Source organism: Quercus lobata, chromosome 9 (genome assembly GCF_001633185.2).
Source record: "Quercus lobata isolate SW786 chromosome 9, ValleyOak3.0 Primary Assembly, whole genome shotgun sequence".
NCBI classification, from domain to species: Eukaryota; Viridiplantae; Streptophyta; class Magnoliopsida; order Fagales; family Fagaceae; genus Quercus; species Quercus lobata.
In genome coordinates, this window is record NC_044912.1 from 13,277,393 (window position 1) to 13,349,017 (window position 71,625).

Below are 71,625 nucleotides of genomic sequence, written 5' to 3' on the forward strand. Positions count from 1 at the left end.
TTTGAATCTCCTCGGACTAGAAGATTTTTCAACGTAATGGTTTTTGTTCTTGCTCATGTGTACCTTTGTCCCATGAAAGTCTCTGTCTAACTTATCTAATCTTAGTTCTTAAACTCATACTCTACTAAATTCATTGTGTTGGGCTTTTTGGATCAAAACTTCACATGATTGGGGTTTGGGCTCCAAAAATTGTCCTCCCACACAAGCTTATAAGAAAAATCTTTTTTTTTTTTTTTTTGAGCAAAAGAAGAAAAAAAATTAACTATTGAAGTCCATGTTTCATCAAAAGATTACAATTTACATTATTAAGCTTAATTTTTCATTTTCATCTAAATTAACTCTCAAAAACCAAATTAAAGTTCAACTAAATTCCAAAATCTAAAATTGAAAATTTTGTTTAGACCCTTAATATGGCTTACTACCAATTTTAATTATTTATTCAATTATTAAGTCAAGATAATTAATTATTCAATTTTATACATAATGTGCATCACAGATAGTCAAGCACATAATAAACATCAAATGAACAACTCACACACACAAAGACAAGGATTTGTTCACGTAATGAAAAAACGCTTTTGAGTCAAAGCTCATCTAATCAAATCCACTATGAAAGTTGTTGCGATAGACCTCCCGTAAAAGTAAGATTGACATCATACCCAAGCTCCTTACTCTTATTAGCAACTACAAATTTATTCCATGTTCCTTCATATATTTGATGACATTCCTTTTAGACTTGAATGTCATCTTTGGATTCGATTTTTCTTCCCGTATTATATTTTTCCATGTCTCATATTTGTTTAGGTTTAGCCAACAATTAGAGAAAAGATATAAATTTCAAGAAATCTTTATTATCTAATTATTTGTTTTATATAAAACTAGTGTGTAACCTAATGCATATGTACAGGTACATTTAAAAATAATCACAATTACACACACACAAGATTTAGAATCTAATTGGATGACTCTTTGTTTTTTGCATCCAATAATTTATTTGCCATAAAAATTTTATAAAAAAAAAATTTAGATGAAACACATGGTGCAAAATTTAACTCCAATTAAAATTCAATTTAGAATCTAATTGAATATAAATTCTTTGATTTTTGCACCTAATAATACATTTGACACACAAATTTAAAAATTAGATAAAACATGTGATGCAAAATTAGACTCCAATTTAGAATTTAATTGGATTTTCTCTTAACTTTAGCTATATATATATAGATTTTAAAAATTTTGTAGGAAAAAAAAAGGCAAAGATATTATATTGCCCCTAAACTTTGATTGAAGTTTGTCTTTCATTCTTAAAACTTTTATAAAATAGAGAAATGCTGGTGACATACACTTTTGTACAACTTTGTGCCACAACTTGCCACATGGCGAGTTGTGGTTGGTTAGAGTGTGTCTCCACGTGACCCACTAACACACTCTAACCAACCACAATTCGTCATGTGAAGAGTTGTGGCACAAAATTGTGCAAAAATGTGTGTCACCAGCATTTCTCTATTTTATATTTTGGCATGGCTCAATGCACTAGATATATCAGTAGGATTGACAGTTGACCGGTGCTTGGATGCTCAACTAATGACTTTTAGCACAATAATTGGATATAAAAGAGGGTGGTGGCTATTTCTTCGTAAATTTTGCAAAAATTGTCATTGGATGGAAATTGGATTCGAGCATTATGAAGGTCATGCCTAACATTGAATTATTGGATAATTCAAGCCCAATCCAATTGAAGTTCAAGTTTTGTGGTTTACAAATTACAATACCAACATTATTGTTTTATATGTTGTCTTCCTGGTCAATGCTCTTACATTGAAATCTTATTATATGTCAAAGCTAGAAGCATGAATGATGAAACCCTTCAGCAAAAATACTTCCTTTTTTTTTAACCTAAATTGCTAATTGATTGTTGGGGCCATTTTTGTAATTCTTCCAGTATAGCATGCTGACGGTTTTTGAATGATTGTATTTGTATGTTAAGCTATTTTGTAGGATGATAAACAACTTCAGCAGCTTCACATTGCAATATACTCAAGATGTGATCCTTACTAGTAAAGATTTATAAAAACAAAAGATAAATAAATAAATAACTTCTAAAATGGTTTAAATTGTAAAAATGGAAAGAACACATCTTGATCCGAGTTGGCCCAACTGGTCTAACCTTAAGCTTAGAGCGGGGACTTTGTAAAGACTTCTGGCTAAGCTAGAAATGGGTTTATTTAGCTTTAGCGCCTCAACCAGGTTTATTTAAGCTTTTGCTTAGTTCTTTATTAGCATGAGATTGTGAACTTCGATCTTAACTTAGAAATTGAATATATAGAAATGACATTGGTTCCAATTCTTTTTGGCCCAAATTTGTGTTCAATCGAATTTAGTCAAATTTTATCAATTCAATATGTGCAAAGCAAATTTCTTTTAGCTTTCGGCTGCTAATTTAACTGAAAATAAGAACTATATTGCATTTAACAAAATTGTGCTCTCGAATAGTCTTCACATAACAAGGAACAGGCCAATGCCATAGTACACAAACAGGCACAATACAAACATACAATACAACATGATCAACAAAACTTAGATGGCCTACATACTGCTAAAATGCTGGTTTCGAACAACATAATTTAGATGGCCTAAATTCTTCTAGGATGCTGATTTTGATTTTTTGGCAACACGGTAGCCACCAACCACACAAGCATGATCACGCTCATAAGGTTCAAGGGTAACTTGTTCAGATGGCCTGAAATGATCCTGCTTTAGCTTATTCACTTCACTCTGAAATACGGCCTCAGCAGGCTGTGTGGAATCTATGCAGTTGGCCTGAAATATTAAGGTAGATATCATCATGTACAACACCAAAAACCAAATTTCTACTTGTTACATTTTAAAATTTGACATGGTCTTAAATTTGACAAAAAAAGACTATTAAAACACCTTCTGTCAGTCATGTAGAATGTAGATATAAGTCCAATTAGATCATCAACATAAGAAAAGGAACATATACAAACCTTGATTGAAATTACAAAATGACCTTCAGCTTTCAGAAAATATGATGCGTTCAAAGCTAGAATCCTTGCCTGCAAAGATAGTAAAAGGCAAAAACCAGATAAAGCATACTGAAGGATATATTGGCAATATCGGTCTTCCTTATCATCTTCATTAGAGTATTTTAACTTGAGCTTGCATCGTGTATAACATCATGAAGGGAAACCCAAGTAACTCTTTATATGCTCATGATGAAAACAAGATAAATAGATTGTAAAATTATATATTTGAGCATATATTATAACAATAAATAAGGAGATGACTTAATAACAGCATCTGAAACTCGGGCTTGCATCACCCATCATGTCTTGAAGGGGAATCCGAGTAACTCGTCATATGCATCATCATATAAAAAACAAGATACAAAAAGTGAAAGTAAAAGAATCTATGTACGAGTAAAAGAAAATGTAGCAATAAATGTTCATCTAAATGATATAGACAAGGCCCAAACCATGCCCCGTGTCTAAAGATCATCTTTGAGCAGAATATGGAAGACAAGTGAAATTCAATCAAAAATATTAAATGATTAAAAAAAAAAATTGAAACAGATTGTGTGTATAAAGTAGAGAGAGAGAGAGAGAGAGAGAGAGAGAGAGAGTTCTTTAAAAAAAAAAAACTTCTTTGGAGTATCTGAACTCGAGCTTCATCACATAAAATTATGGAGTGAAACCCAAGTAACTCTTCACAGCTCATGATGCAAACAAGATAAAAACACCAGAAATTTATATATTTGACAATTTATTATTACAATAAACAAGAATTGACTAATTAAAGCATCAGAAACTCGGTCTTTCATCTCCCATTATGTCTTGAAGGGGAATCCGAGTAACTCATCATATGCATTATGATACATGACAAAATACAAAATGAGATAATTCAAAAAAAAAAAATGTAACTAGGAGATAATACAAGTACAAGAAAATGTAGCAATAAATGTTCATCTAAATGATATAGACAAGGCCCAAACTATGCCCCAGGTCTAAAGATCATCTTTCAGCAGAATATGGAAGACAAGTGAAATTCAATCAAAAACATTAAATGATTAAAAAAATAAAAATTGAAACCGATTGTGTGTGTATAATAGAGAGAGAGAGAGAGAGTTCTTAAAAAAAATAAAAAAAAATTAAAAAAAAATAAAAAATAAAAAAAACTTCTTTAGAGTATCTGAACTCAAGCTTCATCACAAATCAAATTATGAAGTGAAACCCGAGTAACTCTTCATCAGCTCATGATGCAAACAAGATAAAAACACCAGAAATTTATATATTTGACAATTTATTATTACAATAAACAAGAATTGACTTAATTAAAGCATCAGAAACTTGGTCTTTCATCATCAATTATGTCTTGAAGGGGAATCCAAGTAACTCATCATATACATTATGATACAAGACATGACACAAAATGAGATAAATCAAAATAATATATGTAACTAGGAGAGAACAAAAGTATTATTCAGATACCAATCAAATAAAATATCTCAAAGTCCCATGAGAAATTAGTGTTATTGAAATTCCCATTAAAGAATGAAGACTATGAAAACAAACCTGATCCGGTTGAGCAACATCAGAAAATATCACATCCACCATGCCAACCAGCATTCGATACTTGGAAGGATGTCTAGCATCTTCAATGATTGGAATAACATTAGTACGCTTCTTTGCCATGTTAACCAAGTCTCTACCACTTCTATGAGAAAATTCCACTGCATAAACCACTCCAGTCTACAATCAAAATACAACAATTTTTAACTTTAAGCAACACTTTCCAGTAAACAAGCATGCAAAAAGACCACATTTTTCATAATAACTACTCACAGGACCAACAATGTCAGACACATGAGAGACTGTGGTTCCAGAAGCAGCCCCAAGGTAAAGCACCCGTGCACCAGGTTTCTTCATTAAGATATCAAAACACAAACAGAGGGAAAAGAGTTCAATTATTCATAGATTTAATGATCATAATGAAACAAAAACATATGAAGCACACAAATGAAATGAAATTGAGAAGTAAATCAAACACTCACAATCCATATTTCATCAACCCCACCAAGAATGGCAGCAGCCAACTTTGAACGAAACGGATTCCAAACCCTGTATTCAACTTTTGTTCCATCTTCATTCTGTAAAAGCAAAATGAGAATTCTTAAAGCCCAAACATAACTAATATATAACTACCACTATAAGCTCAAAAAGTCCAAAAAAATTCAACTTTTTTAGCTAAGCTCATTTTTTTTTCTAGACATGCCCACTTTCAACAAATCAGAAAATTGTTAATCCAAACACACTTTTAAATCATAAAGATGATATTTTTACCAAACAATGAACACCAAAATGAACGCCAAACACATTTAATTGATAGAGATCCTTTAGAACACAAATATATTTACCACTATGAACACAAAAATATTCGTCAAAATATGCTCAAAAAGTAAAACATTTTCAACTCAGCTCATCGTTTCTAGGTATACCCACCTCAACAAATCAACAAATATTAATCCAAACAAACTTTTAAACCATAAAGATAGTAAATTTACCCAACAATGAACACAGAAAATAAATATCAAGCACATAGAAATTGACCTGGATGGAGATCCTTTTCTCATTGTAGACAGCTTCACCAGGGACCAAATTCTTAGTAACAATAGCATCTTCTTTACCCTTAGCAATGAACACGCCTCCATGTCTATGAGGCTCAACCACCACCTTGTTTCCACCTTTCATTCCACCGCCTCTACCACCACCTCGGCCTCTTCCACCACCACCACCACCAAAACCTCGGCCACCACGTCCGCCACCGCGAACTTTCATGGCACTTCCTCTGTCACCGAATCTTCCACCTCCACCTCCTCTACCTCCTCTGCCTCCTCGACCTCCTCCATCACCTCTGCCACCCCTGAATCCACCGCTACGGCCACGAGGAAAACCCATTGCTGAGACGAGAGATGAGAGCTAAGCACTGGCTATTGTGCTCTTAAGTGCGAGAGAGTGGCGATGTTGAATGTGTGCGTTTTGGGCTATTTTATAGCGAAGACGGGGTTTAGGGTTCTTTTGTGTTAGGGTTTAGTTTTTTTTTTTTTTTTTTTTTTTTTTCCAGAAAGGGCAGCTCTTGTATAGTTACAAAAACACCCTTAGGCTTTTTTTCTTTTCTTTTTTTTTGAAAAGAATACCCTTAGGCTTTTTATTTTTATTTTTAAATAATTTTAATTCCCTAAGTTTACCAATCCAGTAAAATTAATCTCTATGTGTTACCACGTGAAAAAGATTTACCAATTGATTTGCACCACTGATCGCATGATGGTAGGCAACAAGTTAATAAAAGTTAGTAACATAACATTTTGACGGATGTGAAAATCTCGCAGAGGTGTTTTTGCGCGACTAATCACGTGATGGTCATGCAACAAGTTGATAGAAATTAGTCCCCAGCAACAATGCCAAAAGCTTATTGTGAAATTTTAAAGTACTCGCAACTGTATGAACCGTATCAAAATATAATTTGACACTTGTATCAACGTAGAAAAATTAATTAAATCTTAACCAAATTAATCATATTCTAGTTTAATAAAAATTGGTTGTTTTGAAATTAAATAAAGCTAAGCAAATAATTAAACTAAGCAAAGATGTGATATAAAAGTAGTATAAAAATGTAAACAATCGAGAGAAGGGAATTAAAGTTCTCGAATTTGCCTTATTAATCCATATCAACATATAATGATTATTAATTTTTCCCAACCTACTGCATAATAATTTAAAAATCAATCTTGTTATCATGGAAAATATTATCATTAAAACCTCTGTTTTAAAAATATAAAGCCATGCTCTTCTTCGTTTCCTAAGTATAAAGGTTTGTAAATATTCTTTTTCTCATGTTGATTATCTATTTGGACTCATAACTACATGATTGACAGAAGTGTTTGTCCTTTTTCTGACAATTTTAAAGTGTAATAATTAGAATTTCGTCTCTTGGTGTTGTACTTCTACATGTTGATGATATCTACGTTTTGGGGCGTAGCCAGAAACTATAATTTTGGAGGATTGAATTACATATTCATACATACATTTACATAGCTACATTTTTACCCCTAACATTAAATTATCCTCTATTTTTTTTAATTCAACATTTTTAGTCTAAATCAAGCATTGAAAAACAATTGGAAACTTAACAACAATAACAATAAAATACTTAGTCCCAAATTGAAAATTAAAAATTAAAATTATATATGTGTGTGTGTGTGTCCAAGAGAAAATTGTTTTTTAAGTATCCGTTTGGAACAGCTTATTTAGTTAAAACTCAAAAAAAAAAAAATTGAAATTTTTTTACTGAAAGCATAGAAAAAAGTAAAAAAATAAGTTGAATAGTACAGTGAGACCATGAATAGTATCAAAAAGTGCAGTGAAATCTATAAATAATAACAAAAATAAGCTGAAAATTGAGACAAGCTAAAAAATTTAGCTCATCCCAAACGCACGCTAAATATTGTCACTCCCTACTATTACATATTCACATTTCACGGTGTAATTTTTTTTCATTTAATGTTTTGTGACTAACTAATTAAGTACTGTCAAAAAATTTGAAACTTATCAAAAACAACAAAAAGACTTTTTTTTTAAGAAACAAACACACACAGATAAGGGAGAGGGAAAAGGATTCTAACACAAAGGCACACCATAACTCCACTCAATAGCCATGGTAACTCTACGAGAAAATAAGATAACTCTAAAAGAAAATTTATGTTATTAAAAACTTATTATTTGAACTCAACAATCAAAACTTACCAATTAAGAGAGGAAAAAACTCAAAATTTGAAATTAACAACTATTTTTATTACAAGGTGGATAGTTTGTTGTTCTTAACAACTATTTTTTGGAAGCCAACAATTAGTTTTCCAGCTCTTATTTTTTGGAGGGCAAAATATTAATTTTAAGGTCTAATATTTAATGAGCGTGATCATGCTTGTGTGGTTGGTGGCTACCGTGTCCCCAGAAAATCAAAACCTGCATCCTAGAATAATGTAGACCATCTAATGTTAATGCTTATTTTTTTTGCCTGTTTGTGCACTAATGGCTGTTAGTACTCGCTCTAAAAAGACCCTTAGGGAGAACAATATCTATCGATCTTATATTATATTCAGTTAAATTTCAAGTTTGGCCAATATGAAGACAGCCGAAAGGTTGAAGAAGTTTCCATTTAACATTTTGAATGGATAGAATTTGACTAAATTCTATTGAACACAAATTTGGGCCAAATAGATAGAACTTGTATACTTATATTAAAGAATTGATAACATCAAATTTTCTTAGGCTCTTACAACTAGATTTGAAGCTTAATAATTACAATGGATTGTGAAGGTCTTTTTAGATGCCTCCAAACAGCCATGCTTGGAGGACCTTGAAGTAGGTGCTCAAATTATTGACTCTAAACCAAAGGGAATTGAAACCTTCATAATTAGACTTCCTTCGCAATTAGAGCTGTAAATGAGTCAAGTTTTGTCGAGTAGTGCATGTTCAAGCTTAGTTCACCTGGAAAACTCAAAAGCTCAAGCTTGGCTTGAGCTCGTGACAAGCCTAAAATTAGTATTTAAGCTTGAATTCGTGGAAAAACCAAAAAGCTTGAGCTTGGCTTGATTAATTAGTCAATCCAAGCTCAAACTTAATATCAAGTTTAAACTTGAGCTCAGGTCAAGCTTTTGAGCTTGAGATCTAAAAAAATTACATTATCAAATGCTAAATCTCTAAAATTAAGAAAAAAAGAAAAGAAAATAGTATAGTTATTTTATCATGCATCTAGTATTACTTATGATTAGCCATTATTCAAATTAAAAACTTACATAATTAAATTCATTAATTTATCATTCCTTATCTACACCTTCAACAGTTTTTCAAAATATAATTTTTACATTTAAACGGTGAAGAACTAGGAAAATATTTTGCTTGTAACTATTATGAATAAGGAAATACTAACATGTTTCATAACTTTACTCTATATGATTGATAGAGAAGGATCATATGTGACCCACTTAATTAATTAATTAATTTTAAATGTAACTATAGTCTAAAGTGATTCTTGGTCAGTTTAGAGGGAATGAAAAAATTAAAGTAATGGGTAATGGTTTTATGTTGGCTATGTCATTATAAAATATATGTAATGAGTATATTTAGTTAACACATATGAATTTATAAATGAGTCTATGCTTGAAATGTTTTGTATCAAACCTAATAGCTCACGAGCCGTTCGTAAATAAATTTTTTTGCTTGGACTCGGTTTGTTTATTAAACAGGCCTATAATTAAGGCTCAAACTTGATTTATTTATATACAAACAAATATGAACGAGTTTTTTACCGAGTTTGAATTATGCATAATCGGATTTATTCATTTACGCATGTTGGATAAAGCTTCTTTACTACCCTTGGGCCTCAGGCCCTCAACCGCCACCGCCAAAAAGTGCACCAAAGGTTTAGTATCACTCAATTTTCCTTCACTCTCTCTGTTCAATAAAAGTAAGTTAACTTAAAGAAAGGAACTCCGTCCTATTTCATCACTGTCACAGTGTCAGAGGGAATTCAAAATACTCGCCAATGCTAAGGCTCCCATTTTTCTCCCCCCATGGCCCATGGAACCAGGTGATCATCATATATTTTCCAGTTGTTTATGATTTTAAAGGTTTTTTCTTGACTTGTGTGTGCATTCGGATCAGTTTTAACTCTTTCAAGAATTTGAGCGAGGAGGAAACGATTTGACTGGAGATACTTTTTCATGTCCCTTTATTTTGCTTGATTTCTAATGCATAACTGGTGAGTCGGCTGAAGTTAGATATGGACAAACAATGTTAAAAGTAAATGGTTTAATTCATCCAGCAAAAAAAGAAAAATGAAAAAGCAAATGGTTTGATTTGGCAATGGGCTGTATTTTATTATACTTGTTAACAAGCAAAGATCAGTAAACAAATTGAAATTCTTCCTTTGTAGAAAATGTTGTTGGATGTATACAATAGCCTTGTCTCAATTTACTAGAACTTGCACCCAGGAAATTAGAATTCTTCAAAATTATTACTCTTGGAAATCAACTTCCCAGCAAACAGACAGACCTTTAAAAGTTGATACATTCCTCTGGTTGGAGGGAGAACAGAACAGTAAGAGTTGGGGGAATGGCAAAAGGTTCTGGGATGATCCACCCAAATATTGATTTTAATAATTGTGTTATTGCATTTTAAAACACAAATTTGAGCAGTGAACAAATCTCAGCAATATAGGTAACTTACAAATAAATAAATAAATAAATTTGTGGTGTAATTTTGATTTCAAACTCAGCAATATGCTATGATTTTAGAGAAGTGACCAGCCTATACATTCTACCTTGGATATGTAGGTGCCTGTGACAGGTGCAGGCAGTGAGGCTGAAGCAGCAAAGATTGCGCGCTCGGTGGCATCTTCTTCACCTGGTAAGGCATGATTTGGAATCCTATGATCTGCTTTGGCTCTTTTTCAGCGTATTCACATTTGGAATCCTATGATCTGCTTTCGAAAGTAAAAGTTGCTTTTAAATTTCCTCATTAGATCTGTAAAAGTACTTTCCAATGTTGCCAATGATCTCTAGCTCGACTGGCACCTCCTCCCCTTGCAAGTGCTAGGTGGACTAGTGAGGTCGTGGGTTTAAGACCCACCAGGTGCATGTGTATCTTACCAATCCAAAATAAAAAAAAGTACTTCCCTGTGTTGGGCATTCGTAGATTGGTTAACTTTATAGTTCAAATAGTCTAACTGTTTGTTTCACTAGGCAGATGATGGAATTTTTTTAATGTTCAATTTATGAAATATAAAGCATTGGTTTACTTGATTTTCCCTTATTTACTGACACAAACAGGATTATTGGCTGGCAAGGCTAACCGAGTGCTACAAGCTTATTGCTGTTAGTGGTAGCCATGGTGATCATATTATAGGCTGCAGTTCAGTAGTTCATGCAGATTGTAATTTATACAGACTTCTCTAAACTCTAGAATTGATGTTGTAAGTTGTAGCTCAGTTTGTACATTTAATATAGGACTTTTGAGTAGTTTTTCTCTGTTCTATTACACCATAATATATGATGTACTGCTGCTTGGTTAATTATTTGTGGATCTAGAGCCATAGATTTTCTTTTGTACTGAATCGACCAAGTTATGAAGATTAGCTTAAATATTGCTTTTGTTTCCATTTTAATCAAAGACCAAGATTGCACTTACGAAAAGTGTAAACATTGGAACTATCATTATTGTTTTAGATTTTTTTTTAATTGGTTAGTTTACACACACACCCAATGGGTTTGTGAATGTAAGTTTAATCAATCACTTTTATTATATATTTATATTGAATCTTCCTGTCTCAATTAAGTGTTACTACTAGCTTGCTTAAATTTCCAACAACAAACTTTCAATACTGCAAATAAGTTGAATTGAGCAACTAGCATGTTTTATTTTGCTTGAGAATGCTTCTGATAGTGAGATGTTATTAACAAGAAAACAAGATAGCATGTTTTTTCTATCCTATTTAGTAAGTTACCACACTTGTTAATCTTTGTTTTCCTTGAAAGGAGTATGCACATTATTGTTTTTGCAGGCAAGAGTACAACAGCAAGTATGCTGGCTTATGTTTTGAAAGCAATGGGCAATGATCTTACAGCCGTAATTGGAGCATGTGTGCCACAGGTATCCACTTCACTTTGAGCTCTGCAGTAGAGCTGAATTTTACACATATAGGTATCTTTTATTGTTTGGCCATATGCTCTGATGAGTTCTCTTAATGCTTTCTCCTTTTCTTTGAACATTTGCATTTGGTTCCATTAGTCGATTGGCTTGTTTTCTGTAGTTAAACACTTTTCATGATATCGCTAGATGCTGGAAATAATCAAAGCTATCCTTTTGTAGTTTCTAGAAGGAAATATTATTTTAGGTGGTGGTCAAAATTTTGTACTACCCTATCCACTTTATTTTCATGATGTTTATGAAATTGTTTGCTTATTGTATGAACATTAACATTGCATATAAGAATGCTAACTCTAATAAAGTTATTGTAAGAATGATTTTTTTTTTCTTCTATGAATTGATGAAGAATTTTGTTTCACGGTTTCTGCCTGAAAATAGCAAAATTCAAATTTCTCATTTGTCAAATAACGGAATCTCTCTGTGTAAAGATGAAGCAATTTATTAATGAAAAAGGATTGGTGTTTCATCATCATTACTGGATCCCACTCCACATTTCTGTACGGACAGTACAGATATGATCAGTGCAACTTTTTCTGTCTGTTTCTAGACTATTGCAACTTTATGCTCATGCACTTTATCTTCAGGGTAGGCTGATGAATATGATGGTTGTTTCTTGGGATTATCACCCAACATAGCTGTAGTAATCGATCTGGACTGGGAGCATGTTGACATCTTTCAAGATAAGGCATGTTGATTGATAAGCTTTTTATGCATGGAAACTAATATTACAAGACTGTATTTTTGTAGGCACAGTTTAGACTGATTAAATATATGCTCTCAACATTAGGAAGCCATTAAATCTACTTTCAGGAGGTTCGTCAATCTAATCAAGGTGGGTGGACATCTCATAATATATAGGGACAGGTATCCATTGCCCACTTGTCCTATTAAGGATATAATCTATGGCACTATGTTAGAACTTCTGGGGCATTGATAGTTTTATTTCTAATTTCTCCATGCAAGTACATAATTCTTGTTTGTATGTGATAAGGCTTGTATAGGGGTGTTTGGAAAACCAAGGCTTTGGTCCAGTTAACTCTAACTTTCAGTGCAAAAAGCCAAAAACCTCAAATCAAGATTTCTTACCAAATATATAAATAAAACTAGTTACACAATTCATGGCTAACCCAAATTTGTGCTATGGTCTTATATATATATATATATATGCAATAACTATTCAAATTCCTCTCAAATCTAATTACCCAATCATAGAGGTTTAAGCTTACAGAATTTGTGGGTTGATAGTGTTCATCTGTTCAGTCTATATGACAAGAGGGTGAATGGTTTGCAGTATCTATTCAAAGTCAGCAATTTACTAAGTCAAACAAAGAAATTTTTTTGACAAATACTAATAATTTTATTTACAAAGGTCCAATTCATTTAAAGATCATTTTCATTTATCAACATGAGCATCTAGTTAGAATTTTTAAATTCCATGAGTAATTAAGCATAAGAAACAAGAATGTATGAATGATAAATAACGAAACTTACACGTTGTTGCTTCACATAGATGGTATGAGTCTCAGATTGTGATATGACCTTTTTCAAAGATTAAGGCCTGGCATCTCACCACAATATGGTGAGTCCCATAATCCCATTACCATTAACCTACTATAAACTCAGGCTTTCCTCCCCAAAATGCTTCCTCATATCTTTATGCTGCAACACCAATGCTGTATAAGAAGTTCATGAATGCTGCTTATTGATTTTATCTCTTCTAGATTCTAATTCTGGAATTTCCTTGAAAGGGACACAACAGTCCAGATACACGTTCTTTGCTAAATCACAGGAGACAAGCCACTGGGTCAGAGTATTCCAGTAGTGTGATGTTGGCTCCAAACTTGGAGCTATTTGATGAGCATTACTGAATAACTACTTATGGAATCTCAAGTCTTAATGATTGGCATGCATCCTTAATTCGTCCCAACTATCATGGTGATTACACATTGTTAGGTTATAATTTTATTTCTACATCTCTGGTTGCCCCTAATGTAGACCCAACCTATAGAAAGCTAAAGCACATACATATTGAAGCTTCTTTGGCCTTTGGAACAGGATTTTCCAAAGTTGTGATACAAATTTTGGCAGGTAATTTACATTCTTTGATATTGACATGTATCATCGCAATTAATAATTTCTAGATTTGCCTCACTTTTCTTTGAGAGCATTGAATGGTGCCCAGCAAATATAAACTTTTGCAAAAAGAAAGAAAGATATGTATGATCTAAAACATCTACTTCCACTCTTTCTATGGATATGAAGCACCAAATTATTAAAGTAATTCCACCCCCACCCCTCCTGCCTTTTTCTTTTTCTTTTTTATATGGGCCTTGAGAGATCAGGTACAATGCAAGCAGAGCAATATAACAAAACCAAAACAGCTAAAAGAACAGGAGAAAATAATAACTCAAATAGAAAGGACTACAGAACTAATGTGGAGAGGTGGGGGTCTATTCCTTATTATTAAGTACTTGTTCTTAATACCGAATATTACTGAGTGATTTAAACCAAAAAGGGTCGTTATCCAGTGTCAGTCCTGCCTAAGTGAGTTCCTGGAAGGGTTTCTTGGATTCAGTTCTAACTTTTTACTCGTTTTTTGCATGAATTGGTCACTCTAAATTATAATTTTATCTAGAATTATAAATATTTCTTAATTTTAAGATGGTTCTCATGAAAATATTGGTGTTTCAACTTGCATGTTTAGGCTATATCTCTTGCATGCTCTTGTGATTTATTCCCTCTGCCAAAAAAATTTTTATCAGTAAAATAGGAAATTTTATTGCATCGAAAAACAGATTAGCAAAACAGACTTCCCTGTACACAGGTAGTGAACCAAAGAATTTATAGAGCTAACAAAAATTACATAAATCCAGAAATTCCTCCAAGGAGTAGGCAGCCATCCAATCATACAAAAGTTTCGAGAAAAACGGCTTCAGCTCTAGCAATGAGTGTTCAATCCCTCTGCCAGAATGCCATCCAAATTCAGAAATTCATGCCTTTTAACTGTTTACATGGGTTTTCTAAAAGTGAAATTTCTAAGACATAATACATTCATCAAATCTAATTTAGTACTTGATTATCTGCAGTTCCATCGGGAGTTCCCAGAGGCAGATATTAGTCTACAGATTCCAGGTTTCAGAATGTCCTCAATTCATTAGCAGTGAGTGAAAATGTTTACTTAGTTTTACAAAAAATTTCTTAATGTTCAAAAGCTCCAGTTTTGTTTTGTATTTCATTTAGAGTTATAAAATTTTACATCACATATATATTTTTTCTGATGTTAGTTGGTATCATAAGTTAATCAGATGGAGTTTTACGTATGGATTGACAGTTAATTTTTTCTTTAATAGTTTGATTATTAGGATTGGAAATATTAGAGGTTGATGCATGTTTACTATGCTTCTAGTTTCTTGGATTATTGGTCTCATGAGTTTCTCAAATATTCTCTTAATTTTTCTCTCTTTCTTGGGTTAAGCTATCTTGTTCTATGTTATTGTCTGGTTATTGCCACAATGATGGCACTTTTAGTTACAGAATGCAATTTTATGAGCAAATCAGTCATGTAAGTCCACACCTGAAAAGTTTCAATGGTGTTTTCAGACGTTTTGAGATGATTGGTACAATTTGTGGATGCCATATATATGATGATTATGCACACCATACAACAGAACTCTGTGCAGTTCTTCAGGCAGCATGACAAAGGTTCCCATTCAAGGCTATATGGGTGGTATTCCAACCTCATTTTTACAGGTATTCTCACATAGAATGGGAACAAAAACGTTTTTCTTTTTTCTTTCTCCAAATGGTTAAATTACTTGAGCACTAGGTTGTTCTTGAACCCATGACCCCCCACTACACCTTGCTTTTCACAAGGAGGGAAGGCCCTTTGAGCTACTGCTAGAGGTCCATCTGTCAACGAAGATATTATATTATATGACTCATTTTACTTTCTGCTTTTGGTAGCTTTTTTCTTTTGCAGACGTCTAGCAGCATTGAAAGATGAATTTGCCACTGCACTCAGTGGTGCAGGTCATGTTTGTGGTTCACAGATGGACCTCTAGCACTAGCTCAAAGGGCCTTCCCTCCTTGTGAAAAGCAAGGTGTAGTGGGGGGTCATGGGTTCAAGAACAACCTAGCGCTTTAGTAATTTAACCATTTGGAGAAAGAAAAAAGAAATACAATATCAACTCTACAAGAAAAACAGCTATGTTATATTGATTGATAGGTCACAAAGAAGATGATTTCTTTGATTATGTGACCTTTGATTTATGGTCCATCTCATTCCTTTTGTGGCTTTACAGGAGACTGTAGTTGATGAGTTGATGGTTCAGATATCCAAGGACCTTAATTGCCAAATTGTTGTTTTGACCCTTGGATCAGGCAAAGATCTTTACCGCTTACCTTTGGATTTTCTTTCATCACATTTTGCAATTGTGTTAACCCTTTAAACAAACAGGTGATATTACTGCTAGAGGCCCCAAAGTGTTTCTGCTTCATAAGATGCAACAGCAGTACAAGTGAACTTGTAGATTCCATGTGGCACCTACTTTCTCATTCCTTGATTGATTTTTGAATTCAGACATTTCATGATTCCAAACCTCTGAATGAAGATTCCCAAGAGGAAGATAATTCATACAATTCTCCAACATAAAGTGTGAGATGGTCTTGCCAATTGCCACTGATTATGTCTGGTGTGATACATGAGTATTTTTTTTTTCGTAATATGACCCGAATTACCTCTTCTACTTTGGCAAGAAATGACTTGTGAGTCTGTGACTGTCCTTGTGTGACTTCCGTTTGATTCTTCTATGCAAAGATGAAACTGGTGGCCGGTTACGTTATTGGTAATGGGAGTTTCTTCTATATACATGGATGGATGTGGAACTATCAAGAAGAAAGCTGATGACACAGTGACACTGCAACTTGCTAATTGCGTTCCATGTAATGAATTTGCATTTCCATCTTGTACTGTACTATGTTTCCATTTAAGGAAAACGGAAAGAAAAGAATAAATGTTTTGTTGTATTGTGAGGAACTGAACAACAGAGTTCTTTTCAAGGCTATTAGTGATAAGCTGGACATTTCAAGAAAAATGCAGCATCATTTATCGTTAAAAGAATTCAAGAAACAAGCTTGCAATAATAAGGAACTCCTCAAACAACTCCAATTTATATGCTACTATCTTATCATATTTTATGTGAATCGTATTCACACAGTACAGTTAATATGACACTAAAATAAATCATTTAATACACAGATTTTGAAGTAAATTCAACAGATCATGTACTGATGTTAACTTTATATATATTTGGCTGCTTTTATTGGTACGAAAATATCATGTTAATTGTATTTGTTTTGTTAACGGTTGCCTTAGGACAATTGCTAATAAACTTTTTTTTTTTACACAATTTTCAAGAGAACTATTAAAAGCTATTTTTTCTTTTCCCATATAAAAAATTCCAATTTTTTTTTTTTCTAAAGCAATGTCCTTAAGACATTCTTTAACTTTTCTCTAAGTAATAACAACCGTTGTTTTAAAAAAATCTAAAACTTTAAAGAGTGAGCATGATATAAATGAATATCAAGATAATCAATGATTTTAAAGTGAAATTGATGCTGTTAAAAAGTACCTAAGGTTATAGTTTTTAGTGTTTTTTTTTTTTTTTTTTGATTTGATTTGATTTTTAATTTTGAAAAAAGAAAAAAATCTTTGATCAAAATCTTTATCCCAGCCCATCAAAATTAGGGTGTGCTGTGACTTTATGGCACATTGCCTTCCTCCAAAGTTTATATGGTTATTATTGGGCTTTGTATTTTTTGAGCAAATGGAATTAGGCCTATTAATTGAGCCCGGTATAAGCTTGATATTCCTCTGTATTTGTTTTGGTGACATAGGGAAGAAGCACATGCCCATGACACTAGAATTCTGAATCCACATTTAATTTATTTACCAATCTAAAGAAACAACCTATTGTCCTCTATTTTTGTTTCAACTCCTAAAGTAAGGATAATTACTATTCCATGGTGACACCTTGCATCAAGTTTAAGTAGCTGCACATGCTTCTGAATAGAAGTTAAATTTGTTTCTCAAACTAGAGAAACAACGTGTTTGCTCTGTTTTTGTTTTAATGCTTGAAATGAAAAGGCTACGATGCATGCACACGAAACATGGGTTGGTGTATTGATGGCATTCTAAAATGTCGGTTGGGATATTTTCTCTATAAAATATCAACATTACATCACCTTAACCCCACTGAATACAAGTTAAAATTGTTTCTCAAACTAAAGAAACAACATGTTTGCTCTGTTTTTGTTTAAACGCTTAAAATGAAAATGCTATGATGCATGCACACAAAACATGGCTAGGTGTATTGTGAAAAGATTTGAGCTAAGCTAATGAGATTACAACAATGAATTAGCAAGGAAAAACAAGTGTTTGTTCAGAGAGAAAAGAAGAGAAAATAGAGAAGGAAAATTCAGAGAAAGAGAGAGAACAAAGGAAAAGAAACTTCTGGAATAAAATCCTTGCTTAAACTCTAATTTCAATGAGTGATGTATATATATACAGTCCACAAGATCATTAACTGCCTAACTAAACTCCGTTAAAATCCGGAACTGATCCGTAAAGAGTAGGAGCTAGAATAACTAAAAAATAACTTTCCAAAAGCTAATACCAGTTCTGACCAAAACGACATCGTTTCCTTCTTAATTACAACACTCAACTCACTTAAATAGAACGGCATCGTTTCAGAGACAACACTTGGAAGCCGTTGGATGAAACTAGCCGTTAGTCATCTATAATAAAAAACTAGCCGTTTGAATTACTCTGGTTCGTGTGAATTACTGGCTTGCTCTTACCATCCCCCCTCAAACACGAGACGGAATTAGCCAAGAGTTTGCCACGAAGAAGGAGGAAGTGAGGACCAGGTAAAGTCTTAGTGAAGATGTTAGCAAAATTATCATGGCCAGAGATGAATTTGATGCCCAAATCACGACGAAGCACACAACACTTCACATAATGGTAATCAACCTCAATGTGTTTTGTTCTGGAATGAAACACAAGGTTAGAAGCCAAATCAATTGCAGAGTTGTTATCACACCATAAAATGGGAATGTGAGGAAGAAACTTGAGTTCCTTAAAGAGAGTGCGAACCCAAGCCAACTCCGCGGTAGTGGAGGCTAAGGCGCAATACTCAACCTCTGTGGAAGAGCAAGAGACAGTGGGTTGCTTCTTTAAGGACCATGAAATAGGGCTTGAACCAAGGAAGACCAACATAACAGTGGTGGACTTCCTATCTGATGGATCCCCTGCCTAGTCAGCGTCAGAGAAAGTAGACAAAGTAAGGGGGCCAGGAGCAAGATGAATACCAAAGTCCAAGGTGCCTCTGACATAGCGTAGAACACGTTTAGTTACCTCCAAATGGGAAGTGGTAGGACACTGCATAAATTGGCAAAGCTGATGAACACTAAAGGCCAAATCTGGGCATGTGAAGGTCAAGTATTGAAAGGCACCCACCATACTCCTATACTTAGAAGGATCAGGCAAAGTAGAACCATCAAAAGGAGTGAGACGAATGTTAGGGTAGTAAGGAGTTTTAGTGGGTTTAGAATTCTCCATTTTAAATCTATGAAGAATATCAGAGGCATATTTAGATTGACATAAAGTGAGACCAAATCTGGATGGCAAGATTTGAATTCCCAAGAAATAGGAGAAAGCCCCCAAATCCTTGAGTTCAAAAGCATAACTAAGAGCAGTGACCAGATGAGAGACCTGAGTAGGGGAATTGCCAGTGATAATAATGTCATCAACATATAAAAAGAGGTAGATGATTGTCTAATAAGAGTGAAACACAAACAAGGATGAATCAGCCAAAGAAGCTTCAAATCCAAGATGCAAAAGCTGAGAAGTGAACCTATCAAACCAAGCTCTTGGGGCTTATTTTAAGCCATATAAAGACTTATGTAGCCTGCAGACATGATTAGGAAATTGATGATCCACATACCCTGGAGGTTGTTGCATATAAACCTCCTCTTTTAGGAATCCATGGAGAAAGGCATTGGAGATGTCTAGCTGTCTGAGAGACCAGTGGAAGCTCACTACAATGGATAGAACAAGCCTCACTATAGCTGGCTTAACAGCATGACTAAATGTCTCAGTGTAGTCTATACTAGCCTATTGATGAAATCCTTTGGCCACCAATCTAGCTTTATAATGAGCTATAGAACCATCACTGTGCAATTTCAACTTGTAAACCCATTTACACCCAACTAAGTTGATACCAGGAACAAGAGACCAAGTTTTCTGTCTTTGCAAGGTAGAAAATTCTTCATCCATAGCTTGAACCCATTGAGGAAACTTAGAAGCAACCTTGTAGGATGGTGGTTCAGTATAAGTGTAATCAAGTACAGCCTTATAACAAAGTTTAGGCTTAGATATACCATTCTTTGATCTGGTGGTCATAGGATGGGTATTGACAGGAGCAAGATCAAAAACTTGGGAAGGAGCTAAAGCTGGTGGAATGGATTAGGAAGGAGCTAAAGGATGAGGTAAGGGAGCAGGTTGTTGCAGTGATGGAGATGGAGAGTGACACTAAGATGATGGACTAGAAGCAAAAGCTAAACTAGGACCAGACACAGATGGAGTTGAATTAGAGATAGGTAAGGGAAAAAGAAAGGAGGACTGATGGGTAGGATTAGATGTGTGAGTAGGATAGGGACCTAGAATAGAGGGCTGATTGGAAGAGTGGAGGTACAATAGATTGGACAGCCATATGTCTGGAGTAGGTGGTTTAGAAGGTGGGGCAAAAGTAGATGTGGAAGGAAAAGGGAACCTATTCTCATTAAACAATACATGCCTGCAGGTATACAATTTGTTAGTGAGTAAGTCAAGACACAAGTAACCTTTAGAAACATTGGAATAGCCTAAGAAGATGCATTCTATAGTTTTGTGATTAAGTTTGTGTTGATTGTATGGTCTGAAAAAAGGGTAACAAGCACAACCAAAGATTTTGAGAGAAAAAATATTAGGATGTTGACCATGGAGTTTAAACCAAGGAGACAGAAAGTCTAAAGTGGCTGTTGGAAGGAGATTGATGAGTGTCAATGCAAATTGAACAGTAAAAGACCAATACGTAGAAGGGAGAGAAGCTTGAGAAAGTAAGGTAATTGTGGTCTTAATTAGGTGCCTATGTTTCCTTTCAACCAAATCATTTTGTTGAGGAGTATAGGGGCAAGAAATCTGATGATGAATTCCATTGGAAGACAAAAAAGACTCAAAAGACTTGGAAGTATACTCATCTCCCCCATCTAATCTGAGAACCTTAATGGTTGAAGAAAACTGGGTTTTAACCATAGCATGAAACATGAAAAATTTAGAATAAACCTCTGATTTATTCGTGAGCAAATACAACCATGTAAAACGAGTGAAATGATCAACAAAGATGACATAATATTTGTAGCCATTTATTGAATCAAGAGGTGTAGGACCCCATAGATTTGTATGTACAAGTTCAAAAGGAGAATTAGCTACAAATCTAGAACTAGGAAATGGAAGTCTGTGCATCTTGCCATGAAGACAATGAATACAAGAATTTGCAAGGTTAACACTATTGTTAGAAGACATTCCATTATTTTGTAATACATGTCTAAGAATTTGGGAATTAGGGTGACCAAGCCTACTGTGCCACAATTATCAGCTGGAAGTAGACAACTTGACTGAATTACACAGTTTATGTGGAAGAAGAAGCTTAGGCCATGTTTGGTTTGATATTTTTCATTACTCAATTTCCATCACTCAATTTTTGTCACTCATCACTCATCACTTTAAAATACTACACCCATTTGGCACCATCACTCAGTTACCATCACTCAATATTTTTCACACTATTTGTGGGCCCTATACCTGTCACTCGGTGCAACTTTTTTTTTTTTTCTCAATACCCAGAAACCTGAACCAGAAAGGAAAAAGAAAAAGAAAAAAAAAAAAAAACCCCCAGATCACCCGAACCCAGTGGAAAAAAGAAAAAAAAAAAAAAAAAAAAAAAAAAACCCAGATCACCCGAACCCAGTGGAAAAAAAGAAAAAAGAAAAAAGGAAGACACCTGAGATCACCGAACCTAGGAGAAGAAAGAAAAAAAAGGAAGACACTGAGATCACCGAACCCAGGAAAAAAAAAAGGGAAGATTGGTCAAAAGTTGTGGTTGAGTTATGACTAGTGGGTCCCTCATGTGTGTTTAATTACAAAAATGTCATTGAGTTATGAGTTATGGAAACTGAAAATAACTAAAATGTGTTTTCAGTTTCCATAACTCATAACTCAAAAATTAGAGAATTGAGTGATGGAAACAGAGTTATTGAAAGCCAAACAACCTTTTGTGTCATGGATCCCACTATTTTTGAGTTATGAGTTATAGAAACAGAGATATGAGTTATGGAAATTGATGAACCAAACACCCCCTTAGTGGCCTTATGAGGATAGATGGGGTAAACACCACTTTCACTCTTGCCCTTGTAAAGAACTGTCCCTATGGCCAAGGCTTGAATTAACAAAGTATTTGCATCAAAATAACAACTACAGTTATTATCATGACAAATCTTATGGACTAATGCAAGATTAGAAGCAATGGAAGGAACCCTTAACACATTTCTAAGCTGAATAGCAGAATTAGTAGAAAGATGAGTGATAGGTAAATTTTGTCCATTCCTAACTGTGAGATGCTCTTGGCCAGTGTAAGGATTAGGAAAACTTAAGTGATTAAGGCTGGATGTGACATGATCTGTGGCTACACTGTCTGCTAGCCAAGGTTGCTCTTGAGTCATCAGATTGTTGGATGAAATTGTTGGATGAAGTGGCCATAGCTGCCAACTTTGTGGGTGGAAGCTTGCGAGGCATAGTCCATCCTGTGGTAGCAGTCAATAACTAAATGGCCTGCTTTACCACAAATTTGGCAAATTGGCCTGTCTGCTCTAGCATTAGAACCTTGAGGCTGTGGTGAAAAGTGATTGAACTGACTTGAAGATGGACCTCTGCCTCTGCCTCTAGCATTGTTGCCTCTCCCTCTACCTCTATTATTATTTGACTAATTGTAGGTATTAAAACCACCACCAGTGTTATTGAATCTTGGTGTGGAGTTAACTGCCATTGCAAAAGTGGAGTCTTTGACCTCCATACCTTCATTCAATGATTCTTCCTCCGCATTCAATAGAGTAGCTAGTTCATCAAAACTTAATTTTGTGCTTCTGGTTCTGATTGCAGACCTGAATGCACTGAACTCTTTTAGGAGACCTTTGATTGCTACATGGAGTAGCTCTTCATCATCCAAGAGAACACCTACTGCCATTAACTTGTCTCTTATCACTTTAATCTTCTGCAGATATGAATCCATAGAATCAAATCCTTTCTTCACATTGTGCAGCTCACCCTTGAGATTCATCACATGAGATCTTGAAATTGAAGAAAACCTGTTTTCAAGAACCTTCCATACTTCTTGAGCAGATGTACATCCAACAGTTATAGCCAAAACTAAAGGAGTTAGGTTAGAGCTGATGAAGGTCAATAATGCCTTTTCCTTTGATTTCCAGATGAGATAATCTGGATTAAGAACAGAAGTAACAGTTCCAGAAAGATCCTTGAGAAACTTCTCAGGAATAAGAGGAACTTCATCAAGAAGCTCAAGCATAGAGTATGTTTCCAATACAATGGAAATCTGATGCTTCCAAACAATGTAATTAGAAGAGTCGAGTTTAACTGTCATCATGTTTGACATATTCGACAGCCATAGTAGAGGTTGATTTGTGAGAATGATGGAAGAGGATGTAGATGTTGAAGGCATGGTGGTGGAGGTTGAAGGCACAGTAGAGGAAGTTGATGTTGAAATAGTTTCTGCCATTGTTGGACCCTGAGATCGAGCTTGCTTTGATACCATGAAAAGATTTGAGCTAAGCTAATGAGATTACAACAATGAATTAGCAAGGAAAAACAAGTGTTTGTTCAGAGAGAAAAGAAGAGAAAATAAAGAAAGAAAATTCAGAGAAAGAGAGAGAGAGAGAGAGAACAAAGGAAAAGAATCTTCTGGAATAAAATCCTTGCTTAAACTCTGATTACAATGAGTGATGTATATATATTCAGTCCGCAAAATCATTAACTGCCCAACTAAACTCCCTTAAAATCCGGAACTGATCTGTAAGGAGTGGGAGCTAGAATAACTGAAAAATAACTGTCCAAAAGCTAATACCAGTTCTGACCAAACGACATCGTTTCCTTCTTAATGACAACACTCAACTCACTTAAATAGAACGGCACCGTTTCAGAGACAACACTTGCAAGCCGTCGGATGAAACTAGCCGTTAGTCATCTGTAATAAAAAACTAGCCGTTTGAATTACCCTGGTTTGTGTGAATTACTGGCTTGCTCTTAACATATTGATGGTATTCTGAAATGTTGGTTGGGTATTTTCTCTATAAAATATCAGCATTGTATGGTATTCAATACCTCACTCAAAAATTCAATCACCTTAACCCCTCTCTCTCTCTCTCTGTTTTTACACATCTCATCCTCTCCCTCTCTCAACAATGGCAGGCTACCATGTTCAACCATGGCACTCCTCCATGATTTTATTATAATAATTTTAAAACTTGCTGCTATTTCAAAGGAAGATGAACAATAACTACGCTCATAACTAGAAACAAACCAAACTAAACATTCTTTCCAAGAATGTTTAGTTTGGTTTGTTTCTAGTTATGAGCGTAGTTATTGTTCATCCTCCTTTGTAATAGCAGCAAGTTTTAAAATTATTATAATAAAATTTGTGTGTTTGGTTTGCAGAGCACTATTTTTTGTACTTTCTTCCTAACGGGTAATTAAGATTATTTTGAATGGGGCTATCCGTTACCTGCAGGAATACCAGAAGCTTCTGACTGCACAACAGAACACCTGAATTCAGCTCTCGGCTTGACTGGGTTTGATTTTGTAGTTGGTAGTTTTTCTTCCACTGTTTTGGCTATGGCTTGATTGGTTATATTCAATAAAATTCTCTCTCTTGTCTCAAAAAAAAGTTTATTAACTTAAAAGAACCTACAGCTAAGGGAAATGTGAAAAGTACTAATTTTTTTTAAATGGTACCAAAAGATTGAGATTTAAAGTTTAAAATTTTTGTTAGGGGAATTAGAGGTATTCACAGTGTTGTATTGCGTTGCATCACTTGCTGGATCTAAATCTGGATATAAATTTTGGGCTTTTTGTGTGGTGGTAAATACATTTTTGCTTAAAAACATTATGGACAAGTATAATTCTTTCACAAAGAATGAGAACGCAGAAATTTGAAGCTTATCTTAATGGGTTGGAGGGTGAGGTTGTGCCGTCGTGGGTGATCCATTGGGTATGTAGGTAACTTACAAATAAATAAATAATTTTGTGGTGCAATTTTGATTTCAAACAATATGCTATGATTTTAGAGAAGTGACCAGCCTATACAATTCTACCTTGGATATGTTGGTGCCTGTGACAGGTGCAGGCAGTGAGGCTGAAGCAGCAAAGATTGCGCGCTTGGTGGCATCTTCTTCACTTGGTAAGGCATGATTTTTAAACTTGACAATCCTTCCAAGACCTCATTTTTAAGTCTAATCTGCCGACAGTTTTGTTAAGCAGGGTGCTGTATAAAGGCAGAGATCCAAATTGGAAGCGCATTGCTGCTGCTGCAGGTTATGCAGGGATTTCTTTCCACCAGAACAAGCTTCGAATATTGCTAGGAGACATTCTGCTCATGGATGCTGGGGAACCACAACCGTTTGACCTGTAATTCTAAGTCTTGACTTTTTAGATAAAACCAAGAATTAGTTCATTCAAAAGGTAATTCTAACTCTTGACTTTTTAGATATAACCAAGAACTAGTTCATTTCTCTGTAAGATTTGATCATTCATGTGTTTCTTTTCTTCTCCTCACTCCAGTTTACATCAATTAGTTCCAGTGCTCTGCGGAACTAGATCATAATCTTCTTCTTTTCTTGTTCTTTTTTTGGAAGGGGAGTTGGGGGTTACCTGTCACACATCATGGGGACACTTGAAAATTTTCTATATGATGCTTTTTTGGTTGCTCTGTGTAAAAAAATGTAATCAACTTTGCTATCCTAGTTGCAGTTTTGATAGATACAAGATGTAGACATCATCCAGATGCTAGTGCAAGAGCCTTGTCTCTTTCCCAAGCTAGTGTGCTTCTAACTGAATTTTTAAGGGAGAGGACTCTTGTATTTGTAGATATGCGTGCAGTTTTTATTGTGTGAATGCATGCCTGTTGTGTGTGCACTTTGCCTTTTAAGCATGTCATTTTTTGTTTTCCAAATATCTCCTCACCTTGTACCTAAACAATCTCTGATTCTCTCGAGTAATTGGTGATCCTTTCAGAGCTGCAGCAAGTAACTATCTAAGGAAGGCTGGTGAAACCCACAATACAGTTGAAATTCTTATATCAGTTGGTAAGCTTCTGAAGTACGCATGAAGCGTCAATATGCTACTTTTGCTCTCTATTGACAGTGAATTCAAAAACCAAGTCTACTAATATTAGCTAGCTAAGGGATCACACTCGCTTAGAGGGTGGGATCGACATAATTTTGTAAAAAATACCACCAAAAAAAAATATATCTGCAATTCGGCCTGCTAACTTTTCTTTGCACAATGAATACTAGTATTAGTATAGTATGTTAGTCCATAAACTAAATCCAAACAGTTCAGTTAGGCTTACATCCCTGCTTATGCTGCAGATTTGCTTGGTTGTTGAAGGGCTAGGATAAATGAATTCTCTTCTAAAACAATTTAAATAGCTACTTCACTTTTTCGAAAACAATGTGTTATCTCTTAAAGTGAACAAGTCCGCTAGCTGAATTTAGTATTGCTTATTGGGCTGCCATCTTCAAAAATTGAGATTTACTCTAGTATGTGGTTGACAACTCACGTTTCGTTACCCAACAGTTGATGGCTCCAAAAGAATAAAACATTCTCACCAGCTGGTCTTGTTTTGATGAGGTTAACTTTCCTAGTCTTGTGGCATTGCATTTGTCTTGCCTCATATCTTCTTCCAAACAGGTGATGGCTTGGGAAGCAGGCAAGCATGTGGATGCGATTTAAGTTGTGACTATGTCAAAATAAATGCAGAATACATAACATAGAAGAATTCGTGTTGTGTCATCTCATATTTCTTCTCACTTCACAGGATTTTTAAACAATAAAGCCCACTTATATCACATTTTGCTTCTTGGATTAATATTTTATCATTGTTGTATCTTACCGGTGACAAGGTTAGCATGTGTGTTTTTCAATGAAGATCTGCTTATGCAAATCATTTTTCTGCAATCAACACAAGCTATTCCTTGATGTTGGATTGAGAAGAATTGATATTCTCTACTCAATGTTACAAATATATTTCAAAGCTCAATCCTACTATCATAAGAAATAATTAAAAGTTTAACTGGATATAGCATAGAAATCGAATAAAGGTGTCTGCAGTTAAAAACTCCTTCCCATGATATATTACATGATCAGCCTAAAACATATTCAGTATTCATGTGGCATAAAGCCAACAAATTTGTGGTAAGTTAGCAACAGAAACATATTCCCCATTCCAAACAACCCCTTAAAGCACATTCCCACACCAATATTTATCTTGAACATGAATCTCTACCTTGAAAAAGGAAAAGTAATGCCTAAATTCTAGCAGCACTCAAAGGTGTACAATTGCATTACAAGCTACATCACAGAGGAGATTCCTGGCCAAACAAGCGCATCTCAAAATGTTACTGTTGTGTGTCAAAATGGAAGTTCAAGATAAAACCGGATCTTCCAAATGACCTGTCTGTCACTTTCCCAGGAAAATCCATCGCTGTGAATTTTCTGGTACTATCTTTGTCCAACTCCCTTTGTTTTCCATCAGATTTTGTTTCAACTTAAACTAAGGCATAGAATCATTTTGTGTTTAGTAGAGTAAATTTTTTTTTTTGATAAGTAGTAGAGTAAAATTCTTTGTATCTTGGACCTTGGTACTGGATAGTGAAAGCTTAAAGAATGAAAATTTTATATCCCATCTTATGTCCAAATAAAATAGATGGAATTTGGTTTTTGTTTTGTTCTGTTTGTTTTACAATTCAAATGAATTTGTTTTCAGAAACCAAATTTATTCATTACATTGTCAAAAATCTTGTCATTGGTAGAAACATGTTTGATGGGGCCTAATTGTGTTGCTTGTTGTTAATTTCAAGGTGTTACAAGTGAATATTTCTTAGGACTTGAATATTATTAGTGTGAATTGTTTATAGGGTTTTGAGGTTAGTGGCTCAGATATTAAATGGAGCAGCCACATGGACAGCTACGAGTCATTCAGGTTTGAATTTTAAAGGGAGTGATGGGCCAAGATTACCTAATGTGATTGTTGTTTCAAGTGCTATTCCTCAAGACAATGTGGAGATTTTGCATGCAAAGTCTGCTGGAGTGCCTGTGTGAGTACATCAATCTGTAAAATTTGGCATTTTTTTTTTTTGGCTACAGTTCTTTTTTATTTTTGTTGTGTAAGTACTTTGGCTCTTTTTCAGCGTATTCACATTTGGAATCCTATGATCTGCTTTCGAAAGTAAAAGTTGCTTTGAAATTTCCTCATTAGATCTGTAAAAGTACTTTCCAATGTTGCCAATGCCAATGATCTCTAGCTCGACTGGCACCTCCTCCCCTTGCAAGTGCTAGGTGGACTAGTGAGGTCGTGGGTTTAAGACCCACCAGGTGCATGTGTATCTTACCAATCCAAAATAAAAAAAAGTACTTTCCTGTGTTAGGCATTCGTAGATTGGTTAACTTTGTAGTTCAAATAGACTAACTGTTTGTTTCACTAGGCAGATGATGGAATTTTTTAATGTTCAATTTATGAAATATAAAGCATTGGTTTACTTGATTTTCCCTTATTTACAGACACAAACAGGATTATTGGCTAGCAAGGCTAACGGGGTGCTACAAGCTTATTGCTGTTAGTGGTAGCCATGATAATCATATTATAGGCTGCAGTTCAGTAGTTTATACAGATTGTAATTTATACAGACTTCTCTAAACTCTAGAATTGATGTTGTAACTTGTAGCTCAGTTTGTACATTTAATATAGGACTTTTGAGTAGTTGCTCTCTGTTCTATTACACCATAATATATGATGTACTGCTGCTTGGTTAATTTTTTGTGGATCTAGAGCCATAGATTTTCTTTTGTACTGAATCAACCAAGTTACGAAGATTAGCTTAAATATTGCTTTTGTTTCCATTGTAATCGGAGACCAAGATTGCACTTACGAAAAGTGTAAACATTGGAACTATCATTATTGTTTTAGATTTTTTTTTTAATTGGTTAGTTTACACACAAACCAAATGGGTTTGTGAATGTAAGTTTAATCAATCACTTTTATTACATATTTATATTGAATCTTCCTGTCTCAATTAAGTGTTACTACTAGCTTGCTTAAATTTCCAACAACAAACTTTCAATACTGCAAATAAGTTGAATTGAGCAACTAGCATGTTTTATTTTGCTTGAGTATGCTTCTGATAGTGAGATGTTATAAACAAGAAAACAAGCTAGCATGTTTTTTCTATCCTATTTAGTAAGTTACCACACTTATTAATCTATGTTTACCTTGAAAGGAGTACGCACATTATTGTTTTTGCAAGCAAGAGTACAACAGCAAGTATGCTGGCTTATGTTTTGAAAGCAATGGGCGATGATCTTACAGCAGTAATTGGAGCACGTGTGCCACAGTTATCCACTTTACTTTGAACTCTGCAGTAGAGCTGAATTTTACACATATAGGTATCTTTTATTGTTTGGCCATATGCTCTGATGAGTTCTCTTAATGCTTTCTCCTTTTCTTTGAACATTTGCATTTGGTTCCATTAGTCGATTGGCTTGTTTTCTGTAGTTAAACACTTATCATGATATCACTAGACGCTGGAAATAATCAAAGCTATCCTTTGTAGTTTCATGATGTCTATGAAATTGTTTGCTTATTGTATGAACATTAACATTGCATATAAGAATGCTAACTCTAATAAAGTTATTGTAAGAATGATTTTTTTTTTCTTCTATGAATTGATGAAGAATTTTGTTTCACAGTTTCTGCCTGAAAGTAGCAAAATTCAAATTTCTCTCATTTGTCAAATAACAGAATCTCTGTGTAAAGATGAAGCAATTTATTAATGAAAAAGGATTGGTGTTTCATCATCATTACTGGATCCCACTCCACATTTCTGTACGGACGGTACAGATATGATCAGTGCAACTTTTTCTGTCTGTTTCTAGACTATTGCAACTTTATGCTCATGCACTTTATCTTCAGGGTAGGCTGATGAATATGATGGTTGTTTCTTGGGATTATCACCTAACATAGCTGTAGTAATCGATCTGGACTGGGAGCATGTTGACATCTTTCAAGATAAGGCATGTTGATTGATAAGCTTTTTATGCATGGAAACTAATATTACAAGACTGTATTTTCGTAGGCATAGTTTAGACTGATTAAATATATGCTCTCAACATTAGGAAGCCATTAAATCTACTTTCAGGAGGTTCGTCAATCTAATCAAGGTGGGTGGACATCTCATAATATATGGGGACAGGTATCCATTGCCCACTTGTCCTATTAAGGATATAATCTATGGCACTAAGTTAGAACTTCTGGGGAATTGATAGTTTTATTTCTAATTTCTCCATGCAAGTACATAATTCTTGTTTGTTTGTGATAAGGCTTGTATTGTTTGGAAAACCAAGGATTTGGTCCAGTTAACTCTTAACTTTCAGTGCAAAAGGCCAAAAACCTCAAATCAAGATTTCTTACCAAATATATAAATAAAACTAGTTACACAATTCATGGCTAACCCAAATTTGTGCTATGGTCTTATATATATATATATATATATATGCAATAACTAATCAAATTCCTCTCAAATCTAATTACCCAATCATAGAGGTTTAAGCTTACAGAATTTTTGAGTTGATAGTGTTCATCTGTTCAGTCTATATGGACAAGAGGGTGAATGGTTTGCAGTATCTATTCAAAGTCAGCAATTTACTAAGTCAAACAAAGAAATTTTTTTGACAAATACTAATAATTTTATTTACAAAGGTCCCATTCATTTAAAGATCATTTTCGTTTATCAGCATAAGCATCTAGTTAGAATTTTTAAATTCCTTGAGAAATTAAGCATAAGAAACAAGAATGTACGAATGATAAATAACTAAACTTACACGTTGCTGCTTCACATAGATGGTATGAGTCTCGGATTGTGATATGACCTTTTTCAAAGATTAAGGCCTGGCATCTCACCACAATATGGTGAGTCCCATTACCATTACCTACTATAAACTCAAGCTTTCCTCCCCAAAATGCTTCCTCATATCTGTATGCTGCAACACCAATGCTGTATAAGAAGTTCATGAATGCTGCTTATATGATTTTATCTATTCTAGATTCTGATTCTGGAATTTCCTTGAAAGGGACACAACAGTCCAGATACACGTTCTTTGCTAAATCACAGGAGACAAGCCACTGGATCAGAGTATTCCAGTAGTGTGGTGTTGGCTTCAAACTTGGAGCTATTTGATGAGCATTACTGAATAACTACTTATGGAACCTCGAGTCTTAATGATTTGCATGCATCCTCAATTCGTCCCAACTATCATGGTGGCAGTGATTACACACTGGTTGGTTATAATTTTATTTCTACATCTGTGGTTGCCCCTAATGTAGACCCAACCTATAGAAAGCTAAAGCACATACATATTGAAGCTTCTTTGGCCTTTGGAAAAGGATTTTCCAAAGTTGTGATACAAATTTTGGCAGGTAATTTACATTCTTTGATATTGACATGTATCATCACAATTAATAATTTCTAGATTTGCCTCACTTTTCTTTGAAAGCATTGAATGGTGCCTAGCAAATATAAACTTTTGCAAAAAGAAAGAAAGATATGTATGATCTAAAACATCTACTTCCACTCTTTCTATGGATATGAAGCGCCAAATTATTAAAGTAATTCCATCCCCGCCCCCCACCCCTCCTGCCTTTTTCTTTTTCTTTTTTATATGGGCCTTGAGAGATCAGGTACAATGCAAGCAGAGCAATATAACAAAACCAAAACAGCTAAAAGAACAGGAGAAAATAATAACTCAAATAGAAAGGACTACAGAACTAATGTGGAGAGGTGGGGGTCTATTCCTTATTATTAAGTAATTGTTCTTAATACCGAATATTACTGAGTGATTTAAACCAAAAAGGGTCATTATCCAGTGTCAGTCCTGCCTAAGTCAGTTCCTGGAAGGGTTTCTTGGATTCAGTTCTAACTTTTTACTCGTTTTTTGCATGAATTGGTCACTCTAAATTATAATTTTATCTAGAGTTATAAATATTTCTTAATTTTAAGATGGTTCTCATGAAAAAAATATTGGTGTTTCAACTTGCATGTTTAGGCTATATCTCTTGCATGCTCTTGTGATTTATTCCCTCTGCCAAAATATTTTTTATCAGTAAAATAAGAAATTTTATTGCATCAAAAAACGCATTAGCAAAACAGACTTCCCTGTACACAGGTAGTGAACCAAAGAATCTATAGAGCTAACAAAAATTACATAAATCCAGAAATTCCTCCAAGGAGTAGGCAGCCATCCAATCATACAACAGTTTCGAGAAAAAAGGCTTCAGCTCTAGCAATGAGTGTTCAATCCCTCTGCCAGAATGCCATCCAAATTCAGAAATTCATGCCTTGATTACATGGATTTTCTAAAAGTGAAATTTCTAAGAAATAATACATTCATCAAATCTAATTTAGTACTTGATTATCTGCAGTTCCGTTGGGAGTTTCCAGAGGTAGATATCAGTCTACAGATTCCTGGTTTCAGAATGTCCTCAATTCATTAGCAGTGATGGAAATGTTTTCTTAGTTTTACAAAAAATTTCTTAATGTTCAAAAGCTCCAGTTTTGTTTTGTATTTCATACAGAGTTTAAAATTTTGCATCACATATATATTTTTTCTGATGTTAGTTGGTATCATAAGTTAATCAGATGGAGTTTTACGTACAGATTGACAGTTAATTTTTTCTTTAATAGTTTGATTATGAGGATTGGAAATATTAGAGGTTGATGCATGTTTACTATGCTTCACTTTCTAGTTTCTTGGGATATTGGTCTCATAAGTTTCTCAAATATTCTCTTAATTTTTCTCTCTTTTTTTGGGTTAAGCTATCTTGTTCTATGCCACAATGATGGCACTTTTAGTTACAGAATGCAATTTTATGAGCAAATCAGTCATGTAAGGCCACACCTGAAAAGTTTCAATGGTGTTTTCAGACATTTTGAGATGATTGGTACAATCTGTGCAGTTCTTCAAGCAGCACGTCAAAGGTTCCCATTCAAGGCTATATGGGTGGTATTCCAAGTTTCCAACCTCATTTTTACAGGTATTCTCACATAGAATGGGAACAAAAACGTTTTTTTCTTTTCTCCAAATGGTTAAATTACTTAAGCACTAGGTTGGTCTTGAACCCATGACCTCCCACTACACCTTTCTTTTCACAAGGAGGGAAGGCCCTTTGAGCTAGTGCTAAAGGTCCATCTGTCAACATAGTTATTATATTATGACTCATTTTACTTTCTGCTTGTGGTAGCTTTTTTCTTTCGCAGACGTCTAGAAGAATTGAAAGATGAATTTGCCACTGCACTCGGTGATGCAGATCATGTTGTGGTTACAGCGTAGAGTCATCTTGGTCCATAATCTTTGTCATTTACAGTTGCTAAGGGCAACAGTTTGAGTTATGGTGTCAGGTTTATGCTGCCAGAGAGTGGTTTTTGGGATGTTGGTGGAAGTGATTTAGCTGCTTCTATTAATGGCACACCATTTGAATATATCTCCTCACTGGTAAGTCCTGTATCTTACCTTCACAAATGAAAGACTTTATATGTGATGGTCACTTGTTATTCATGATGTCAGAATGGTAAATGACTACTTGCTGTGCTCTACTTTGATCAATTTGGTGAATTAAAAATCATGAGAAAAATGTTGTAGAGATAATTTAGAATTAGGTGTTCCATTTGCTTTCCTATGAAGGTCTCTGGTTGCTAGATCTCTCTCGTGAGAGCTGACATCAGCTAAAAACGTTTGCTTATTAAATAGAGTCGTCACATTAAAGGTCTTTGTTTTTGTGTAACTCCAAAAGTGAAGTCTTCATTCCAGAGAATAAATACAAGATCAACTCTACGGAAAAACAGCTATGTTTTATTGATTGATAGGTCACAAACAGGATAATTTCTTTGATTATGCGACCTTTGATTTATGGTCCATCTCGTTCTTTTTGTGGCTTTACAGGAGACTGTAGTTGATGAGTTGGTGGTTCGGATATCCAAGGACCTTAATCGCCAAATTGTTGTTTTGACCCGACTTGCCTCTTCTACTTTGGCAAGAAATGACTTGTGAGTCTGTGACTGACTGTCCTTGTGTGACTTCCGTTTGATTCTTCTATGCAAAGATGAACTGGTGACCGGTTACGTTATTGGTAATGGGAGTTTCTTCTATATGCATGGATGGATATGGAACTATCAAGAAGAAAGCTGATGACACAGTGACACTGCAACTGCTAATTGCGTTCCATGTAATGAATTTGCATTTCCAACTTGTGCTGTACTATGTTCCCATTTAAGGAAAACGGAAAGAAAAGAAATAAATGTTTTGCTGTATTGTGAGGAACTGAACGACAGAGTTCTTTTCAAGGCTATTAGTGATAAGCTGGACATTTCAAGAAAAATGCAGCATCATTTATCGTTAAAAGAATTCAAGAAAAAACTTGGAATAATAAGGAACTCCTCAAACAACTCCAATTTATATGCTACTATCTCATCGTATCTTACGTGAATCGTATTCACACAGTACAGTTTATATGATACTAAAATAAATCATTTAATACACAGACTTTGAAGTAAATTCAACAGATCTTGTATTGAAGTTAACTTTATATATATTAAGCTGCTTACTTTTATTGGTACGAAAATATCATGTTAGTTGTATTTGTCTTGTTAACTGGTGCTCTTAGAGCCATCGCCAATAAACTTTTTTTTTTACACAATTTTCATGAGAAATATTAAAGTTATTTTTTTTCCCATATAAAAAATTCTATTTTTTTTTCTAAAGGAATGTCGTTAAGACATTCTTTAACTTTTCTCTAAGTAATTACGATCGCTGTCTGAAAAAATCTAAAACTTAAAGTGTGATGATGATATAAATTACTAAAGAACATCATGATAATTAATGATTTTAAAGTGAAATTGATGTTGTTAAAAGGTTCTTGAGGTTATAAATGATGTGGCGATTATGTAGCAAAGCTCAATGCATCATTTATAATACAAGCCCATCATATTTTAGATTTTTTTTCTTGGAAAATTTATTTCAGCTTGTATTTAAATGAGCCATTACACTCAAAAGTCCACAATTCTTTTTAGTTTTTAGTGTTCTTTTTTTTTCTTTTTTGATTTGATTTGATTTGATTTTTAATTTTGAAAAAAAGAAAAAAATATTTAATCAAAATCTTTATCCCAGTCCATCAAAGTTAGGTTGTGCTGTGACTTTATGTCCCATTGCCTTCCTCAAAGTTTATGGTTGTTTTTGGGCTTTGTATTTTTTGAGCAAATGGAATTGGGCTTGTTGATTGAGCCTGATATAAGCTTAATATTCCTCTGTTTTTGTTTTAGAGACATAGGATGAGGTTGGATATTAGTGGACCAAGCATCTAGTAGCTCTAACAAGAAGCACATGCCTATGACACCAGAAATCTGAATCCACATTTAATTTATTTACCAATCTAAAGAAACTAATCTATTGTCCTCTATTTTTGTTTCAACTCCTAAAGTGAGGATAATTACTATTCGATGGTGACACCTTGCATCAAGTTCAAGTAGTTGCACATGCCTCTAAATACAAGTTAAATTTATTTCTCAAACTAAAGAAACAACATCTTTGCTTAGTTTTTGTTTTAACGCTTGAAATGAAAAGGCTACGATGCATGCACATGAAACATGGCTTGGTGTACACAACAAGAAAAAAGACATAATACAACAAGTATTATTGCTAAAAAAAAAATGGAGGTAATATATATATACTATTGCATCTCTAGGTTGTTTTCTGTTGTAATAGTAACTTAAATTTATTATATCAACATGAGATTGTAGCAATAATTATTATGTTACATCGAAATGTGTTGTTGTAATAGGTATCTCTTATAATACATTGAGATATGTTGTTGCAATAGGTAATCTTTTATTTTACATCAAACGATACTGTTAGTATAGTTCCTAGATATGGTTTTTCAATTGCAAAACAGGTTAATGAAAAAATTATTATTTAAGAAAATGATTTATTTATTTTTAAATTTTTTTTGATAAAAAAATCAACCTATTGCAACGAGATTTTTTCAACCTATTGTCTCGAAATTTATTACAATAGCTTGCATCGACTTTTTGGTCATTGCAATAACACCTATTGCAACGAGATTTTAAAAATAAATCATTGTAATATGTGGAACTTATTGCAACGAACATCTAGTGTTGCATAAACCTACTGCCTTGGAGTTTATTACAACGGCTTGAATCGACTTTTTTATTATTGCAATAACACCTATTACAATGACATTAGTTGTTATTGCAACAATTTATTTTGTTATATCAAGTCTTTTTTCTTGTAGGGATTGATGGCATTCTGAAATGTTGGTTGGGATATTTTCTCTATAAAATATCAACATTGCATCACCCTAACCCCTCTGAATACAAGTTAAATTTGTTTCTCAAACTAAAGAAACAACGTTTTCGCTCAGTTTTTGTTTTAACACTTAAAATGAAAAAGTTATGATGCATGCACACGAAACATGGCTTGGTGTATTGATAGTATTCTGAAATGTTGGATGGGATATCTTCTCTATAAAATATCGGCATTGCATAGAATTCATTATCCCCCCTCTCTGTCTTTAAATATCTTATCATCTCTTCTTCCTCTCTCAACGACAATGGTTGGCAACCATTTTACTGTCCATGTCTTCGACCCATAAGTTGCCTTGAACATCATGGCAACTGCCCCAATTGAATTTGCAGACATTGAGATTTGGTTCTGCCTCCCTGGCCGAATCTCTAAAGAGGACTATCAGAGAATCATAAATGATATGATTCTGTGCAATGCAACACAAAACCGAGCTGATCGAATTATCGATCAACGCCCGGCCCCTTTTTTACCACCACCAACCATACGAATTCTAAAATTAGAGGAGTTTCATTCTGCCTTTGCGGAACGTGAGACTCCGTTCATGATATATGTTCCTGCTCCGCCAGTTGTCCATCTGGATGTTCGGCAAGCCATCGTTGACATGGCAATGCTCAATGGTGTTGAATAAGCTTGATCAGTAGAAATGGGAAGGATGATTTATTTATTTTTAAATTTTTTTTATAAAAAAATCAACCTATTACAATGAGATTTTTTCAACCTATTGTCTCAAAATTTATTACAACGGCTTGCATCGACTTTTTTGTCATTGTAATAACACCTATTGCAACGAGATTTTAAAAATAAATTATTGCAATATGTGGAACTTATTGCAACGAAAATCTAGTGTTATATAAACCTATTGCCTTGAAGTTTATTACAACGGCTTGAATCGACTTTTTTATCATTGCAATAACACCTATTACAATGACATTAGTTGTTATTGCAACAACTTATTTTGTTGTATCAAGTCTTTTTTCTTGTAGGGATTGATGGCATTTTGAAATGTAGGTTGTGATATTTTCTCTATAAAATATCAGAATTGCATCACCCTAACCCCTCTGAATATAAGTTAAATTTGTTTCTCAAACTAAAGAAACAACGTTTTTGCTCTGTTTTTGTTTTAACGCTTAAAATGAAAAAGCTATGATGCATGCACACGAAACATGGCTTGGTGTATTGATGGTATTCTGAAATGTTGGTTGGGATATCTTCTCTATAAAATATCGGCATTACATGGAATTCATTACCCCTCTTTCTCTGTTTCTACATATCTTATCTTCTCTTCTCCCTCTCTCAACGACAATGGCTGGCAACCATTTTACTGTCCATGTTTTCGACCCATAAGTTGCCTTGAACATCATGGCAACTGGCCCAATTGAATTTGCAGACATTGAGATTTGGTTCCGCCTCTCTGGCCGAATCTCTAAAGAGGACTATCAGAGAATCATAAAAGATATGATTCTGTGCAATGCAACACGAAACCGAGCTGATCGAATTATCGATCAACGCCCGGCCCCTTTTTTACTACCACTAACCATACGAATTCTAACATTAGAGGAGTTTCATTCTGCCTTTGCAGAACGTGAGACTTCGTTCATGATATATATTCCTGCTCTGCTAGTTGTCCATCCGGATGTTCGGCAACTCATCGTCGACATGGCAATGCTCAATGGTATTGAATAAGCTTGATCAGTAGAAATGGGAAGGATGATTTATTTATTTTTAAATTTTTTTTGATAAAAAAATCAACCTATTGCAATGAGATTTTTTCAACCTATTATCTCGAAGTTTATTACAACGGTTTGCATCGACTTTTTTATCATTGCAATAACACCTATTGCGACGAGATTTTAAAAATAAATCATTGCAATCTGTGGAACTTATTGTAACAAAAATCTAGTGTTGTATAAACCTATTGCCTCGGAGTTTATTACAACGGCTTGAATCAACTTTTTTATCGTTACAATAACACCTATTACAATGACATTAGTTGTTATTGCAACAACTTATTTTGTAGTATCAAGTCTTTTTTCTTGTAGGGATTGATGGCATTCTGAAATGTCGGTTGGAATATTTTCTCTATAAAATATCAGCATTGCATCACCATAACCCCTCTGAATACAAGTTAAATTTGTTTCTCAAACTAAAGAAACAACGTTTTTGCTCTGTTTTTGTTTTAACGCTTAAAATGAAAAAGCTATGATGCATGCACATGAAACATGGCTTGGTGTATTAATGGTATTCTGAAATGTTGGTTGGGATATCTTTTCTATAAAATATCGGCATTGCATGGAATTCATTACCCCTCCCCTCTCTCTGTTTTTACATATCTTATCTTCTCTTCTCCCTCTCTCAACGACAATGGCTGGCAACCATTTTACTGTCCATGTCTTCGACCCATAAGTTGCCTTGAACATCATGGCAACTGCCCCAATTGAATTTGCAAACATTGAGATCTGGTTCCGTCTCTCTGGCCGAATCTCTAAAGAGGACTATCAGAGAATCGTAAATGATATGATTCTGTGCAATGCAACACGAAACCGAGCTGATCAAATTATTGATCAACGCCGGGCCCCTTTTTTACCACCACCAACCATACGAATTCTAACGTTAGAGGAGTTTCATTTTGCCTTTGCGGAACGTGAGACTCCGTTCATGATATATGTTCCTGCTCTGCTAGTTGTCCATCCGGATGTTTGGCAAGCCATCGTTGACATGGCAACACTCAATGGTGTTGAATAAGCTTGATCAGTAGAAATGGGAAGGATGATTTATTTATTTTTAAATTTTTTTCGATAAAAAATTAACCTATTGCAATGAGATTTTTTTCAACCTATTGTCTCGAAATTTATTACAACGGCTTGCATCGACTTTTTTGTCATTGTAATAAGACCTATTGTAACGAGATTTTAAAAATAAATCATTGCAATATGTGGTACTTATTGCAACGAAAATCTAGTGTCGCATAAACCTATTGCCTCAGAGTTTATTACAATGGCTTGAATCGACTTTTTTATCATTGCAATAATACCTATTACAATGACATTAGTTGTTATTGCAACAACTTATTTTGTTGTATCAAGTCTTTTTCTTGGAGGGATTGATGACGTTCTAGAGTGTCAGTTGAGATATTTTCTCTATAAAATATCAGCATTGCTTTACCCTAACCCCTCTGAATACAAGTTAAATTTGTTTCTCAAACTAAAGAAACAACGTTTTTGCTCTATTTTTATTTTAACGCTTAAAATGAAAAAGCTATGATGCATGCACATGAAACATGGTTTGGTGTATTGATGGTATTCTGAAATATTGGTTGGGATATCTTCTCTATAAAATATTAGCATTGCATGGAATTTATTACCCCCACCCTTCTCTGTTTTTACATATCTTATCTTCTCTTCTCCCTCTCTCAATGACAATGGTTGGTAACCATTTTACTATCCATGTCTTCGACCCATAAGTTGCCTTGAATATCATGGCAACTACCCCAATTGAATTTGCAGACATTGAGATTTAGTTCTGCCTCTCTGGTCGAATCTCTAAAGAGGACTATCAAAGAATCGTAAATGATATGATTCTATGCAATGCAACATGAAACCGAGCTGATTGAATTATCGATGAACGCCCGGCCCCTTTTTTACCACCACCAACCATACGAATTCTAACATTAGAGGAGTTTCATTCTGCCTTTACGGAACGTGAGACTCCGTTCATGATATATGTTCTTGCTCCGCCAGTTGTCCATCCGAATGTTCGGCAAGCCATCATCAACATGGCAATGCTCAATGGTGTTGAATAAGATTGATCAGTAGAAATGGTAAGGAACTTGTTTCTCTATTTTTGTTTTGGTGACAGAAGGGATGAGGTTGGATACTAGTGGACGAAGCATCCAGTAGCTCTAACAAGAAGCATATGCCTATGACACCAGAATTCTGAATCCACGTTTAATTTATTTTCCAATCTAAAGAAACTAGCCTATTGTCCTCTGTTTTTGTTTCAACTCCTAAAATGAGGATAATTACTATTCCTTGGTGACACCTTGCATCAAGTTCAAGTAGCAGCACATGCCTCTAAATATAAGTTAAATTTGTTTTTCAAACTAAAGAAACAACGTCTTTGTTTTGTTTTTGTTTTAACGCTTGAAATGAAAAAGTCATGATGCATGCACACGAAACATGACTTGCTGTATGCTACAAGAAAAAAGACATAATACAACAAGTATTATTGCCAAAAAAAAAATAAATAAATAATGGAGGTAATATATATAATATACTATTGCATCTCTAGGCTGTTTTTGTTGTAATAGTAACTTAAATTTATTACATCAACATGAGATTGTCATAATAATTATTATATTACATCGAAATGTGTTGTTGTAATAGGTAACTCTTATTATACATTGAGATATGTTGTTGCAATAGGTAATCTTTTATTTCACATCGAACTATATTGTTAGTATAGTTCCTAGATATGGTTTTTGAATTGCAAAACAGGTTAATGAAAAAAATTATTATTTAAGAAAATGATTTATTTATTTTTAAATTTTTTTGATAAAAAAAATCAACCTATTGCAATGAGATTTTTTCAACCTATTGTCTCGAAGTTTAAATTTTATTACAATGGCTTGCATTGACTTTTTTGTCATTGCAATAACACCTATTACAACGAGATGTTCAAAATAAATCATTGCAATATGTGGAACTTATTGCAACGAAAATCTAGTATTGCATAAACCTATTACCTCAGAATTTATTACAACGGCTTGCATCGGCTTTTTTATCGTTGCAATAACACCTATTACAATGACATTAGTTGTTATTGCAACAACTTATTTTTTTGTATCAAGTCTTTTTTCTTGTAGGGATTGATGGCATTTTGAAATGTCGGTTGGGATATTTTCTCTATAAAATATCAACATTGCATCACCCTAATCCCTCTGAATACAAGTTAAATTTGTTTCTCAAACTAAAGAAACAACGCCTTTGCTCTATTTTTGTTTTAACGTTTAAAATGAAAAAACTATGATGCATGCACACAAAATATGGCTTGGTGTATTGATGGTATTCTGAAATATTGGTTGGGATATTTTCTCTATAAAATATCGGCATTGCATGGAATTCATTAGCCTCTCTCTCTCTCTCTCTCTCTCTCTCTCTCTCTCTCTCTATTTTTACATATCTTATCTTCTCTTCTCCCTCTCTCAACGACAATGGTTGGCAACCATTTTGTTGTCCATGCCTTCGAACCATAAGTTTCCTTGAACATCATGGCAACTGCCCCAACTGAATTTGCGGACATTAAGATTTGTTTCTGCTTCTCTGGCCGAATCTCTAAAGAGGACTATCAGAGAATCGTAAATGATATGATTTTGTGCAATGCAACACGAAACCGAACTGATCGAATTATCGATCAACGCTCGGCTCCTTTTTTACCACCACCAACCATATGAATTCTAACATTGGAAGGGTTTCATTCTGCCTTTGCAGAACGTGAGACTCCGTTCATGATATATGTTCCTGCTCTGCTAGTTGTCCATCCTGATGTTCAGCAAGCCATCATCAACACGGCAATGCTCAATGGTGTTGAATAAGCTTGACCAGTAAAAATGGGAAGGAACTTGTTTGGTGACATAAGGGATGAGGTTGGATACTAGTGGACAAAGCATCCAGTTGCTCTAACAAGAAGCACATGCCTATGACACTAGAATTCTGAATCCATGTTTAATTTATTTACCAATCTAAAGAAACTAACCTATTGTTCTCTGTTTTTATTTCAACTCTTAAAGTGAGGATAATTACTATTCCATGGTGACATCTTGCATCAAGTTCAAGTAGTTGCACATGCCTCTGAATACAAGTTAAATTTGTTTCTCAAACTAAAGAAACAACGTGTGTGCTCTGTTTTTGTTTTAACGCTTAAAATGAAAAAGCTATGATGCATGTGATGAAAAACTCAGTAACTAGAGAACTGAGTTTTGAAGAATATCACTAATTGAATCAACAAAGAAACACAAATCACAAAGAAAGGAAGGTTTGAGAAAATGAAGGAAAGTAAGAGAAAGTAAGAGAGAGAGAGAGAGAATGAATGAAAGACTTGTATTCAACTACAATCTTTTTACATAAAAATACATTCATGCTCATAGAGCTGTTTATATACTCCAAAGACTGCTTAATAGCTTAATTTAACAACCCAAAATATCTATAACTAAACCCCAAAAATATCTAGAGCTAAGTCCCTGGAAATTAGGAAATCTGTTAAGCTAACTAACAAAATTACACACCCAAACTTAATGAACATTTAAGCAAAGTGAAGCGTACCGTTTTATTAAGCTTTGATGAAGTCAGTCACTTAAATAAAATGGCGCGTTTTAGTGCATCCTCTATTAAATGAAATGATGCATTTAATCAACACATAGTCGTTTTATCCTTCTTCTTCAAACTTCTTTCCAGACTTCTTATTCCTTCCTTCAATAGCATGCACGCGAAACATGGCTTGGTGTATTGATGGTATTCTGAAATGTTGGTTGGGATATTTTCTTTATAAAATATCAGCATTGCGTGGAATTCATTACCTCACTCAAAAATTCAATCACCTTAACCTCTCTCTCTCTCTCTCTCTCTCTCTGTTTTTACACATCTCATCTTCTCGCTCTCTCAACAATGGCAAGCTACCATTTCATGTGTATCATGAAAGGAGTGTTATGTTCAACCAAGACACTCCTCCATGGTACGGAATTTTATGGTTGGAGGTGAAGCAAATGGAACTGGTGCGTTCGTCGATGATGAGATCCATACAGTTTCGAGTTAAATCAGCCAAAACTAAGTCATTCTGATCTGGCCGATTTAACTCAAAACTATACGGATCGCATCATCGACCAACACCCAGCTCCATTTGCTCCACCTCCAACCATAAGAGTCCATACCATGGAGGAGTTTAACCTGCCTTGGCTGAACATGACACTTCTTTCATTATACGCGTTCCAGGTCCGCCACTTCCTAAGGTTTAAAAGGACGGTTCTTCTTATTATTGCAGCTTGGAATTTGTTGGGGGTGGTGGTTTGGGTTAAAAAACTGAGTTGAGTTGTGTACTGTGTTTTATTTATGGTGTGTTTAGATTTTCTGTTGTTGCTATGGCATGTGTTTGTGTTTATTTGCTTTCCAAGAATGTTTAGTTTGGTTTGTTTCTAGTTATGAGCATAGTTATCGTTCATCCTCCTTTGTAATAGCAACAAGTTTTAAAATTATTATGATAAAACTAGTCGCAGATCCGCGCGTTGCGCATGGTAATTTTTTAGGTAAAATACTATTTTAGTCCCTTGACTTTATAAAAAGTTTTTTTTTTTTTTTTTCTATATTTATTGGTTGTGATTTGCATAACATAGACATTAAATAAGAGGAAGAACTATTCATTAGATTTTTTTAAGTCATGGTGTATGAAGATTATGATTTTATATATATATATATATATATATAAGGTTAAATGATATGACAACAAATGAGATTATAAAATTTTCCAACTTTATTTCTAATATAATTTCTAAATTACTGAAGAACGTCTCATTTTTAGTTATAATTTCCCTAGTTAGAGTTTGATTAGTTTTAAGTTTAAATTTTGTATTATTATATTTAATTTTGTATTATTGATTTAATTAAGTGAATGTAATGGTTGATTTTATTGCACTATAAAGTTTTTAATGTCTACTGTATAGCCATTTCTATTTTATTTCTTACTCCTCTTGACCATCTTTTTATTTTCTAAATAATGGTTATTAATTGACGTTTGATTTCGTTTCATTTTTTTTTCTTCCATTATTTATTTGTTATTACTTTGTATGTTCCCTTGCTAGTTGTAAATTTTATGGTTATCAATAATAAATAGATATCAGTGATGGCTTAAATAGGTTTTTACGCTAGTGGTATGTCAAAGGTTTTTTTTTTTTAACAAGGAAATACAAAAGGTATTTCTCTAGTTTGGTCTCAATCAATAATTTTTTTTTTTTTTTTTTAATGTATGAAGTGGTTAGGTTAGTGGTATATCAAAGTATTATAATTTTTTTTTTTTTAAAATAATTCCAAGGAAATGTAAAAGGCCTTTTTTTGAAAAAAAAGAAATTGTGACTTTTTGAATTGTAGAAATATGATTTTTTTTTTTTAATTACCTTATTTATAGATTTCATGATTAAGTTAAAAAAAATCTAAATTAAAGCAGATAAATATATAAATGCAAAATTATATGTGTAGGGACACGATTCTTTTGCGGCCCAATAATGATGTTGGGCTCGCAAATGAAAGATCCCTCACAATATGATTTGTAGAGAATGGGCTTGAAAAGCTTGCCTTTGGTCACGGAGCGATGTTCCGGTCTTGATTTTAGAGGAATTCCTGTAGAAAAAGGAGTTTAGTTTGAACATTTAAGCCCTACAGCGTCGCATCTTATGGGGTTGGGCTCCTCGGACTTGATCCGAGGATTATTAAGGCCTTACCCCGGTTATCCAACGGTGGGTTTTTCCTATGATGTGCATGTGTTGTTAAGGTGTTTTCACCCATGGAGTCTTTCTTTCTGGAGGTAGGATCAGAGCCCCTCTTCAGGTTCACTTACTTTTTCTTTTATACTAGCCTGCGTTTGCTGTCCTTCGTCCACGTGTAGGGTCAACCTTTACAAGACTGATATTTGTTCCATCAGTCTAATCCCAGAATTGTTGGGGATGGTTGATAAAGCTGAATAATACGGCTCTGTTAGGTGCAGAGTCTTATCTGGGAAGGGTAGTAAGGATAACTTTCCCAAGATATTTTAGATCTCCTTACAAATTTGTTCCTTTACCTCTTTTTTACCCCTCTCCTCAATGGAGCTTTGGGTCTGTCGAGGACTAAACTGTCCTCGGCTGCATCTCCGGACCATTTTTTGCCCTATATTTTTGAGCTCGGGCCATAACCTTTTTCAGCTTGGGCCTTTGGACTCCCCATGAGCAAGTGGGCCTGGCCCATAAATTATTGGGCCCCACAATATGTAAAGTTACAACTGCACAAGATAAATATGTACAAATAATATATATATATATATATATATTTTTTTTTTTTTTTGATTATTCATGAATCATTATTTCATTTTTTACTTATAAATATCTAAACTAAAGTTTTTTTTTTTTTTTTGAAAAAAAATATAAATTAAAATAGATGAATATGTAAAGGTAAAATTATATGAAAAGTTAAAACTACCGAAGATGAACGTTTAACCATTGGTAGATATGTGTTTTTTGAAGACTAAAGTATACTTGATTGCTTTACTTAGAACTATATAACTATGCAAATATTGTTACGAGTGGCCTTACAAAATAGATATTTCATTTTGCAAAAAACTTTACATGAGCTCCTCTTTTGTGACAACTTTTTATTTTTATTTTTATTTTCTTTTTGCCAAAACAACTTAAAAATATTAAGACTTAAATTAACACATATGATAGTTGTAGAACACGTCAATGATATGAAAATAGAAAGGTTTAAATATTTAAAAAGCATTTTTTGAAACATTTTTTCTCAATATTTTATGTAATTTTTTCTTAATACACATGTCAAATTTTGTGTCAATCGGAAATTATTTACCATATGATAGGTAAGCTTATATTTTTTGCATAATTTTAAACTACAAAAACTTGCAATTTAAATAATTTATTGATGACATAACTATTGATCTTTACAAGCATTGAGGATATAAGAAGAAGATGTAATTCAATAGTGGATTTGTCAAAATTCACCTTCGATAAAAAGATATTGATTAAGGTTATAGCCTTAATCTACAACCAATTTTGTAACTAAAATTTGTCCTAATATTATTAAGTTTGCATGATTTAAATTTGTGGCCCAAAAAAAAAAAAAATTAATGTATCCATGATAAAAGTTTTTATCTAAATGATATATAGTAGATCATATTTTTTTAGTCTTGATTCAAAAAGTTCATTCTCAATAGCCTTTTAAGTCTACAAATTGCTCAATCTATAGGCCTAGACACATTCAAAGAGTGCTATCTAAATTATAAATTATATGACCCTTTATCACACAAATATTTTGATTCCCCTAATGTATGGTAAAGGAAGGCAAGTTTGTGTCTAGCCATTTTCTTGATTTGTGTTGCATAATTTAATAGTATGGAGAATGTGATTGGATTTAAATGTTGAATAAAATAAGATGGGAAGAAAAAAAAAAGTAAAAATAAAATATATAACAATAAACATAAAATTATCCAAGTCATTCTATGTAACATTATAACATTATATTATTATATACTTTATGTATAATGCAGTAAGATAATATTTAATTATAGAAAATATAAAAGATAACAACTTAAAACACAAAATTAAATTGCATCAATCCAAAATAAAATTCTAATTAACACAAAAATTCATCAACCTAAAGAATTGATGCAATAAAAATAAACATAAAAATCAGACAAAACATGAAAAACAAACTGAGAGAGAGAGAGAGAGAAAAAAAAAAGTAACATTTTTTGTGTGAGAAAACTATGCATAGAATGAAAAAGAAAATGTCAAATTTATAGTAAGATGTTGAGAATAAGAAGAGTTAAAATAAAAGAAGATAAAATGGTAGAGAAACAATAATATTAAGGTAGAAAGTAGTGGGGAGATGAAGAGGTAAAAGGGAGGGAGAGTTTCGGAAAATTAATATTAAAAATTATGGTTAAAAGATATTTTAATTTTTAAATAATGGAGTTTTTAAGTCACCTTAAATGAGAAAATGTTTTAAAAAATATATTAAAAAAATTGGAAATAAAAAATGATAATATGGCTACTGATGTGGCTCAATGTGAGCGTAACAATATTAAATGCTACGCTTCAGCTTTTAGTAATATATAAATAAAAAACAAAATTAAATTGCATCAACCCAAAGTAGAATTCTAATTAATACAAAAATTTATCAACCTAAAGAATTGATGCAATAAAAATAAACATAAAAATCAGAAAAAACATGAAAAACAAATTGAGAGAGAGAGAAGTAACCTTTTTTATGTGAGAAAATTATGCATAGAATGAAAAAGAAAATGTTAAATTTATAGTAAGATGTTGAGAATAAGAAAAGTCAAAATAAAGGAAGATAAAAAGGTAGAGAAAGAATAATATTAAGGTAGAAAGTAGTGGGGAGATGACGAAGTAAAAGGGAGGAAGAGTTTTGAAAAAATAATAGTTAAAAGATATTTTAATTTTTAAATAATGGAGTTTTTAAGTCACCTTAAAAGAGAAAATGTTTAAAAAAATATATTTAAAAAATTTGAAACAAAAATGACGTAACTGCTGATGTAACTCAACGTAAGCATAGTAATATTAAATACTACACTTCAGCTTTTAGTAATATATAGATATAGGTTTGTCTATTTGGTTTGCAGAGCACTATTTTTCGTACTTTGACTTCCTAACGGGTAATTAAGGTTATTAACTTAAAAGAACCTACAGCAAAGGGAAATGTGACGACAATTATGTCCCAGACAAGACAAGGAGTCCCAAGTCATAAATTAATTAATCACCCCTCCTCCTCATTCTGCTTAAGTTGATAATGTTGTAATTTGCATATAATATAATATGCGCATATGAGTCTCTTATAGTCTTATTAGAGTGAGCTAATTACCATACATAATAGCAATCAATAATGTTGACGTAAATTAATTTTTAAGAGAGTGCCATTAATGATCAATGCATCATTTATAATACAGTAGGGGGTGCTCTCTCAACTAATTCAACATCATCAAACTCATGATTAAAGTCCAAGTGTATCAAATGTGAAAAAATACTAGTTTTTTTTTAAATGGTACCAAAAGATTGAGTTTTAAAGTTTAAAATTTTTGTTAGGGGAATTGGAGGTATTCACAGTATTGTATTGCGTTGCATCCCTTGCTGGATATCAATCTGGATATAAATTTTGGGTTTTTTGTGTGGTGGTGAATAAGAGAAATGCATTTTTGCTTAAAATATTCTGAAGCCATATTGCCAACTATGCTATAGTGTATTTATAGATATGGAAATATTAAAACCCTTCATTTCTCGGATACTAAGTGAATAGTCTAAGAGAGAGTGTTGTGTGTAGTATAACTTGCCCCACCCTCCCTTAAAAGTTACCATGACTTTTGAGTGGAGTTATGGTGTGCTTTTGTGTTAGAACCCTTTTCCCTCTCCCTTGTGTGTGTGTGTTTGTTTCTCAAAAAAAAAAAGTTGAGCTCGAGCGAGTTACAACAAGATGAGAGAGAGAACAGTCATTTAATATATAAAATCCATATTTGAAGACTTATTTATAAAATCCAAAATTTTAAGAAAACAATCATTTAATGTATGGTCTTTTACATAAAATTGAAGACCCTCGACTCATTGGAAATAAGAGAAATGCCCAACATATGTTTCCAACATTCCTAAATCTCAATGATACACTTCAAAACTTTGCTTGCTACCCGCCAGGCAATCCCAATTGATTTTCAAATTGATGTAACAATAAATATAATTAATATATATGTCACTTTAACACCATAATAAATAAATATATATATATTTTAAAAAATATAATTAATATATATGTCACTTTAACACCATAATAAATAAATAAATATATATATATATATATATATATTTTTATGATTTGTGATGCATCAATTTATATCTTTTATGTAGTATATATTAATATCCCTAGATTACTCATCTTAAATAGTTGGCTTAAGAATATAAGAGAAAATTTAAGACACCATTTGTCTAGAGAAAAATAGTTTGATATAAGGAATCATCCAAATGACATAAGGTGTTTCTTTTAATAAAATGAGGTTATATCCTTGAAGCAAAGCTTATAAACTGTCTGTTCCAATATAGTTTCAAATTAATTAAGCCTCATCTTTAAGTATAGAAATATATTTAGAGGAAGAGATCTTTCTAGTACACTTTTTCACCTGCATATAAGTAATTGGATAGGGACCAGATTAAGAGTGCAACGAACATGGCAGCAAAGGCAAGCTCCATTGTTGTAACAATTCCCAGAGCAGCTTGAGGTATATCTACTGTGGATAATTTTGCTGAAACATTTTGACTAATCACTTATAATATTTGCTCAATTGTCACAAGTTTTGTTACTTCTTAGAAGCGTAATCTGTGATTTCATATTGTCAAACAACTCATCATTGCCAATAGGTACAAAAGAACTGCAGATGAGGATAGAGCCCAAGGGAAAGCCCAAAAGATTACTCTTTAGGCTGTTCACTAAAATTCTAGCACAATTGCATTACAAGCTACATTACAGAAGAGATTCCTGGCCAAACAAGTGCATCTCAAAAAGTTACTGTTGTGTGTCAAAATGGAAGTTCAAGATAAAACAGGTCCTGCAGTAAAGCAAGTTCACATCCAAACATATAATTAACGCTTGACCCATTGAAAGCTCTTTCTTGCTTTAGCTTTGCCCGGCTTTTTCCTTTCCACCACACGTGAGTCCCTTGTCAAGAAACCAGCTGGTAAACAAATTAGCTGTTTTAGTTTTTGATAATTATAAGATCATGATAAATTAACAATCAGGATTCAGAATGCAAGAACTAGCCTTGTAAAGATGCATTGCCACAAATTATATTTGAAAGAGCTACCCAGTAAAGTGAGCAAGAGTTTTTTATGATTTCCTCAAAATATGGTGTGATGTACAATATATGGTATATTAGCCTTACTAGGCAGGAAAAAATGAATATATAAAAAGTTAATATGTATTTAGAGATTGTACCATCTCTGAGTGCGGGACGTAGATCTGGTTCCCAATTTTGCAAGGCCCTGCTGATCCCCAACCGAATAGCTCCGACTTGACCTGTCACCAAGTTCGGGCTATTAGTTCATGAGGTCAGCAATTAAGTTACTGGTTTATAGATAGTACAAGAATATAGAGCTCATAGTCATATATTAAAAAATCAGAAAAGGAAAGGAATCAGCTTCCACTGTAATATTAATACTACAAGGCCAAAGCCCAGAAGCTATTTGTAAATTATACACTTCAACCACAACTACCCCCCCCCCCCCCCCCCTCTTTCAAAAAAATAAGTAATCAAAAAGGTCTAATAACTTAGTCCATGTATGTTTCCAACACGTGCAGGCAGAGCTAATATGATGAAATAGCCAAGATTGTCTAAATTAAATCACCACCACTCAATCACAAATATAATTTAGATTTTCTTGAGAAGATACATATATATGGACATTTCTTCTTTCTTTACATTGGTTTTCAAAAATAAAAAATCCTAAAAAGCGGTTGGAAAATTTTCATAATAATAAGGAACACTAATGAACAAAAAAAAAAAAAAAAAAACAAAGCAAATACTATAAACCAGGATTCAAAAAAGATGTAAGGTTTTTCTCAGCAGGTAGTAATACAACTCAGACAAAAGTCTTGAAACTTCCCCCCACCTTGCCATTTGGCCCAAAGACCATAGGTAGAGGAAAAAACCAGAGAGGTTAAGACAAAAGTCCCAACTAATATCCTCAGTAAAGATGGCACCCTTTCTGGACAAGGAAACAAGGTAATGATATTCTGAACATGAAATGGATGTCAAGGAGCACCCATTCAGTTTATCAATTTCAATCACCTTTATAATCTATAATACATCTACAAACCTTATGAAAACATCTCCTTCTGGCGTCTTGTATTCCACTGCTAGCATACAGTTTAGAAAAGGGAAAGACAACTGTTTCTTATAATCTGTCACATTACAACCTCCTATTCCAGCACTCTATATGAAAAGGCAGGGGGGCTTCATATTAGGAGGGATGTTGGAAGTGACAGTCTACATTAGTGCCTTAATGGCAGCGGTAAGTTCGATACTCGGTCCATTTACCATGAGCTTTGGGATGCTCCTAACTCCATCTTCCCTTGGAAAGGCATTTGGAAAGTAAAGATTCCTAAAAGGGCGGCTTTCTTTATGTCAACAATAGCTCATTGTCAGATTCTTACTTTGGATAATCTCATGAGTAGGGGTCTCCCTTTGGCGAATCAGTGTTGTATGTGCCGTTGTAATGGGGAATCTGTGGACCATCTCCTTCTTCATTGTCATGTAGCACATTCTTTATGGGTGCATATGCTTTAGGTTTTTGGGATTCAATGGGTCATGCCAGGCTCTATAGCGAGTTTATTATCTTGTTGGAGACACTGACCTGGGAAACATTATTTAGATATTTTGAATTTGGTTTCAGGTTGTTTAATGTGGATCGTTTGGATGGAACAAATCGTTGCTCCATTGAGAATACTAAGAAATCATTGGTTTAGTTAAAAGATTTGTGCCAGCAAACTCTTTTTGATTGGTCTTTGGGTTGGGATTCCTCGGATTGTTCTTCTATCATAGAGTTCCTCTTTTCCCTTAGAATAATCTCTTGATTTCTCTGTTTCTTTGCCTTTTGTTGTTGTTGTTGTTGTTTTTTTTTTTTTTTTTTCCTATGCTCATTATCATGAACACCTTGTATTCTCTTTTCTTTATCTTTTATCAATAATATTACACTTATAACCTATCAAAAAAATAGATGATAATGAAAAAAAATAGATGCTAATCAATTGGAGTAGACTAATTTCAGGGAGAGTCAATTGCTAGAAACTGAGAGACAGATAGTATAAACATACCCAAGGAATCACCAATACAGAGCAGTCCTTAATGAGGTATATTTTACAGTGGTAATCATCTTAATACAGCTACTCAAAAGGGCAAAGATATGGGGACAGAAAATGCCAGGTAGAAGCAAGTTTGGATGGCTGAAGTAGAGATGTAGAATCAACAAACAATCAGTGTCAATCGACTTTCAACCAAATAGCATCTCCTTCCACATAAAAAAGAGATGGAGGGTGAGGTCATGGGTACAATCATGTATAGGTGTATGAGTTGTATATACCAATCAAAAGAAAAGTCAAATAAATAACAAACGCCACACCAAGCATGCTGAGGCAGAGGAAGGAATATAATGGGAAGCAGGGATTGTGTAACATACTTTTTTTTGGAAGAAATTTTATTAGAAAATACAATCTATTCCCCCAGAAATTATAATCTAAGATTCAAGGAATGAACACACAAAATCAGTTGGAAAACTGAGCTTATGAGAATGTAAAAATGGTTTGGTAAGCAAATACTGACAAAAAATATATATGATACCAGAGAGAGAGAGAGAGAGAGAGAGAGAGATGGAGTTCAATGGGTCATGCCAGGCTTTGTTGCATGTTTACTATTTTGTTGGAGAAATTGGCTTGGGAAGTATAAATCAGATATTTGGAATTTGGTTTTAGGTTGTTTGATAAGGATTGTATGGTCAGAGCGGAATCATCGCTTTTTTAAGGATACGGAAAAATCATTGGATCATTTAAAAGATTTGTGTCAGCAAACTCTATTTGATTGGTATCGGTGTTCGGGTTCCTCAAAATGTTCATCCAGCATGGAGTTTCTTGCTTCTCTTAGTATAGCCCTTTGATTTTTTGTCCTTTTGTTTTCTTTACTCTTTGCCCTTTTGTGTTCGTCATCGTGGATCCTTTGTTCCTTATTTTTTTATGATCAATAATACTACTCTTATTACCTATCAGAGAGAGAGAGAGAGAATGAGCCGCGCTGAATGAAGCTGCTTTCAGTATGCTTGGCTAACATCAAAGCTATTTTTGAACTAGGCTTATGCTCAGCTAATATTTTAAGTGATCACTAATAAAGTGCAAGTAGACAAAGCAATCAAAAGAATTCAACTTGTGCGCAGTACAACTACTGGTTCTTAACATAGGAACAATCTTCTTTTCTTTTTCTTTTTCTTTTTGGGGAAGGCCGGATGGGGTGGGGTCAAACTCAGAAATGATGTGGAAGGAAAAACTAGTTCAACTACTGATTGCTATTGACAGAAAGATGTGAGTTGATGTAAAAGGCACTATTTTCATATGTAGATAAGTTTAAAGGCCAAAATGAAGAACAAATTATGTGTCGAGACCAAAGACAAACTAGTAATATGAGTAATGACTAAACATGTATCTCAATCCTCATATGTAAGAAGAAAGTGTTGATTCTAAATTGTTGTTATACGTGCAAAAGTAATGGAGAATCGGTAGACCATCTTTTACTACATTGTCCTATTGTTTATGAGTTGTGGTCTATGGCGTCCACCTTGTTTGGTATCCATTGGGCAATGCCAAAGACTGTAATCGAGCTCCTTGCTTGTTGGCAAGGAAATTTTGGTCATCATCATAATGGTGTTATTTGGATGGCTGTCCCTCATTGTTTGATGTGGTGCATTTGGCGGGAGAGAAACAACCGGTGTTTTGAAGATTCTGAAAGGACTATAACTGATTTAAAAATTTTCTTCTTTAAAACTCTATCGGACTATATGTCTATCATAGAAAGTCATTCTATTTCTTCAGTCTATGATTTGATGGGTGCTTGTAATTTATGTATTTGATTATGTTGGTCCCCGGCTGAATACTTCTTGTATACTCAGGTGACTCATTATTAAGTTCTTGAATAAAATTTCCCTTACTAATAAAAAAAAAAAGAAATGTATCTCAATCCTCATCCATTTAATAAAAGAAACCCCCTTTGAGATATTGTTTAGCTGGAAGCCTGAATGTCTACAGACGGTGCATATCCTGGTCTCTAATGGATATTTTGGATTCTCTATCTATTCTATTGTAATTTCGGGGGTACTGTCCACTAAACAGCCAGTGTACTTTAGCCATCTTTCTCTGTTATGGAATAAATTTTCGTACACTTAGAAATATATGCCCAACCTATTCAAGCCACACTAGCCTTACTGCCTTATCCAATCTGGCCAAAGCTTGGCTTGCATAGTTAGCAAAATTAAGGATTCCCAACCCATTTTGAACTGAGATTAACCTCCATGGATACACACAAGCCACTATTTCAGGACAACATGAAAATCAGGGAACAAATTGGGAGGTCTGGTCAAAAATTTAGAAGTACAAATATGAATGATCAGACTAAGAAGCATGTACCTCAAAGTTCAAAACTAAAATGATCTCATAGGTACATATATAGATCTGCTGTGTATAAGTGATGGAAGACATTAAAATTTTTCTACCACCTCTAATTACCATTTATAAATATATATATATATATATATATATTGTATATCGGTTTATACTAACATATTCAATAAAAGTAACAATATACTCAAATTGGAAAGTAAAAAAGAAACAAGAGAACTAAATCCTAGGTGTTTGGTTAGTAGAAGATGTCTTTGCTGAATAGAACTCAAGTAAGTGCAAAACAGAGCTGGTGGAACGTCCCCTCATTCATTGCTCAGTAGCTAGGAAACTTTTAACCTTCTGTGGATTATGCCTGAATCCATGAAAGATCTATCCAAAACTCGGGAGGTTACAAGATTGACAAGCCTTCTTAGCCTATATTACATAATTTATATGGGTTTATTAATCATTTTAATTTATGCAAAATAAGATTAGCTATAAAAATATATACATGCATTTGTTATACATTCTGCAGATGAAGCATATTCATACCATATCAAAAAGAATAATTTGGCCCAAATTAAGTCATAACAGATAGTGGGATGAAAAAAAGAAGCATGTGATAATATCAGAGTGCTCCCTAACTTTCAACTTGCATAAACTGAACTCAACAAAATAAAAAACTTATACCTTTTAGCAGAATTTTAGCTACAAACACTTAACTCACCTGAGACACCACCTCCTTTCACAGTACAGTTGACATCCCAAAGGCCCAAAGTCTTTGTCTCTGAAAAAGGTCGCAGGAGTGCAGCACGATGATCAAGCATGGGAAAATAGACATCAAATTCTTTATCATTAACTACGAATTTTCCATCACCAGGTTGAAGAAAGACACGGGCTATACTGCATTTTCTCCTCCCTGTTCCATAAGCTCTTCCCTTCTCATCTACTTGTCTCACTCTTGCTTTGGCAACTTCCTCCTGTTTCTGGCGCTCTATTTCGGCTCTTGAGGATTTTCTTGTATTTTTCTCATATCGCATTTCCTCTATTTCACTTAGAGGAGGTAATCCCTCAATCCCTTCTAAGTCCTTGAGGGCAATCAAACTGTCCAGCATTTCATCTGTGATTCCAGATGCAGCAATAAGATCACCAAATGCACGATTTGGACCTGCAATCAGAAATACAGAATCAGTACACATTTCACTGCTTATTTGTAAACTTGATATGAGAAAAGTGATGGATTTCACCTTGATAGTTTAAGCTAGTAAACAACCACCAGTTAAGTCAAAATTACACAAACTACTTTCAGTCAAGCTTGTTTTCACTCAATCAAGTTGAAGTTGTATTGGAAATTTACTAAACGTCTAAACCAAAACCAACACTTTGCTTGGCTTGGCTAAGCTACTATTCTCAATAACATAAACAAAATCTCAAGGAAATCAAGAAAATAAAAAGAGCATGACATTCAAATTCAACAGAAACAACCAAGTCTTATTCCTATAATTTTGGGGCTGCAATGGATTCCGAACATATTAGATAGGGTTGACCACATGTATTCTTTTCTGACATTCTATCTAAAGCCATACTCTCTATTACTTCCTTAATTAACTTTTTTTTTTTTTTACTATTTCTATCATTGTTATTTTTGGTCTTCCCCTACCTTTTTCCGTTCCCTCAACTTAATCAACTCACCCTCTCATTGGAGAAGATATTTGGTATCAAATGATACCATGTCAGCGATATCAAAATCCAATAAGTGTGAGACATATCAACAAAAAATGACTAACCCACTAACAATTGAAAGACATGTGTTAGTGGGTAGTTATTTTTGAACATGTCTCTCATTTATTGGATTTTGATACGGATGACGTGGTATTATTTGATACAAAATACTTTTTCCTCTCATTGGCTCCAATAACCAGCATGACATTCATATTCACCAATCAAAATTTCCTACGCTACAAACTTGACAAAAAGCCCATATACCATGTTCAATATCTTCATTAAGAATTCTACCATCAAGTATTTACATAAAAATAGCCTTTTTTATTTTATTTTATTATAAATCCTAAGAAGAATTACTTGGCAAGAGAAAATAGTTGGTGAAAAGTATAAATGCAGAATTCCCATTCCTAGTCACAGACCAATAATACAGAAATCCCATTCTTTTTCTTTTTTTTGGTCTAAAAATATAGAAATGCATCCAAAATACCCATCATCCAAAATTATCAATTATATGGGGTGGCCTCATTTCTTGAAAATTGGGAATAGTAAGTCTAATTTTGCTATACTAATTTAGAAACCCATATGCAAAAACTAATATCCAAAAAACCAAAAATAAAATTATGCTCTAAATAACACAATGTACCTTTCAGTACAGCAGTGAGCTCTTGTTTCTCTCTCTCCAGCATCAATGCCGCTCTCTTCTCTCTCTCCACATCATCACCACCACCACCACCACTAGTACTGCTAACACTACTCTCACCCGCGGTATCGCCGAGCTCCCGTACACCCACCTCCTCCTCCTTCAATCCGAACACGTCGTCCTTGTCCTCGTCCACAAGGTTCCAGGGCCTGTTCTCCACATCCTCGCCGCTCTTCGCTCCGATCGCCTCGCTCGATTTCAGCCACGAGTCCACGTCGTCGTTTCCGGCCGGAGAGTCCTGGGCGAAGAACTGGTCGAATTTCGAGTCGCTCTCGTGAGAAAGGTTCCATGAAGTCGATGAAGGTGGGTCCTTGCCATTGTTGTTGGAGGAGAAGAAGAATTTGGGAATGAAATTGGGGTTCGGGATTTGTGGGGTTTGGGAATGTGAATGTGGTTTTGGGGAAATTAGGGTTAGACGACGGAGATGCGAGGGTTTAGGAAGGAGACGAGAGAGCATGGTGGTGAAGGTGAATCACAGTTCACAGAGTGAGAGAGAGAGAGAGAGAGAGTTTAGGGAGGTTTGGACCGTTTGGTTTTGGTAGGGTTTTAGAAATGGAAAGAAGGGTCCGGGACAGTCCAATTGTAGAAATTGGGCCGGTAAATCAGATGGACTTGGGCTGTCTTGGCCCGTTTGGAATAAAGGAAACTCAATGGTCCAATAACATTATATTTTTTAGAACAAGGTTTGGCTACAAAGTTGTAGCTGTAAGCTACGACTTCATTTAATATCTTTTTATTGAATGTGAATTTTGATAAATTTACCGTTAGATTGCATTTACATCTTATATCTTACATGCTTGCAAAAATTTTAGAAGATTAAAGATCAATAACTATATTATTAATCCAGTGGCGAAATCAAGATTTGAGTTGAGGGGGGTAAAATTTATATATGATATACGTACTTACACAAATTTATGTGAATATATAATATTTGAGACCAATTTTAAAAATTAAAAGCTATTCATTTAAATACTAAGTGATATCTAATGTAATTATACAAAAAAAAAAAAAAAAACCCTACAAACAAAAAAAGTTTGTCCGTAATATTATATTTATCTATTAAGATATTTCCAACATGAGTGACCTGGAATTTAATAACTAAAGGTATTTTTTGGGCAGGCCGGGGTGCAACTACTCCCCCTTGACCCCCTTGGCTCCGCCCCTGCATTAATCAATTGTGTAAATTACAAATTTTAGTAGTCTAAAATTATGCATAAAAAAATAAGTTTATAAATCATATAGTAAATAACGTTTAATTTGCAAAAAATTTGATTTGACCCATGTGTTAAAAGCATAAAGAACATGTAATCTAATTGTTAGATTTTGAAAATATATAATCATGTTAATTATTTTAATGGAAGTTGTAGTCAAACTTTATCCTATTTTTTATTTTATTTTTTTTAAAGATTAAATTTACTTGAAGTGAAACCTTTGCTTTACACCTTCGGACAAAAGCACATAAACTTTTGTCACATTTACATATTAAGAGAAAAGTCACTCTGATTCGCTAAAATACTATCTAATTTAGAGTATCTCCGATGGAAGAGTTAAAACCAAAATTATAGGCAAAGTAGATAGCGAAGCCTTAAAAACCAAGTCCAGTAGTATTTCCAAATGAGGCAAATTGTTTTTTCTAATCTACGGCCACTCTCTTTATCTTGAGGTGTAGATGAGTAAAATAATTTAAAATTAATATTTTCTCTTTCCACTTTTCATATCTCTTTATCTTGTAAGTTCTATATATGGAAATGAATAAAAAAAGAAATGATATTTAAATAAGATAAAAATAAAAATAAAAAATCGGTTGAAAAATGAATTTTAAAAAAGTACCTAGGCAAAATATAAAAGACAAAAACAACCACGCGTTAAAAAAAAAAACCCTTAAACGCCACACCCTTTAATCAAAAGATGGATCTCCGTTCGATAAAAGACAAAACGGTAAAAATAAAAACTCTTCCTCCTTCAAATTTTCAGCTTGACACCCGTTCTGTTTCACTTCTTTTCTGCAACACCATGTACCCAAAGGTCAGCATTTTGTTACTTTCTCTCTATTTTGATGCTTTCTTCCCGATTTATCACAATCCAGCTTTCTTTTTTTAATGGGGTTTAGCCCTTAAATATTTGTAGGAAAAAAAAAAAAAAAAAAAAACGTGTTTACCCTTGAATGGTTCACTTTTCAATGCTGCTATGAGCATCTATATCTGAAACTTTAAAAAAAAGTCTAAAACCCCTTTAATGTTTGTGCTAAAAACTAACGTTTTCACTTATTGAATTTGATTGACGCCTATAAAACTGTTGTGTGCCCATTAATTTTTTTTTCCCTTTTTTCCAGTAGCCAAATAGATGGTTAGAGTTCTCTTTTTATATTTTGTCTGCCGTGCTTTGCGAACTGTTTGGCTTATTTGTGTTTGTGTGATTTTATTGCTCAATGATTACATTGCGTTGGTTTTGAGGAATTCGAGTTTCTATCAGTGATGATTCGATAATTGATATGTAGAAAAAAAAAAATATTTAAAAACCCACTTACACTTTTGCCACATTGTTCCTTTAGTGAAGTTTACCATAAATGAGCTTTCTGATTGATATTTAATCTGGGTCAAGCCATGCCATTGTTTGATTTGAATAGGTGGACACGGCTCTAATGCTATAAACTACATCAATAAGTTTGAGTCTAGGTACAAATTTATTTTTTTCATCATTAGAATTTGACATGTTTCATCTTTAATATTTCTATCTTAGTTGAAATTTTTAGGCAATAAAACTCTATACTGTCAATTTTCCTTGATGCTTTTTTGTTTAATTTTATTGTGTGATTATTTCATCCTCAGTTTCAACTTAACTTTCTTTAATAACGACACTAGTCTATAATATTTTCCAGTTTCAGAATTGCTAAAGCTTATAGTTTAAATTGGTTAGGATTGAACACTAATACTGTCAATGTTCAAATTAACCCTCTCTCTACGAATTTTATTGAAATTCTTCTATCTGTATAATATTATTGGGATTATATTCACATAAGTATTTAAAATCACTTAACTTCTCCACTATTTCACGAGATTTGAATATTGTACATATATGTGCTTTACTATGTTTAAAAAAAAAAATTGATGCATTGCCTTAGAGATTATTATTGTGGATGTTTGATAGCAATGTAATGAACTACTAAATTATGTGTTTTTTTTTAAAGGCGCTAAATTATGTGTATTTGAACACGAACATAATCATAAGATAACTAATGTCTGTCTTATTTTATCTAAAGTTTGTAACTTTACTTTTTTATTCCATTGTACCTTTTCCTTTGTCTTGGTATTTTAAATGTTTGTATGTTTTCATTATAGATAAAAGTCTATGTTAAAAAAAATATATAACAAAAGCAGTTGATGAAGAAGAAATTAGCTTGATGAAACAATTTTTTTTTTCTTTTTTTGTGTGTCAGTAAATGGGTAACATTTAGTCAATGGGATTTGGATCTGAATTTGACATGGTAGTTGTTCCTAATCGGTAGACTCTTTGAGTCCAGATTGTTCGATTAAAATCCCAAAAAAACTTTTTGTCACTGGCCAAAACTTGCTACTCATTCCAGTCCGGTTTCTTAAGATATGTGGATCAGTTTTTCCAATTGAATAGTGGTTTATAGTATTGATATCATATTTGTACTCCAAATGATTCTACTGCCAACACTTTTCATCTTTATGCATATGTAGTAACACCTTAGTACCATAGGTTTGCTGTTCTCCATGACGCAAGTCACTACCATCTTAATTATTCTCTACATCATTTTGCACATGTGACCAAATTTACTTCTAGATTTTTTGTGGATGGAATGTGTGTAGGAACTCAGTTTGTATTTTGTTGAACCGGTTTTACATTGATGTTTATCAGGGTTTATGTATTTTCAATGACATCTTCTTTTTTTATTTTATTTTTTTTTCACGTGTTTTTGTAGAAGCACAGAGGCAAATAAGACCGTTGGTTATTGTTCAAGAAGAGTTACTGAATTAAATTGAAAGGTCAGGATAGCATAATTTTCCCTCTGTTGCTTTTATTTTTAAATGATGGTCTTTCTCATTTGTTAATGCTTGATAATTTTATTTTTATTTTTTAAATTATACCAAAAATAGTATATGCAGATTTTCACATATGTACTCTCTGTAACAAAAAAAAAAACTATAAAAATTACTTTTGATCGTTTACAATGTTATCATAGAAAAAAAATAGTGCAAGAGTAGCACGTCAAAGAAGACGGATGATAATGTTTGAGAAGTGAACCAAAAGAAAAGGGCATGGAAGATGAAATAATTTCCAAAGTATGTGCATTAGAAATGGTCCTACACAAGCTAGGAAAAACAGGAGAATGGTCGTGGGAACAATTGAATCCATCTTCTACTAGAGTTTCATTTATATGTTTGATTTAGCTGCTCCATAGGAATGGCCAATATGCATATATTATGCCATTTCTTGAGGCGCCAATTAATTAAAGTGTCAATCATTGTAGGAAACAAAAAAGTCCATTGACATTTAGAAAATACAAATGACACAAACCTCTGAAAGTTTTTTATGAAATATTTATTGTGTTAAGTTGATTTATACAACTATTTTTGAATTGTTATGATATAATGTTTATACAATTAAAGTCTAAAGTTGGTTGATTTCAACACTCAATTAAATTGTATTATGCTAAAATGTTTTTTTGGTATTATCTTAATATAGATTTCAAGTTAGATTTTGAAGTCTCTATGAAAGACTCCTTGAATTTAGGTTTTTTCCTTGCAAGTAATTATTTGAATTTTTTTTGGTATTATCTTAATATAAAATATTTAAATTTTCACTTTTTTTTAAAAACATTAAATTTTCACTTACCATGTGTCTTTTGTAATAAATAAAAGTATCCTGCACATTATGCTGGTTATAAGCTAGCATAATTAATTCGAGTTCTCATGTTTACAAGCTTGTTCACAAACACATTACTATGATTGAGCTTGGCTTGTTTACTAAATAAATGAACATAAACAAGCTTTTTCTTGAGCCAAGTTCAAGTTGTTCATGAATAGCTTGGTTCATTTACAGCTTTAAAATGATCCCTTCCCCTGCTATAGAGAGAGAAAGTTTTGCACATTAGGTAAATGGGTGTGGTTGAGTGTTGAATGATCAAATGGATGAAACATGGTAATGAGATTGAGATACTCAAATTTTATCATTTTATGGGGGGATGGAGATGGAGATGGAGATGAGGGCGAGGGAGGACATAGAAATAGGGGAAGACATAACACCTCCAATACCCCCACTCTCATACGCTCTCCACCACTCATTCCTCCACTCCCACTGCTACTCCTGCTTCTCCCCTCTTCCTCTCCCTCTAAATTCCAATTACAATAATACTAAAAACCACCACCATTACTACTACTGCTCCCCTGCCTGTACTACTACTAGGGTTGTCTCCACCGAAGAACTCCACATCCTTCAATCCCACCCCCACCACCCCTTCTCCTCTGACCTCCGTGCTGCCCTCCGCTTCCTCCAATCCCATCCTGATGATCGCATCACCGGTTTGGTCACCAACTGCCACAAACTACTCCTACTCCAAGAGGACGATGAGTTTGTGGCCACAATTTGTGAGGGCGCCAAAGCCATAGCCACAGCCACAGCCACAGACACGGCTTCAGCCTCAGCTGCACTATGCCTTGTGCTAACCAATGGTGTGGAGGTGCAGGATTATGATGGGCGCAATCTGGGTATAGCAGTATACCCACAAAACTTCTCGTGGATCAATCACAGCTGCTCTCCCAATGCTTCTTACCGCTTTTTCCTCTCTCCATCGCCACCTTGTTGCCCCAACTCCACCAAGCTTCGGATTCTTCCCCAACATACTGTCTTAACAAAAGGTGTGTTTCTCTCTTTCTCTCTACTCATTTTCTTCTTCTCTATTATATTTCAAACTTTAATCAATCTTCATTGTTAATAATATAATGTTATAGATGATGAGGTGTGCCAGGATAATGGTCCCAAAATTGTTGTTAGGAGTATTAAGAGGATTAAGCAAGGGGAGCAAGTCACTGTTACCTACACTAACTTGTTGCAGCCTAAGGTATTCTTTTAATTATTTTACTCTTCTCTACTACTATTTCTTTTTCATGGAAAATGTCAACACTAAACTTGGGTGATTATTACAATTATCGTGCTTAAAATTCACTTGAAGCTAAGCATTTATAGTCCAAGTACATTTCATCAAGATGTTTTTGATTCTTTGAAGTCCTTTTTGAGTCTCTGTATTATCTAAATCAATTAGGTCTTTCGTACTAATAATTTACATGCAACTTTTTTCCCCAGCAAATGAGGCAATCAGAGTTATGGTCAAGGTATCGATTTATCTGCCGTTGTGAGCGATGTAGTGCTTCACCCCCAACCAATGTGGATCATACTCTGCAGGTAAGAATTGGGGGGGAAAATAAAGGCATAACATCTGTTTGTCTGAATTTTTTCATGTCTTTGAATACAATCTATTAACTTATAGTTGTAATTCAATGATTTTTCCATTTTTCTTTTTCTTAATTTGCTTTTTGATGGACTTTGTTTTGAGTTTATATTTATATTTTCCAAACCTTTGGCTGGATCGTTTTTTTATTTTTACAAATGCACCTTTTAACATAATTATATCAAACTTGCCAACATTCTTCTTAACATGACTTAATTAAGATTTTAACCCCAAACAGGCAAATATTGACGATAGTTTTAGATTCATTTGCATGTATAAATGGTCTCATTTAACTGGACTTCATGAAGTTTAGTTCTAGGAAAGTATATGTAATGTTTTCAAATTCTTTACCAAATTACTCTGATTGCTTCCTAATTTATTTTCTAACTTTAGTTCATGCTAGTTTCTGATCCCAAAAAAAAGTTCATGCTTTTTACTGTCTTAATTACATATCTTATGTCCACAAAAAGTAGCATAATACTGCAACTTGGGAAATTATTGATTAGTCATCAATACTAATTGAAATTATCTCCAGTTGCTGTTATTTTGCTTTCCTTGCATGCTTCCTAATTCTTGTGACTTTACAAAAACAAGCACCTTTAACTGCCTTGTACCATTGGAAGTTTTAACCATATTTACCTTTTTCACCTAGTCTAATTCGCCTCTTTGAACCTAATGTTATCTGTCGGAGATATTACTTAACAGAATATTACATTTTTTTTTTTTTTTTTGGTTTATAGGTATGGAGATGCCTAAACTCTCTATGAAAGGGTATCTTCAACTAATGTAACTTTGTGCTATTTTCCTCTCCAGGAAATTTCTTCAGCAAATCTTGATGCTTCCAGTTTGAGTTCTGATCAAAATGTCTATTGTGACTATGCAATAAGAAGGCTGACTGATTACATTGACGATGCTATAACTCAGTATCTTTCATTTGGTGATCCTGAATTGTGTTGTGAGAAGCTTGAAATCTTGTTGACACAAGGTCTCCTTTATGAACAGTTAGAAGGCAGGGAAGTAAAATCACAACCAACCATCAAGTTGCATCCCCTGCACTACCTCTGTCTAAATGCCTATACTACACTGGCTTCAGCATATAAAGTCCGTGCAAGTGACTTGTTGGGTCTATATTCTGAATTGGATGAGCATCTTTTGGAAGCTCTGGACTTGAGCAGGACCAGTGCAGCATACTCATTATTGCTTGCAGGTGCTACTCACCATCTGTTTCGCTTTGAATCTTCTCTAATTGCAACAGTTGCAAATTTCTGGATAAGTGCTGGGGACTCCTTATTAACTCTTTCTAGAAGTCCTGTAGGGAGTGAGTTTGCAAAATGGGATCTGCCTATGGCGAACCCTCCTCTCTTGAAATGCATATGCTCTAAGTGCTCACTAATGGATAATTTTAAAGCCATTCTATTTCATAGGGAAGCTCAAAATGCGGATTTTGAGGATATATCTAGTGAGTTTCTTGATTGTGTCACTATCATTACACAAAAGGTTTGGAGTTTTCTTATTCATGGTTGCTGTTATTTGAGAGCATTTAAAGATCCCATTGACTTTAGCTGGCTTGGAACTTCAAAATATTCCAGCTTAAGGGATGTTCAGCCTCATCTTTGCAGCACTGCTGAAGGACCTGGTTACACCCACCAAGAAAGGATGCATATCTTCCAGCTTGGTGTCCATTGCTTACTGTATGGAGGGTATTTAGCAAGCATATGTTACGGTCGACATTCCCATTTGACTAGTCAGGTTCAAAATATTCTAGACTGTGAAGAGTGTTTGATAAATGATTCACATGAAACAGATTGAGTTATGAATTAAAAGGAGTTTATACTTTGTCCAAGCAGTTACTGATAAACTTGAGCCAGTATTACTAAAACATAAATACATCTGATCATACAAGATAACATTTCAATAAATCCCATATTTCAAGTTTTAAGTAAAAGGTTGATAAAGTGTTATTAGGTGAGGTATGATGTATTGAGTTATTAAGTAAAAGAAAATTTTGATATGACAATCTCTTAGATAGTGTAAAATATGAGTCCATCTTCATCAAATTTAGATTTTTTTTATTTTTTTTATTTTTTTTATTTTTTTAAATATAAGCACTCTAAACACACAAAAACGATGAGATTGGTAAGAAAGAGGACATGAAATTAGTATCTAAAAAACCAAAACATTTCCCTCTTAAGCTAAAAGAGAAGGACAAAGATTGGCCTAGGTGTAGAATGGAGATTGCATCCAATTCCTGCTTCAATAAAATCAATAACATGTTTGCATACTTTCAACTTTGGGTTCAACTATTTTAGTTTATTAAATTTCCCATACCTAAAGGATTTGGATTTGGTCCATTGCTTTAATATATTAGACTGGTCAAGATAGCAACGCATGTTTACTTTTAAAGGTATGCAGGTATTGGACCAAAAAACTTTATCCTACCTCAAGAACCTTTGGGTATATGTAATTGGATGATATGAGGTCAAATGGATAAGGTCTTGTGTTCACACCACAACTTTTATCGATCAATGTGATACATGAATACTAGTAATTAATAGTCATAAAATAAAGCTAAAGAGACCTGCAAAAAATTAAAGCTAAAGAGGAAGAAAATGTAAAACTAAAATAAAATCATGACGAAAAGAAGAAGGACAAGATAATTTCGAGAGAAATTCTTCAAACTCCTATGTATTTTAATTGGATGAGCATTTTTAAAATCTAATTATTGAATGGTATGTTTTTTGTGTTTTAACGCGCATATTAAATTTTATTTTTATTTACTATTCAATCAATAAACTTATTTTTCATGCATTATTTTAGATTATAAAAACTTTAAATTTAAATATTTGATTGATGACATAGTTATTAATCTTTGATATTCTTGAAATTTTGCAAGTATGGATAGTGTAAGGGCACGATTCATAACGAACCGTAACAGTGTTAGGCTCGCGCGTAAAAAGACCCAAACAATATCATTTGTAGAGCGTGGGTTTGAAAAGTTAGGCCTCAGTCACCAGACAGCGGGTTTCTCGTGGTGTTCATACATAATTAAGTCGTTTTCACCTTAGGAGTCTTTCTCCTGAAGGCGGGTTGGGAGGCTCTAGTTTTTGGCCATTTTTCCCAGCCTCTGCTATGAATTGCTTACTTTTCCTTTTATACTAGCCTGTATTTTTTTATCCTTCATCCACGTGTAGGATCGACATTCCAAGATTGATACTTGTCCCATCAGCCCATACCCAGAGTGGTTGGGGGTGGTTGTAAAAGCTGGAGAGTATGGCTCTGTTAGGTGCAGAGTATTGAATGGCAGTAAGGGCAGCTTTCCCTAGTCGTTATACTTTCCAGCATGCCCTTTTCTATTGGCACAGATATTTTAGATTTTTTCCCAAGTTATTTCTATACCATTTTTGCCCTTTCTTCTCGTGAGATCTCGAACATGCCGAGGACTGAATCATCCTCGGCTGTGTCCCAAAACTATTTTGTACTTGTATTACCGATCCTGGGCTATAACCCTTCTCGGCTCGGGCCTTTAGACCCCAATGAATAAATGGGCTAGGGCCACAAACTATTGGGCCCCACAAATAGTATAATAAGAACATTCAATTCATCGATTGAATTTTTAAAATTCAAATCAAATAGAAAAATATTTTTAAAAAAAGTTCAAAGAGTTGAAGAGAAATCTTTTTTGTTTTTGTTTGTTTGTTTGTTGTTGTTGTTGTTGTTGTTGTTGTTGTTGTTGTTTTTTTTTTTTTTTTTTTTTTTTTTTTTTTTTTTTTATGTAAGATAAAATTTATACTCTAGGTTAATCTAAGTGTAAATGTGTGTAAAACTCATTTATGGAGACTTAAACCTAGGGCTGGCCGAACAATAGATGCAATTGATGCAATCGCCTAAGGCCTCCAAATAAAAAAATGCCCCAATCGTTAAAAAAAAAAATTATATATATAATATATTTATCTATATATTTTAATTACAAAAAAAAAATTAAGTACTTTTATTGATCAATAAAATGCACTAAAAATGCCACATTGTATCCTAAAATGCAAAATACTGCACAATAACAATGCACACAACTTGATAGGACAAGATTGCATAGTGCTATGTGGACTGTGCAGTCTTGTCCACCAGTCCCAACACATCACAAGGCCTAAGCTAAACTGGCCCACACGACCTTATACTAATTAATAAGTTATCACATTTTTTTTAATGCTTCAATTATTATAAATTATCACACCAATTAATAATTTGATGTATACTATATCAACTCATTTGTATTATAGTGATACTAATTTATTGAATCATGTAATAAATTAATTTTTATTTGTGCAAGTTTAGACTTTAAAGTTTAAAAAAGAATCCACTTAAAATTTTCACTTAAGACCCCAAAATTATTGTTGTTGAGCTAACCTTACTTGAACCCTGACCCTTATTCTCCATACCCACAAATATTTACATTCATAAAATGACTATCTCAAATAATCTACCTTTCATTTTTTGAGAAAAAGGAAGAATAATCCACTATACATGGAAAATGATTATAAAGGGCTTTGGATTTACATTAGAGAACTAGAGAAAGAGACAAAAGCAGGGGCAATTCCGGGTTTAGATAAGAACAAAAAAAAATATAATTGCGAGTACTGTGGGGCAGGTTTAAGCCGTGTGTGAACCGCGCAGCACTGTTGGATGTTGACTGGGTCACGTGTGTCACGTGTGATGATTGGTTCCAAGATACTGTTCTTCCTTTGGTGGAAAATAAAATACACGGAAAAACCAAAACAGACTTATTTTAAAATAAAATACACGTATGATGACTGTACAGGAATATGCCTTCCTGGCTTCCTCGGACAAGCACTTCATCTCATCTCCCAAACCCAATGTTTACGTAACGTTTTCCATTCATGAAAGCCGGCAATGACCTGAACTTGAGTACTACATTTTATTATTTTAAATTTAACAAACCCCATCCCACCGGCAATTCCGGTTATTACTCATAATACTACCTACCCACCACGAAAATTATTAGGTTTCATTAGAGAATTGTTGAAGTGTTATTTATTTAAATAAGCGAGTCAGTTTTTTAATTAGTATAAAAAGTAAAAAATAAAAAATTATTAGATGATGTCACATTTGCATTAATTGTAATATTTTAATAATTTTTTTTAAAAATAAATATATAGTACATATTATTAAGAAAAGTTGGGATTATCAACAACGATAACAAGAAGAAAAGGTGATGGAACATTTTCTGTCTACACAACAAAGTTCGAAACACATAAAACATGTCTAGCCAAATGATGGACAACTTTATTACATTTTCTCTCTCTACATAATATTAACGTAATTGATCAAAAAAACCTAACATTAATAATATAAGTTTTAAGTTTTAAGTATTTTATTAGTTAGGAGGACTACTTTAATAACCCTACGGTAAACCTAATCATTTCTCCCCAGTTAGTCATTACAAAGATATACCGTTTTTTTTCTTGGTTGAGTACAAAGATATACTTTTTTTTTTTTTGAGAATCAAGTACAAAGATATACTTAGTTGCTAAGCATTCGTTTTCCCTATTAACCCACCCCACCCAACCCAAGTATTTACCACCTAAGTTACTATAAACAAACCTGCCTAAGCTAATAACTATACCATATCTTCCTTCCCTAGAATACCCTTCACCAAATCCACTCTCTTCCTGCCAATTCAATCTCACAAAGGGTAATTCGGTAATTGGAACAAAAATATTCTTCCCAAGGGCGATATCGTAATAATCTTATCCGTAGGACCTATAAATACCAGACCCAAGATTTAGACACACCCCAAACATTCCAAAGCAGTCCCTTCTGTTTCTATCAAATTGACCAAGTTTTACCAATCCATGGCCTCTCGCTACGAAGTGGAGGTGAAGATCTCCTCAGCCAGGGACCTCAAAAACGTGAACTGGCGCCACGGCCCGAACAGGCCCTACGCCGTCGTCTGGGTCGACCCGAAAAACAAGTGCTCCACCAAAGTCGACGAGGGTGGCGACACGTGTCCCAACTGGGACGAGACACTTGTCCTCCCCATACCAGGCCAAATCGACGACTACTCCAGTCTCTACATCGACATCGTCCACGCCGGCTCCGAGGACGGGACCAAGCCGCTCATCGGCTCGGCTCGGCTCAAGCTGACCGAGGTCCTCGATGACGTGGGCTTCAACGGTCGGGCCCAACGGTCGCTCCAAGTGAAACGGCCATCCAGTAGGCCCCACGGGAAGGTCGAAGTCAAGGTTGAAATCAGGGAGCCGCGCTACCGTGCGCCGGACCCCTACTACGCGCCGCCGTACGGGGCGGGCTCGAGGTCGAGAGACTACGACGCTCCGCCGGCGTACGGTGACCCATACGCCGCCCCACCTCCGCCTCGGGACCCTTACTACGCGGCTGCTCCGCCAGCTGGGTACCCTTACAGCGGGTACAACCAACCAGCGCCACCTGTGCAGTACAGTCAGCCTAGCTACGGGCAGCAGAGCTACGGTCAGCAGAACTACGGGCAGCCTGTGGAGGAGAAGAAGAGTAAGTTCGGTGGTATGGGGACAGGATTGGCTGTGGGTGCGGTCGCAGGAGTTTTGGGTGGAATCGCATTGGTCGAAGGTGCTGAATACGTGGGAGACAAGATCGCTGACGATGCGGCTGAGAGGGTGGAGGAAAATCTTGACGACGACGGTGATGATGGTGGATACGATGGCGATGATTACTAGACAATTTGTGATCTGAAGCTGGTGGAGCCCTTTTAAATTTTAATGTTTTTTATTTTTATTTTTTATTCTCTGCTTTTTCTTTTCTTTTTTTGGGTTTTGAAGTATTCGAAAATGCTTTGCTTTAATGGATGGACCAGACCTGGACGGTGAACTAAAAAAAAGAATGTGGGCCCTAGGCTATTGTTATTGATGTCATCTGCTACATTAAAATTTGAGGTAAAGTTTAGGACTTGGCTTGAGTTTTTGTACAATGTGTGTGACCAAACAAGTGCACCTTGGGAAAAATAAAAATGACATTTTTAGAAGGGTAAGAGCATCCACTCAAACTTCTCTGTCTATTTTATATATAAAAAAAATCTATTTTTTATATTTTACACACTCATTTTTATAAAATACACACATCAATTTATCTATTTTACACATTTATTCTATAAAATATTCATTATTTTACAATTTTTTTATTATTCTCTCCCTCATCGCTCCTCTCTCTCACAGACCCATCACTACCAACGATCCCTCCACACCCAGGCACCATCATCACCACCTAACCAGCATCATCAAGAAAAACCAACCCAGTCAATCCGAAACCCAGTCATCACCCACCCAACCCGAAACCCAGTCAAGCTAAATCATCACCCACCCAACCCAAAGCCCACTGATGATTTGATGATTTGATCGGCGTGGCTTGATGATCGGCGGCAATGGATGATTGACGTGGTTTGATGATTGGCGATCGGCGTGGCTTGATGATTTATCGGCGGCAAGTAAAAGATGATCGGTGGCAATGGAGGATGATTTGATCAAATGAAGAAAGGGAGAGTGAGGTGAGATGCGTATGACCCATAGACAATGAGAGAGAATAAATTATTAAAATAATAAATAGAAAAGCACAGTAACCGTGTAAATATACACGGTTACTGTAGCAATTGAATAAATATACACATCTTTACACATTTTTAAAAGCATTGATGTGGAGCATTTTTGAGACAAAATGTGTAAAAGTGGTGTCTTTTTCTATAATACAAGATTTTGCATCCACTGATGTGGATGCTCTAAGAAGTCCAATTGGAATTTGGACTTGGCTTACCTCGATGTTGGACTAGTATTCTATTTAATACATTGGAGTACTGGATCAAACTTTAACTCTTGAATTTCAAGAGCTTCTTGCTGATATTAATGGAGATTCTTGGTAAAAACATAGAAATTTAGAATTCAAATCTTCCTAGGGAAAAAATTAGAATAAGTGAGCTTTCTTTATTATCCATATATTACTAGCATAGTAGCAATTCCTAAATGTGTTATGGACTATGGAGTAAGGATGTGAGAATTGAGATAATCCATGTGCATTGTATACTTTCTATATTTGGGTGGTTAATAATAAATTTAGATAGAATAAATTTAGTTGTTACTTTTTCTTTTTTTCTTTTTTCCATTTTTGATAGATAGATAGATCATAGAATT

The 71,625-nt window shown here is 34.2% G+C and overlaps 4 protein-coding genes, 2 long non-coding RNA genes and 3 other non-coding genes across 21 annotated transcripts; 4 read left to right on the top strand and 5 right to left on the bottom strand.

Annotated features, from left to right (window-relative positions):
- Window positions 1-2,439: 2,439 nt before the first annotated feature.
- On the bottom strand, window positions 2,440-6,121 carry LOC115960821 (probable mediator of RNA polymerase II transcription subunit 36b). The gene is made up of 6 exons (XM_031079814.1): window positions 5,628-6,121; window positions 5,072-5,167; window positions 4,863-4,940; window positions 4,593-4,769; window positions 3,009-3,077; window positions 2,440-2,820 (listed from the first exon to the last, which is right to left on the bottom strand). The coding sequence occupies exons 1-6, from the start codon at window positions 5,973-5,975 to the stop codon at window positions 2,644-2,646; spliced, it is 945 nt and encodes a 314-aa protein (XP_030935674.1). The 5' UTR covers window positions 5,976-6,121; the 3' UTR covers window positions 2,440-2,643.
- Window positions 3,317-3,387, bottom strand: LOC115962363. Its single transcript, XR_004085407.1, has one exon. It is a non-coding gene; the product is annotated as a small nucleolar RNA snoR60 (small nucleolar RNA).
- Window positions 3,818-3,888, bottom strand: LOC115962362. The gene has a single exon (XR_004085406.1). It is a non-coding gene; the product is annotated as a small nucleolar RNA snoR60 (small nucleolar RNA).
- Window positions 4,356-4,426, bottom strand: LOC115962364. Its single transcript, XR_004085408.1, has one exon. It is a non-coding gene; the product is annotated as a small nucleolar RNA snoR60 (small nucleolar RNA).
- Window positions 6,122-9,553: 3,432 nt separating the features above from the next.
- Window positions 9,554-16,165, top strand: LOC115959669. Of its 3 annotated transcripts, none has more exons than XR_004084961.1 (7): window positions 9,554-9,666; window positions 10,412-10,484; window positions 10,907-13,718; window positions 13,839-13,871; window positions 14,870-14,943; window positions 15,384-15,533; window positions 16,085-16,165. It is a non-coding gene; the product is annotated as an uncharacterized LOC115959669 (long non-coding RNA). The 3 variants fall into 3 exon arrangements; XR_004084962.1 differs by having other exon boundaries at window positions 10,907-11,726; window positions 12,368-13,871; XR_004084960.1 differs by having other exon boundaries at window positions 10,907-13,871.
- An 8,322-nt stretch (window positions 16,166-24,487) lies between these two features.
- LOC115959668 lies at window positions 24,488-34,501 on the top strand. 7 transcript variants are annotated; one of them, XR_004084956.1, is made up of 10 exons: window positions 24,488-25,167; window positions 25,289-25,348; window positions 25,416-25,629; window positions 26,182-28,265; window positions 29,445-29,610; window positions 31,064-31,639; window positions 32,435-32,715; window positions 33,144-33,253; window positions 33,461-33,711; window positions 34,159-34,501. It is a non-coding gene; the product is annotated as an uncharacterized LOC115959668 (long non-coding RNA). The 7 variants fall into 7 exon arrangements; XR_004084953.1 differs by having other exon boundaries at window positions 24,488-25,348; window positions 32,642-32,715; XR_004084954.1 differs by lacking the exon at window positions 32,435-32,715 and having other exon boundaries at window positions 24,488-25,348.
- Window positions 34,502-49,665: 15,164 nt separating this feature from the next.
- On the bottom strand, window positions 49,666-57,492 carry LOC115960427 (30S ribosomal protein S9, mitochondrial). 2 transcript variants are annotated; one of them, XM_031079327.1, is made up of 4 exons: window positions 56,911-57,492; window positions 55,270-55,710; window positions 50,340-50,420; window positions 49,666-50,079 (listed from the first exon to the last, which is right to left on the bottom strand). In XM_031079327.1, the coding sequence occupies exons 1-4, from the start codon at window positions 57,422-57,424 to the stop codon at window positions 49,988-49,990; spliced, it is 1,128 nt and encodes a 375-aa protein (XP_030935187.1). In that variant the 5' UTR covers window positions 57,425-57,492; the 3' UTR covers window positions 49,666-49,987. The 2 variants fall into 2 exon arrangements, with proteins under 2 accessions (XP_030935187.1, XP_030935188.1); XM_031079328.1 differs by lacking the exon at window positions 49,666-50,079 and having other exon boundaries at window positions 55,233-55,710.
- A 1,369-nt stretch (window positions 57,493-58,861) lies between these two features.
- Window positions 58,862-65,285, top strand: LOC115960328 (protein SET DOMAIN GROUP 41). 4 transcript variants are annotated; one of them, XM_031079168.1, is made up of 7 exons: window positions 58,862-58,992; window positions 59,594-59,642; window positions 60,914-60,977; window positions 62,035-62,849; window positions 62,943-63,052; window positions 63,295-63,393; window positions 64,253-65,285. In XM_031079168.1, the coding sequence occupies exons 4-7, from the start codon at window positions 62,177-62,179 to the stop codon at window positions 65,246-65,248; spliced, it is 1,878 nt and encodes a 625-aa protein (XP_030935028.1). In that variant the 5' UTR covers window positions 58,862-58,992; window positions 59,594-59,642; window positions 60,914-60,977; window positions 62,035-62,176; the 3' UTR covers window positions 65,249-65,285. The 4 variants fall into 4 exon arrangements, with proteins under 4 accessions (XP_030935028.1, XP_030935027.1, XP_030935026.1 ...); XM_031079167.1 differs by having other exon boundaries at window positions 60,914-62,849; XM_031079166.1 differs by lacking the exon at window positions 59,594-59,642.
- A 3,950-nt stretch (window positions 65,286-69,235) lies between these two features.
- Window positions 69,236-70,469, top strand: LOC115960588 (protein SRC2). The gene has a single exon (XM_031079528.1). The coding sequence runs from the start codon at window positions 69,307-69,309 to the stop codon at window positions 70,162-70,164; it is 858 nt and encodes a 285-aa protein (XP_030935388.1). The 5' UTR covers window positions 69,236-69,306; the 3' UTR covers window positions 70,165-70,469.
- The last annotated feature ends 1,156 nt before the right edge of the window (window positions 70,470-71,625 follow it).

Excerpts from the sequence above, each read along its gene's own strand:
- LOC115960821 (XM_031079814.1), bottom strand. The coding sequence starts at position 5,975 with ATGGGTTTTCCTCGTGGCCGTAGCGGTGGATTCAGGGGTGGCAGAGGT. Across the intron at positions 5,168-5,627 it reads AGAAAAGGATCTCCATCCAG|AATGAAGATGGAACAAAAGT; the intron begins GTCAATTTCTAT and ends TTGCTTTTACAG. Across the intron at positions 3,078-4,592 it reads ATGTTGCTCAACCGGATCAG|GCAAGGATTCTAGCTTTGAA; the intron begins GTTTGTTTTCAT and ends CTATCTTTGCAG.
- LOC115960427 (XM_031079327.1), bottom strand. The coding sequence starts at position 57,424 with ATGCTCTCTCGTCTCCTTCCTAAACCCTCGCATCTCCGTCGTCTAACC. Across the intron at positions 50,421-55,269 it reads GAAAGGAGGTGGTGTCTCAG|GTCAAGTCGGAGCTATTCGG; the intron begins GTGAGTTAAGTG and ends ACTTGGTGACAG. Across the intron at positions 50,080-50,339 it reads ACGTCCCGCACTCAGAGATG|CTGGTTTCTTGACAAGGGAC; the intron begins GTACAATCTCTA and ends TTTGTTTACCAG.
- LOC115960328 (XM_031079167.1), top strand. The coding sequence starts at position 62,177 with ATGGAGATGGAGATGGAGATGAGGGCGAGGGAGGACATAGAAATAGGG. Across the intron at positions 62,850-62,942 it reads ACATACTGTCTTAACAAAAG|ATGATGAGGTGTGCCAGGAT; the intron begins GTGTGTTTCTCT and ends ATAATGTTATAG. Across the intron at positions 63,053-63,294 it reads CTAACTTGTTGCAGCCTAAG|CAAATGAGGCAATCAGAGTT; the intron begins GTATTCTTTTAA and ends TTTTTTCCCCAG.
- LOC115960588 (XM_031079528.1), top strand. The coding sequence starts at position 69,307 with ATGGCCTCTCGCTACGAAGTGGAGGTGAAGATCTCCTCAGCCAGGGAC.